General features: G+C 44.2%; 2 protein-coding genes across 2 annotated transcripts; one reads left to right on the top strand and one right to left on the bottom strand.

The window, feature by feature from the left end:
• Positions 1-12994: 12994 nt before the first annotated feature.
• On the bottom strand, positions 12995-44671 carry ccdc171 (coiled-coil domain containing 171; the record flags this gene model as incomplete). The annotated part of the gene is made up of 25 exons (XM_080544035.1): positions 12995-13048; positions 13691-13841; positions 13976-14060; positions 14318-14628; positions 20896-21098; positions 21490-21642; positions 21916-22050; positions 22275-22329; positions 22830-22975; positions 23134-23313; positions 23433-23588; positions 25281-25459; positions 28185-28677; positions 28802-28972; positions 29749-29916; positions 30276-30327; positions 30445-30584; positions 30955-31044; positions 32590-32715; positions 32984-33076; positions 33177-33323; positions 42108-42298; positions 42448-42622; positions 43414-43564; positions 44535-44671. 25 exons carry the CDS (start codon positions 44669-44671, stop codon positions 12995-12997), a joined length of 3942 nt encoding a protein of 1313 aa, XP_080400161.1.
• Positions 44672-52324: 7653 nt separating this feature from the next.
• On the top strand, positions 52325-59905 carry LOC308169789 (E3 ubiquitin-protein ligase rnf168-like). The gene is made up of 7 exons (XM_080544536.1): positions 52325-52779; positions 53211-53587; positions 54729-54799; positions 55130-55360; positions 56719-56816; positions 58795-58852; positions 58992-59905. Exons 1-7 carry the CDS (start codon positions 52730-52732, stop codon positions 59559-59561), a joined length of 1455 nt encoding a protein of 484 aa, XP_080400662.1. The 5' UTR covers positions 52325-52729; the 3' UTR covers positions 59562-59905.
• The last annotated feature ends 12184 nt before the right edge of the window (positions 59906-72089 follow it).

The raw sequence follows: 72089 nt of genomic DNA, 5'->3' as shown, positions 1-72089 counted from the left end.
AGTCATTTTGGGAAAGCTGGGGGAGCTGTAAGGGGTTCAAGAAAGAACTAACAGCTTGATCATTATAATCAATCTCAGAAGTATATAGAGCCGAGTAGAATGCCCAGAAGTTATTGTTAACCTCTGTTGGATCAGTGCACAAAGTACCTGTAGAACTTTTAATTGAAGAGATGTTTGCTAGTTGTTCATTGGTTTTAAGTTTTGAGGCTAGTAAATGGCTTGGCTGTGCGCTGTGCAAGTAATGGTTTTGTCTAGTTCTATGAATGAGGAAATCAGCTCTATGTCTGAGAAGATGGTTAAGATCTTTAAATAACACTTCTCTCTCAAGAACTAGCTCAGGGGTAACATGCGGAGTCATTGTGATCTCCAGTTCAGCAATTTTCTTTTCTAAGTCTTGAATATGTTTTAATCTGGATTTGTGTAGATTAGAGGCAAAACCAATAGTTTTATCCCTAATGAACCCCTTCACCGCATCCCAGAGAATACCAGGATCATCCACAGATGGCTTATTAATTACAATAAACTCATCAAGTTGTTCCTTAATTTCCTTTAGGAATGATTCATTCTGCAAAAGGGTGGAGTTAAAGCGCCAGCGAGGAGCCCTTTTAGGCTTCAAGGAGATCGCTACTCTGCCAAAGACCGCCCTGTGGTCAGAGAGAGACATAGGAAGTAAATTAAAATCTGATGTCTTATCATACAGATGTTTGGATATAAAAATATAATCTATGCGAGAGAATGATCTGTGTCGAGAGGAGAAACAAGTGAATTCTTTCACGGAGGGGTTAGAAGAACGCCAGACATCTACCACAGCACAGTCACTAGCCCATTTCCTTAGTGCAGAGGACGCCAGGTGTTGCTCTCTCCCCTCGTTAACCCCAGTTCTGTCCATCGTGTGTAGCCATACAGCATTAAAGTCACCCCCTATTATTAAACCAAAATCAGATAGATCAAACATCAATTTAGTTAAGTAGTCATAAAAGCCAATATCAAAGGAATTTGGTGCATATACTGAAACAAAGGCCAGTTTCTTATCATTTACCATCATTTTTATATAGCTTACTTTGCCCTCAGAGTCTTTCCCAGATCCTAGATCTTTAAACTGAAAACTGCGCTTGGCAACGATCACTACTCCCCTTTTTTGGGGGGTATTTGAGGAGGAGGCAATTACATGGTAATATTTATTCTGTAATCTACTAACATCTTTTTCCAATAGGTGAGATTCCTGAAAGAAGGCCACATCTATCTTTTTTCTCTGTAGGAAGTCTAAGGTACTTGTGCGTTTATGAGGGATATTTAGGCCCCGCCCATTCCAAGACAGAAGTGTAATGTTAGTCATAGCTATCTTGGTAAAAGAAAAAAGTGAAAGATACTAACCGAAGAGCTCCAACCATAGGATCCTGTCCCTCACCCCCAACCCCCCCATAAGCCCCATGATCATAGCCCACCCACCCCTTGCCCCCTAATCCCAATCGGCACCCCTCTTCCCCAACCCCCCCAAAAAATAAATGGACAAAAAGGTCCATCCAGAGCCCACCCAACCTCCCCCCCAAAAAAGTGACAGTCAGATACCCCTCCCTCTCCCTTGTAGCTATTCCTTGTTTGAGTAATTACCATATATAATAAAAAATAATGATAATACAGAATTAGAAACCAAAGAAAAAAAGAAATAATTTTCAAGTATCATTTGGGGTTATAAAGCCATCAGCAATGAAATTATATATTTATTCAGTTCTATTATAAAAAACAATAATTGTGTTCAAGCTACCTATAATGTCATACGTAAATTGGGACACCCCATATGTTCAAAATACTCAAATAAGCAAGGTTGTGTGGAACAGGCAAACTTAAAACATTAGGCTATTATACCGCTATTCAATCTGATTAGTCAGCAACCTATCATAGAGTTCAGATTGCGAAATGTGTCGCACACAGTCAGCCACCATACAGCTGGATCAGCATTTACAGTAAATAGAAAGCAAAAATAATAACTATAGTGGTTTTACAGCGATGTCAGCCGGATTTACACTCACTGAGTTGCTACACGATAGAAATAAACAAAGAGAGTCATTGGAGTGACGTCCTCCGTGAGTAACGCCCCACCAGGAAGTAAACAAGTCCAGCATGTTATCGTCAACAGTTATCGTTTGAAAAACAAAGCCTAGAGCGAGCTCTTGTTAAGAGCCTTACCCCGATCAGGAATTGTCCTCAAGTGAAGAAAGGAACTTCTCTGCCTCTGATAGTTCGTGGAATAGATGGTGTTCAGAGTTGTGGATGAGCTTGATGACCGCGGGGTACAGCAAGAATGCCTCACAGCGCAGCCCCCGAGCCCGGTGCATGACCGGATAGCAGGGACGTCTGAGTTTAGAAGTGTACTCGCTGTAATCCGCTGCAAAACGGATGGTGCGCCCGGCGATCTCCACGGGAGTTTTCCTTGATTCTTGGAGGATGCGGTCTCTGTCTGTGAAGCGAAGGAATTTAATGATCAAGGACCTGGGATGTGGTGAAGACGCTCGAGGAGACCCGTTGCGGTGAACTCGCATGATCTCCAGCGGCTTGTCAGCCAGGGAGGGGAACCATATTGGGAAGTTGGCAGTGAGGTAGGACATTGCATTCCCCGATTCTTCTCCCTCCTTTAGATTGATCATTCGTAGGTTGTCCCTTCTGTTCCTATCCTCGAAGGATGCCAGTTTGGATTCGAGCTGAGCTAGGGATGTGGTGTGTTGAGAGGTAGTGACCTCGGAGTCCTTTACCCGCTCATGTAGCTTGGAGGTGAATGTGCGTTGTGCATTAATCTCCTTCTCGTGTTTGGTCAGGGTTGCCTCCATGGATCCCAGTTGGGTCTCCAGCCGGTCGAATCGATCGTTGGAGTTTTTCTCTGCTATATTAAAATAGCGTTTAGGTGTAGCCTCGAGAGAGGCCACTGTGAGAGCGCTCTCTGAGGTTTCGTCGCCGTCCATCGGCATAGCCAATGTATCTTTGTTTTTGCGCGTACGACTAGCCATTGTGGACAGGACTAAACAGACTAATAAACGTTCAACTGATGTAGCTTAGTATCAGATTTCGTAGCATAAATATAAATGTTTGCTTAGATAAATTGAAGGGAGAGTAACCGCGAGGCTTCTACTCCGCCATCTTGTTCACGTCACGCCACGCCTTTACGTCACGCCACCCTATTTATCTTTTTTACTCTTTTTATTGCCCCACTACTCTGCCTCCGATTGGCTAGAAGTCGTTGGTTGGCTTGAGCAATGTGATACCATTGCCATTGGTAGGCGGAACTGTCTCTTTGCTGAAGATGACTCTTTAAATTACGATGTAAACAAATAGCATGTGAATTATTTATTTATTTTTGCTCAAAATTCCCCCGCGCCGGAAATCCGGCACCGTGCCGGAGAACTTTAAGCCCTGCACATGTTTTATGCCACTTTTTTTAAGGGTTATAAAGTGAACCCTTCCTTTGAACATGGTATGAAAAAGATGCCTACATTATCAGAAGCTGTCGAGCTACCTTTTTCGTGCCTCCCGTCATAATTGACAGAGAAGCCAAAGTGCTCCCATACATGGGATTTAAATGACGAGGGAGGCATTTCGAGTTCTTCTCCGCCGAACAACGTAACTAGCTCGCCATGATACACTTGGGCCGCGTTCGTAAATTCGCTTTCAGAGCGCCAGAGCGCACACTGGGTCCGACGTCATAAAGGGACCAAGTCATTTGATTGGATAAGAGGCGTTCCTTGAATGCTGATCAGATTCCAGAGCAAATTTACGAACGTAGCCTTGTTGTTGTGGCTTCCCAGCGTCACGTGTAGTGAGTAAACAACATTTTTATTTTTTATTTTTTACCTATCATTGTGCTTTAGAGTAAAACAAAGCACGCAACTGTCTATCTTTTCATGGCAACTCTACATTGTGATTTACAAGAGATATTAACTAATATTAAGTAATATTATAACTTGTTTAAATTTTGCAATTGATCCGTGGTACACATGCGTGCCGTACCGTGGAGGGTGATCCGTTACACTCCTACCTTGCGGGAACCCTGTTTTTTCATAAATCCCAAAGTTTGCTTAAAAGTGGCGTACACAACGTTTACAAATGAGGCCCCAAGACTGTCAGACTATGCTGGTACTGACTGACGCACAGTGCACTGGTAGCATGATTTTACAGCAGTGCAATGACACTCACCACTATACAACAAAGACTTACCATCCGTCTCTTCAATCTCCACTTCTATTCCGACCTCTTCTTTCACCATCACGCCATTCTCCTCTACATCTTCTTCCTCCAGCTTCACTGCCACCATCTCTGGACCCCACTGTGTGCTTTTCTGTGCTGGAGGATCACAGCCAGATCCGGGGGACTCTGTGGACTCTGGTTCATACATGGTTGCTGCTCTGGGGTGGATCTGCAAATAGAAACAAAGGAGGCACAAACAGTGCAGGGTCAATTATAAATTACACTCAAACAATTCACTGTAACCCCATCTAGACTGACGGGACATGTACACAGCTCCAGAATATCTGAAAGACCTTTTGCTAGTATATCAGCCCAATAGAGCTCTCAGGTTTTCTGAAGCTGGCTTTCTCTGTGTGTGTACCATAATTATGTACAAAAGAAGAGATTTGGCGAGGCTGCATTCTCATTTTATGCACCAAAATTGTGAAATGCACTGCAGTGTTTCCTCCAGGAATTTTTACCATGGTGGCGGGTAGTGCTGAGAATTATTTTCGCGTGCACGCGCATGAAACGCGCACGCGCGCTCAAAACAACGACGTAATTTCAGCCAAAACTCGTGGATGGCCCAAAAAAATAAAATGTTTTCCTGTACTTCTCTCTTATTGTCTGTGTCTGCATGTTTTTCCAGCATGTAATTCCGTTGTCAATAAAAAAATCGTCTCCCCTTCTTTTCATTATCATTATGGAGGCTTTATGGTTGTTGTAACTATTATTATTTTAACGTCGCCGTCAACGTTCCATTTTGAAGTTTGAATGGAAGTCTATGAGAACATACAACAGAAATTGCATCGCACGCTGTGTGCAGAGCCCTTTAGCCCGCAGCGCAGAGCGCACAATGTATACGAGTTGACTCGCTGGAACGAGACAGGCCGCAAGACCACCACACACGTGCCATATCATACCGTCTCATCATAATTATTACATCGTATTTATCATCATATTTTTCACTATGTGTGGTTACCTGACCGTCTTCCTCATCTTCTGGTACTTTTCGTTTGAAATACTTTAACAAACTCATCTGAAAATGGAACCAGGAATTTATGAACACATAGCTAGCTAACATTGCTAGCTAACATTTCTGGCAATTACTTTAAGTAGTTCTAAGGTAGCGGAAACATAATTGTTTCACAAAATAGCCTGATTTAGTTGACCATGAACATCAGACTACATTACGAATGTTCATTTAAAATACTTGTATACTGAGCACTGGTATAAGAACACGAACCATAGAATGCAATAACCCACCGTCGTGCTGATGCAGTGTTGCTAATCAATCTGTAATGGATTGTAACACCTGAAGTAGTTTGTAGACTAGACGCAGCCTACCTAGATGTATTCGACCAATCACAAAACAGTTTTGCAAGCGCGTCGCTTCGCGCTTGTGGGTGTGTCTAGCGCTGTGAAGGTCTGAAAAGCGGCCTAAATCTTTTTTTTTTTTAGGGGTTGAGAAATCTGCATGGTGGCGGAGGAAATTCCATCGTGGCGGACCGCCACGATGAAATGCATGTAGAGGAAACACTGCACTGCCAGTTTAAATTAGGGATGCAACCTCAGCAAATATTTTCAAGTAAAGACAAAAAACCCATCTTTTTAATATTGCCTTTAAATAACTAAATGATTAAATGATTATATTATGATTAAAGCACTTTGAGCTGCAACATTTGCAGGAAAAGTGCTATACAAATAAAGGTTATTATTATTATTATTATTATTATATTATTATTACTGCTGCATAGCCAGCTAGTTGATGACCTACACTGTTGTATAGCCAGCTAGTTGATGACCTACACTGTTGTATAGCCAGCTAGTTGATGACCTTCGCTGTTGTATAGCCAGCTAGTTGATGACCTACACTGTTGCATAGCCAGCTAGTTGATGACCTACACTGTTGTATAGCCAGCTAGTTGATGACCTACACTGTTGTATACCCAGCTAGTTGATGACCTACACTGTTGCATAGCCAGCTAGTTGATGACCTACACTGTTGCATAGCCAGCTAGTTGATCACCTACAGTTTTGCATAGCCAGCTAGTTGATGACCTACACTGTTGCATAGCCAGCTAGTTGATGACCTACACTGTTGCATAGCCAGCTAGTTGATGACCTACACTGTTGTATAGCCAGCTAGTTGATGACCTACACTGTTGTATACCCAGCTAGTTGATGACCTACACTGTTGCATAGCCAGCTAGTTGATGACCTACACTGTTGCATAGCCAGCTAGTTGATGACCTACACTGTTGCATAGCCAGCTAGTTGATCACCTACAGTTTTGCATAGCCAGCTAGTTGATGACCTACACTGTTGCATAGCCAGCTAGTTGATGACCTACACTGTTGCATAGCCAGCTAGTTGATGACCTACACTGTTGTATAGCCAGCTAGTTGATGACCTACACTGTTGCATAGCCAGCTAGTTGATGACCTACACTGTTGTATAGCCAGCTAGTTGATGACCTACACTGTTGCATAGCCAGCTAGTTGATGACCTACACTGTTGCATAGCCAGCTAGTTGATGACCTACACTGTTGCATAGCCAGCTAGTTGATCACCTACAGTTTTGCATAGCCAGCTAGTTGATGACCTACACTGTTGCATAGCCAGCTAGTTGATGACCTACACTGTTGCATAGCCAGCTAGTTGATGACCTACACTGTTGTATAGCCAGCTAGTTGATGACCTACACTGTTGTATAGCCAGCTAGTTGATGACCTACTACACTGTTGCATAGCCAGCTAGTTGATGACCTACACTGTTGCAGCATAGCCAGCTAGTTGATGACCTACACTGTTGCATAGCCAGCTAGTTGATGACCTACACTGTTGCATAGCCAGCTAGTTGATGACCTACACTGTTGCATAGCCAGCTAGTTGATGACCTACACTGTTGCATAGCCAGCTAGTTGATGACCTACACTGTTGCAGCATAGCCAGCTAGTTGATGACCTACACTGTTGTATAGCCAGCTAGTTGATGACCTACACTGTTGCATAGCCAGCTAGTTGATGACCTACACTGTTGTATAGCCAGCTAGTTGATGACCTACACTGTTGCATAGCCAGCTAGTTGATGACCTACACTGTTGCAGCATAGCCAGCTAGTTGATGACCTACACTGTTGCATAGCCAGCTAGTTGATGACCTACACTGTTGCATAGCCAGCTAGTTGATGACCTACACTGTTGCATAGCCAGCTAGTTGATTGATGACCTACACTGTTGTATAGCCAGCTAGTTGATGACCTACACTGTTGCAGCATAGCCAGCTAGTTGATGACCTACACTGTTGCATAGCCAGCTAGTTGATGACCTACACTGTTGTATAGCCAGCTAGTTGATGACCTACACTGTTGCATAGCCAGCTAGTTGATGACCTACACTGTTGTATAGCCAGCTAGTTGATGACCTACACTGTTGTATAGCCAGCTAGTTGATGACCTACACTGTTGCAGCATAGCCAGCTAGTTGATGACCTAACATGTTGAGGTTAAAAACGCCATTGCGACTTTGATTGACAACAGTACTAGTACTATGCTTCTGTCACGTCAACATTATGCTCATATTTCAACTAAATGTAAGGTTTGTTTACAGTATCTTTTCAAAATAAACATTGCTATCAGCGTTAGACACGTTTCTCTTTTGTTAACTGAACACTTTGAATGTGCTGATGTTACTTTCGATTACACTTGGAACACAAAGTAACGCAATGCACATGTATTACACGGACAGTAGCCGTTTGTATTGCTCGTTTGGACAACAGTCTTTTAAAAGACAAGAGCTTTGCTGTTTCTAACCCTAACCAGTCTGTCTTTTACACCTAGCTGAAGGCTAGCGAGCTCTCGACTCCATTCATCAACCACTCTCGCTCCGAAGACATCATCATTTAATGAGATTACTGCTTTGCGATTTAATTGAACACGAGTGCCCTTACCTGTTTCAGAACCGCTAATCCTATAAAGAAGTAGTTAGTTCGCAGACAAACACAAGAAACGGCAAAACTATCAAAACATGACCCAGATGTAAATATCACGAAACGCGTCCGGTGGAAACGTCATCACCACGCGCCTCAGTATGTAATACCTTTTGGCTGAAAACAAAGCGGTTTTCGTCTCTTTGTGAAGTAGTCTATTTTTGTCGACCTGTAATTGCTTGCCTGTAATGTCGTTAATAAAAATCTATGTCGGTAATTGTTGTCCAACAACTGCAATATCATTAAAAGACAGTTGTCCTGCAACCACAAAATAGGATTCATTGGCAGTTTTATTGACCAGTAGTGTTTGTGGTTGCAGAAGGTTTCTAGACGTAACATCAGAAGGTTAGGTTAACCAACAGGAAAACATTATGTATTCATTGACAGTCTGAAGCCCAGTTTATGCCTCTGCGTCAAATCGACGGCGTAGGCTACGGCGTCGGTTGACGCGCACCTCTCGCAGTGCCTACGCAACCGTAAAGCTCTGTGATTGGTCCGCTTGGTTGCGTCACATGACTCCGACTTCTATTTCCGTTTCGCATCGCAGCGAAACCGGCATATTTGAAAGATGGATCAAGTGGAAGAGAGGCTCGCTGAGGAGATCCGTAGGTATGTCCATCTGTACGACCCCTCTTCGCGGGACTACAAGGACAGTCAGATGACCGCCAATTCGTGGAGAGAAATCTCCGAGAACATGGGTCTGGACGCCACGATGTGCGCCAGAAAATGGAAAAATATGCGTGACAAATACGTCAGAATCAAGAAAAAACTGGCCAAGAAGAGTGGCGATCGAGGCGGTGGGCAGAAAGTGCCAGTGTTATTCCTTTTTCTTTCCTGGCTGGCTCCGCACATAACACACCGGGCGACAGGGTCGAACTTTGGCGACAACACGGTAAATATAACGTTCTTTGTATCCTGTATGTACCCTGTATGTACCCTGTATGTACCCTGTATGTACCCTGTATGTACCCTGTATGCAGTGGTGTAGTCTAGTTTTTTCTAGTGGGTATACTGTGATTTTGCCCTCCCAGTCAGAGCGACACCTGTCCCGTAGCGACACCCCATAAGCATCACCACACTCACTTATGCATACAGTATGCATCTACACCAGTGTTTGCTGCCTTGGGGGGGGGGGGGGGGGGGTGGCATGGACTGTACTTGTACATCAAGCTGCCTCACGCTACAGAAACAGGAGATAGGCTCCTTCCCTATGGGCCGTTAGGCTCCAGAACCATTGGTTCTCAAGGCTACTTACTTATGTGGTCTTGACTACCTGTCCACTTTCTCACCTGGTTCTTGCTCTCTCTCTCTGGTGTGCCGACACCATCCTGCTCTCTCCTTCTCTCCCTCCCTATCCTCCTCTTTCCCTCTTTTGCTGTCAACCAAAAGGCAAACATAACAACCAGAGTATTTATAATTTAATAAGAGGTATACATTGAATTCATATCAAATCATAACATAATTCTAATTGAATATTGGGTTGCTGTGGGCAATGCAGTCAGATACTGTCTTTACTTACTCTCTCACCTGTAAGAAAATCGTATGTCCAACTACAAAAAACAGACATTTCCAATGAGTGAGGGTTTGTTCCAATGCTTCAATCCAGTGTCCATGTACTGTAAATATACCATTATGGTATTACCATAAAGCCCAATTCTAGCAGAATAAGAAAGATTGTATATCTACTTTAAGTAAAATAATAAAGTGCCTCCAGTTAGCTCTTTAGCTGGCATGTGTGCAGCAGACTAGCTCATCTAATCACTTCTGAGCTAGCTAGCTTGCTAGTTCTTTGACACTATTATTCACACCATGAAACTATAATCAGACACTTTCTAATCACAATAATAACGACTAATTTGAACCAACTTTCTCTGTCAGAACACAGTAATTATATTTGCTAACGTTTCAACTTGCTTACTTTCTTCTGCAGAGCTTTCACCCTGCAAAAACTCTCTCGCGTCGCACGCGCACACAAAACAAACCAAAAGCATTCTCCAGCGGCACGAAGCTGTGTGTGGAGGTCTGGCCCGCCCGCGAATTTGCGAAACCTAGGATGGTAAGGGGAGGCAGGGCAATACCGCTACCTGATTGGTTGGCGAAGCACTCCCTCATTGGCTGCCTCCCCCTACCATCCTAGGTTTCGCAAATTCGCGGCCCGCCCACCCCAAGGCTCTGTAGGGGAAATACTGAGACTAGCATTCTGAACGACTGGTTATGCGATAACAAACATGTCAGAAAGTTCGAAGTAAGTGCTTCGTAACACAGACGGGGTGAATTTTATGAATGAAAGTGAAAGTTCTGTCACAAAACGCCGTTACGTATCCTCGCGCATTTTCTAGTGGGTATACGCAAATCCTTGTCCTTTCCTAGTGGGTATACGGCGTAGTCCTGCGTATCACGTAGACTACACCACTGCCTGTATGTACCCTGTATGTACCCTGTATGTATTTTTATCGAATAATCGGATACATTAAAAGCGTTTTTTTTTGTTTTTTTTATTAAAAAAGAAATATTTTGCTAATTTTATTTTATGTTTTCTAAATCAGTCAGGCCTATACATATACATGTGCAAAATGAATAAGTATTAATAAAAAATAATATAAATAAAAAAGGCTTTGCTACATCAAATAGGTTTAACAACAGGCCATGGACTATGGCGGTAGATTGTTTCAATAAAGTAGTTGAACTCTAGCTCAATACATGCATTGTTTTAGGTAATAACTTTGCTTAATGTAAAGGTCAGTAACCCAAAGTGCAATATAGGCTACAGACAAGACACTAATGTTTTTATATAACAGATATGCTCCAAAACAATGCAATGTGTCCTCTCACTCCATACAATAGGCTAGGCGACAGTAGGGCTGGGTATCGCCACTGATTTCCCAAAACGATTCGATTCCGATTCACAGCTCGATTCACAGCCCGATTCGATTCGATTCACGATTCGATTCGATTCGATTCGATTCGATTCCGATTCGATCTAGTTACAATATACATTTTTTGCTTGAATATGAAAGAGATTCTCTGAACTAATGCTATAAATGGTTCAAGGAACCCTATAACATGTAGCATTGTTAAACATATCAATGAATTGACTCCAAAGCAGTTACATGAATGTACTTTTTATTTACATATGACTTTGCTTTTGTCCAGCTCATCTCTATCGTCACATTTTTAAAATCCAAAATGCACCCAGACATCTGACTTTAAGCCTGGTGGTGACTTGAGTGTCCCTGCCATCGCCATGTTTTTAGATTTTAGTGTTGAGACCTCACGTTGCGTGAGATATGATAAATTCTTGTAGCGCGAGATCTGGCCACGAGATCTCGTTGCGGGTTGAAGCTGCAAGCAAAAAAAAAAAAAAAAAAAAAAAAAACGATCTCGGGATTTATGAATCGATAATCGCTCATTTTAATGAAGATCGATTCAGAATCGGGAAATCGATTTTTTGAACCCAGCCCTAGGCGACAGTCAGTGCCTCACTCTAACTCACGGGTAGCTTGGTAGGCTACCACTAGCTAGCCTTTAGCTTATCACCTCTGCTCTACCACTGACGTTAGCCAGCTAGCTAAATACACTTGTCATGCAATATTGAATTCATGAATGCGAGCAAACACTCACTGGCTATCGCATTACATTACAGTCATTTAGCTGACGCTTCGCCAGAACTCACACTAACGCATTTGCATGGAGAGCAGGAGACCATGGAAGGGCAGAGCCCAGCAGGACTTGTATAATAAAACAATAGGAAGTTAGCTGTAACCCTCCTCTATAGAAACATAGTTAGTGTAACCCTCCTCTATAGAAACATAGTTAGTGTAACCCTCCTCTATAGAAACATAGTTAGTGCTCTGGTTCTCAGCACAGCTACGCAGACTACAGCTGGACGAGCAGCGTAGTGACAGTCAGCTAGCGGCAGCAGCGAGCTAACCCTGCTAGCTAACTCACTAGCATGTCCTGACAGCAGACAGCAGACAGCTTCACTCTCAAGGCTTTTGAGTAGCATGATTTAAATGTAGCCGCCGCGCCGGTGTAGGTACCGGATTTTCCCACTTTTCCGGTTCCGGTCATAGGTTCTGCCCTTTCCGGCCATAGGTAGCGCTATGATTCGCTATGATTCGCGATGCCTACACCGGCCGCAAGACAGTGTGGCGTGCGTCAACAGGAAGTAGGTTTGTTATGGAAACAAAACCCGGAAAAAAAAAACGACGAATCGATAATGGCATTCGTCGCCAACGAATTTCGTTATCGATTATTATCAATTTAATCGATTCGTTGTTGCAGCCCTAATGGGAAACACAACAAAACACCATACATATAACGTTCTTTGTATCATAAACCTCAAGTTCTGTAGTGGTGTTTTGGCTGGCTTGCTAGCTAGCCATGGGAAACACACATGCGATGTGTATGTAGTATGTCGTAGAAAGGGACTGTTCAGGCAGTGGCCCTCGCACAATCGGATTATGTCGACGGTTGTGAATGAATGCATGCTTAGTTACAAAGACTAACCTAAGCTATTTTCAACTTCTTTCACTGTCACAGGCTGTGAAAGCAGAGGCGGACACAGTTTCCCGACCAAACAGTCCACCTTCACCTTCACCAAGCCCACCTTCACACCCGTCGACATCCCGGGTTGAGTGTCGGCAGGCTGCACAGCCATCTCCTCTGTCCCCCAGCCCAAGGGTGGCACAGAAGAGGAAGAAGAAGGACCGCGAAGAGGGCCTGATGAGAGAGCGGCTGTCTGAATTAAATGAACGCAGGGAGGCAGGACAACTCCAGCTGTCCAGTGCCTCAGAAGATGAGTTTTGCCGGGTTGGGCAAACCATTGCAGACGGTCTGCGGAACCTGCCGCCGCATTTGAGGTCAAGGGCGATCTTCAATCTACATAAGACGTTGTTCGCCATGCATGAAGAAGCAGCCAGCGAGTAGACTTTTGGACTTGTCAACGAAGAGACTTTTGGCAACAAATAGACTTTGTTTGTGTGCAGTGTTTAATACTTTGATTGTGTGCAGTGCTTACTAATGTTATATATACTTTGAGTGTGACATGTATAACGATTTCACTGTGAATTGCTGTTGCACTTTAATAAATTATCAGATTCAGTCCAAGATAAAGACTCCGACAACTTCATTGATCCAAGTGTGTGGTGTTTAGAGATGTTATATATACTTTGTGTGCAATATTTAAGAGTGTTTGTGTGAAACGTATAACAATTGCACTGTTAAATGCTGCCAGCCGGTACTGCACAGTATTGTAGTATAATAAAGTATCAGATTCAGTCCAAGATAAAGATTAAAAAAACTTTATTGATCCCAGACAAGCAAGACAGGGCAGGATGACAAAAATCTGATATGGTGTCGCGAATCGGTGAAACATTACTTTAACAGTACACTTCACTGATCAAGTTGACCATGACACACTGTGGTGTCCTGCCACGACACTCTGCCATGGGGTGTTTGAAAGAAGGATGTCAGGTCATCCTGTACAGCCGTTGCCGCTCTGGTGGAACGGGCGCTTGAAAGGCTCTGACGATTGATGGGCTCAAACACACCTGGGTCCCCTGCCACCACTCTTCGCCACTCGCCTGCCTGAGGTGCCCCTGTTGTGTCGGAGTCAGTGAAGCCTGCAGGGATGTATCTGGATGGAATAGAGTAGAACAACGTTTATTTTGCCATATATGGCAAATGTACTATCTATACTCTATCAATTGACCTCAATCTACTTATTACATCCACCATGGATGGCTGTAATATAGGCGGGACAATTCTCACCTTCTCACAGGTGTGTTGGCCTCATCAGCGTAGGCCAGGAAGTTGTGAAGAGCTATACAAGCTTTGACGATCTTCACTGCTTTGTCTGGCAGATATACCAGTGCTCGCCCAAGGATTCTCCACCGTGCCACCAAAATGCCAAATGCATTCTCAATCACCCGTCTGGCTCTTGAATGATGGCAGTTGTAGATCCTCTTTTCCATTGTCATGTTCTGACCTATTTAGCAAAACAAAATACATACAGAGTATGAATGAATAGGAAATCGGTAGCACATTACAGGCATTTCACAGACTACTTTATCCAATGAATAATACAAATAGAATTCGATGTCTGTGACCTACCTGGGAAGGGGCGCATGAGGTTGTTGTGTAGTGGGAACGCAGCATCACCAACGATCACATGTGGGATTTTAACACCTGTTCCAGGGAGAGTGGCAGGTGGGGGCAGGTTCAGTTTGTGTTCAAGCAGCATAGAACCGAATCTGCTCTCCCTGAAGATGCCTCCGCCACTTTCCCGTCCGTACCCCCCGACATCCACCATGGTAAACCGATATCTGGCGTCGCAGGTAGCCATCAGGACAATGGAGTGGGCACCCTCGTAGTCGCTGCCGGCGCGCGGCGCTGCCCTGATGTTCACGTGTTTTCCATCTACGCTGCCGACACAGTTCGGAAAGTTCCACAGTCGCCAAAAATCAGCTGCAATAGCTTCCCACTGGGAGACAGAAGGGCAGGGAAGGAACTCTGGCTGCAGTGCTTTCCATAAAGCTTCACAGACCTCCGAAACGATGGAGGACACTGTGCTCGACGCCAGTTTGTAGCTAGCTGCCACAGCCTGTTGGGTCTCACCTGAAGCCAAAAATCGCAGTGTGATTGCCAGTCTCTGATGAATGTCTATAGGCATCGTGTGTGTCGACTGGTGCGCGATCAATGGTTTCAGACGACGAACCAAATCGTCAAATCTACCTGCCGACATCCGAAAATATTCGAAGTGCATCTCCGCGTCGAGGTCTCTCAGTGGCCGGATAAGCACAGCAAATTCACCCTCCACCTGTCTCGTCTGGTTCAATGGTCGTACACCCCATCTCCGATGTCTTCTTCTTCTATTTCGGATCATTTGTTCTAGTATGATCGTCTGTTCTTGAATACATATAAGCTTCCACCACTGCATTAGGGCACACTGCTTTTTAGTCGGCATTGTCAGAATGATAGCGATAGCAGAGGCGTTATTTTTTTTGTACCCGCATTCAGCGTAATGCACGCCCACCTTCAGCGTAATGCACGCCCACCTGCCTCTGATTGGCCGAACGTACGCCCACCTTCAGCGAAGCTCCTGACTACTTTAGCCACCTGCCTCCCGGGAAAAAAGGGTTAGTAGTCCTTGGGCCAAACCATTTTTCATTACCAAATTCTGGGCAAATTCTAGATGTGATTTTTTTTTTATTCCTATACATCCCTAGATTATGTTTTGATATGATAGACCTTTTGGTTTGGCAGCTTATTAGTGGTTATCATCACCTCTTAAAGGTATGGAGTGCTTTTCTTCAAAACCGGAGTTTTGACAGAAAAAGTCCCCTGCCATATCTTGCTCCCCTTCGTATGATTCGCGCGTAGCTGTGCTGTGGTTGTGATAGAGACACGAGCCCTTTCATGTTCTTTATGCGCCTGAGTCTCCTAAACACGTAGAGACCAACCCCGAGTCGATCAATGATTCCTACGATGAGCTATGGTAACTTTCCCGCACCTACCCCCTACCGGTGTATGCCTAATTTCTGCGGTTTTCCGGAGGTATTGTGCGGTAGGTGCGGGAAAGTTACCATAGCTCAGTTCTGATCGACTCGGGGTTGGTCTCTACGTATTTAGGAAACCCAGGCGCATAAAGGACATCTGGCTCATGTCTCTATCACAAGCACAGCCCGAGCTACGTGCGACTCACGCGAAGGGGAGCAGAATATGGCAGTCGACTTTTTGATGGGTAAAACATTTTACCTAATAGATATCACCATGAAACTTCCCCAGTTGATTACTTACATTGAGACAATATTTTTTTGTATTACAAGTTTTCAGAAATGTTCTGTTTAAATATGCAAATGAAATGATGCATTATCTACTTAAAATATGAGTTAATTTGCATATCTTTAAAGAACATTTGGACCACAGATTGGATAAAGACAGTAATTAATTACTATACATCCCTAGATTATTATTTGATGTGATAGACTTTGTTGGACCTTGTTGTTGGTAGTTTAATACCTTATCCCCTCTTAAAGTATGCAGTGTCGCCGGCAGGATTCGATTTCATAGTACGCACAGAAACGTAAAAAACTTCGCAGAAATAGCGCAGACTAGCCTACAATATACATAGGTTGGATGATTGTATCACCTATTCATAGTTTTCAGTCACGTGACTGGCGCAGAGCCCTGGCGGCCAAAACATAGTGGAAACTCCGTAGAACTGCACCACTGACCTGTCATTAACCACCTGTTTCAAGCAACAATTATTTAGATCACCTCTCAAAAGAAGAAAAACAAAGATATGTGAACAAACTACACATTTTGGGCACTTGCGATCCATATAGAGCAGTGGGGTAGTGGTGGTCTAGTGGATAGTGAGTTGGACTTGGGATCGGAAGGTTGTGAGTTCAAATCCCGCCTGAAGCCACACCACTACTAGTGTGCCCTTGGGTAAGGCACTTAGCCCTCAGTTACTCCAGGGGGAATGTCCCTGTAATTCGTAATTGTAAGTCGCTTTGGATAAAAGCGTCTGCTAAATGGCAAAATTATTATTATTATTAATTATTAGAGCACCCGCCGCAGTATTTCAATCAGTAAAAACAGCGAAGTCGCTGCCAGAGCTGCAGTTCGGTGATGTCTACATATATCTTGTGGAGAATCTTTCCCCTCACACTGCCGCCAGGATGAAAGCGTCCAGAAGTACAGTTATCTGTTAGATCTGGATGGGTCAATAATGCTAATGTTAGCTAGCTAGCTAAAGGACCTACACAACCAACTCCAAGCTGGTAGCGTCCACAACAACAAACCATGTCAGAACGATTATGCAAAGATAATGACTAAAAATTGAATAACTAGGCTAGTCAAAGTCAACTTTATTGTCAATCCAATATATGTACAGAGTACAGACATGGATTATATGTACAGTCAATCCAATATATGTACAGACACAAGATTAGAAAATAACTATATATACAAAAAATACTAGATAAAAGATTTGAAATGTGCGGTACAATGTACAGGGGTGGAATACAATATGAACAATGACAATAGTGCAATAGTGATAATTGGCTCAGTATAATCGAGTAAAGTGGCTAAGTAAATAATTAAAATCATCAGTGTTTACTTGAGCTTAATCTTCTCCTCTGAGTTTTTCTTTTTCTGACAGAATTCTGTAGAAGCCCAACCCAGGGTCGTCTCCTCGTCGGTTAGTGCACCCGATTGCACAGCAACTATCCAGCATTTTGTCAAACAACTAATTACTTGGTAAAAACCTGATAAAATAGCTGGCAGGCAGCGGAAGAAAGATTTGTTTTGCCCGCCAGGTGGGCGTTCCCATTATGCCGTGACGACCTCGAAACACAGATGAAAACAGCCCAGGTGACAGCGCATGCGCACCTAACACATGGGGAAAACAAAGGGCCTATTTGGTGACACTGTGACAGCGCACCAATACATAGGCTAGCACCGAAACGAGAGTTTTGCACTCACTTTAGGCCTACAACACACACAGCAGCATACACGTTTCAACGACCAGATATGTGACAATATAGGCTAGCCCAGACAGAAGCCGCTGCACCACTTAACAATAAAAGCAAGACCAAACCAATCCGACTGGCAATAAAATCATAAAATGTTCCTACCTATTTGAAGTGAAGTCTGCGCCTCCCCGTTGCATCAAACTCCAGCAGAATGGCCTCCGCATCAATAGGAATATCATGATGTATATTCATAAGGGCAAGTCCACTCAGTCTCTTGTCTGTCATGCTGTTCCGGAGATATGTCTTCAAGCGACGTAAACAGATGAATGAACGCTCCGCACTGGCAGTGGACACGGGCATTGTTAGGAGAACCTTCATGACAGTATGCAGGTTGGGGTAGAAGTCTGCGGTTAGTCTCAGAACTTGGAGGATGTCACTGGTGACAGGTGTATCATGCGGCCTGTTGCGCTCCCTCCACAGATTAAGCTCCATATCTGCAGTGTCAACACTGGGCATCAGCGCACCATACTCCTCCTTGATCTCCCTCCATAAACTGTCCGTCAACAGTGGCAATTTGTCGGGTAGAAGGTACTGGGCTTTAAGACGTGGCAGTGCAAGGCATACTCTGTCTCTCACCTCTGTGGTCAGGTGGTCGATGAACCGAAAGAAAATGGTTATTTTCCATTACTCTTGTGGGTTTTCTGCAGGTGTGTTAGACCTGTGGGCTTGTCTTTTGGCGATGCGAGGCAGTGAAGGGACAACATCAACAATCGCAGCCAGAGAGCATGTTTTTCCCCATATATCGCTGTATGTGGAGTCATCTCTTTTGTGCTCAAGCACACTCACAAGATCCGTGGCCATTTGAGCGGCCATAGGTAGCTCGCATTTTGGATTCTGTAAGCCATTACTCAGCGGTGTCAGGCAGTGAAGAAGCTCCTGAGTAATGATTAGACAGACGATGAATTCAAAGGTCTCCATGGCCCGAGTGAGGGAGGATGCTGTGGAGCTGCATTTGGCGTCAGTGTCTGTTTTCAGCTCAGCCAGTGTGGTTAACACGTCCTCGTAGTTTTCGATTATAGTAGACAGACACATATCATGTTGAGACCAGCGGGTATCAGAGAACTTTTGGAGGCATTTTTTGCTGCTACTGTTGCTCAGTAAGCACTGTAAGCGCTTTGGGGAGGCTGTGATGAAGGTTACTATCTCTCGACTTGTTTGCAGAGTATTGCGGACCACAGGGATTTTCGTTGAGTGCACAATCGCTAGGTTTAGCGCATGATTTCTACAGTGCACATAGACGGCAGCAGGGTACTGTACTCTGATGCGCGCCTGAACGCCTCGCACCTTCCCACTGACATTCCCAGCGCCATCATACCCCTGTCCAACCATACGAGCAGGATCCAGATCCAGTTCTCTTAATCGGTTTAACAGAAGTTGGGTCAAGGTCTCGCCTGTTGTGTCAGCAGTAGAAAAAAAATCCCAAAAAATCCTCTCGCACAGAGTAGCTGCAATCAAAACAGTCCACGTATCTTACTACGAGAGCTACTTGTTCAACGTTGCTTATATCAGCAGTCTCATCAGCCAATAAGGTGAACCACTTGGCATCCCTGCATTTGTTGAGAATTTTGTCTTGAATCTGTTTCCCACATAGTTCAATCAACTCGTTCTGGATTTGATGACTAAAGTACTTTGCGTTACTTGGTGCATTTTCGAAATATTCTTTCAGATTCTCATCTCCTTCAGCACGGTATTTCAGAAGCGCCTGGAAATTACTTCGCTCATCAGTGTGGCCTCGAATGGGTATATTTTGCTGTCCGCAAACAGCAATTAGATCGATGACTGCTTTCAGTCCATGTTTATTGCGCTCTACTGCTTGTTGGTGTGAGCGATCTAATTTGGAATAGATAGACTGGCTCTTTCCCGAAGCAACATCAACAAATTCACCTGCTCGCAGTTGGGCACTAATGTGAGCTGGAGTTGACAAGTGTCTTGAAACTATTTTCTTTGCATTAGTCAGTAAGTGGCTTCGTTCTCAGAATCATGTCTCCTGATGAGAAAAGCATGCAAGCTACACAAAAAACGCCATCAACGCTTTTACTGTAACGCAGAGTGGGGTAAATGCTCTCATCAAAAAACTCCTCCGGTATTTTCCGTTGCTTCCCAAATATTACCCTACTTGGGGGTATCCAACAGCTACACTGTTATTCTCTTTGAAAAGTCTATCTGACCCAGTGACTAGCACTGACAGATTATTGATAGCTGACAGCTGTCAGTCTAGTGGGGGAGTGATTGGGGGCGGGGTTAACCAGCTATTGCTACCGCCCATTACTTGGCTGTGCCGAAGTGTGAAATTCGTGATTTCAGGTGGACCAACATTCACAGACGCATATCTTCTTCAAATATTTGCAGATTTCAATGCATGGCACATCATTTGAAAGCTTACAATCTGTATAGAAAACGGAATAATGATATTGGACTAGTTATTCCTTACCATCTGGTGTCACATAAAGGCGGGGGAATTGTTCAACACAGCGCCCAATGAGACCCAATTGGCGATGTAGCAAAGATATGGAAAACCTGAATGGCTTGTTGAATTGTATGTTTTCTGAAATACACAGCCCACAAAAACAGTTTGTGCAGTTGATGTTGGGAATTATTAGAACGTGACACATTGATTGACAGCCAGTGTGAAGGATAACAACAAACGTTAAAAAAGAGAAATATGAGGGGGAAAACGGATCGCTTTCTTGTGAGATGATTTATTGAAGCTTTTTGGTGCTATATTGCTCCATTTTTATGTGGAGTGACAAACTCAAAGTTGTGGTTTCTGATTTATAAAAACATTTGACATATTTATGGAAATATCCTTACTGATTGGCTGATTGGTAAAAGTATATTTGTACTGTAGCAGTGCTGAAAATCTTATTCAGTGATGTGCATTCGCTCTTCTCAGGTCATTGTAGTTGAATTTATTTTAAGAGATTATTTGGTGTGAGATTTAATAGCTTGTAACCTGTGCCCATACATCCATCCATCAGAGGACTGAAGAACCACACTCACACAGATGCTTTAGGAAACCCTCTGTTTTTTAATGATAAACAGGTCCTTCCAGCTAACACAGCTCCTTCTGTCCTTACACAGGTAACACGCACGCACGCACGCACGCACACACGCACACACGCATCCCATCCCCACACACACACAGTCTACCTCTTGGGACCAGTCTTGGAGGGAGGGGGGCGAGTCTTCTTGGGGGTCTTCTTGCTTCCCTTGGTCTTCCTGGGCGGGGCTGAGAGGGAGGGGGCGGGGCTGGGCTGGGGGAAGGAGGGGTTGATGGGGTCAGGGGGGAGAGCTCCTGGGTCAAGCGGGGGTTCCGAGGGGTCAGACAGGGGCGGGGTCACGGATTCTGTTACCTGACACAATAAGAGGTCAAAGGTTACACACACACACACCTCTTATAAAAATTAAAAAATTGAATGGGGAATTTTTGTGGTCCACATTTTTAAAATTGACTTAATAATCGATTATTCTGTCCCATCCCTAGTGTGTGTGTGTGTGTGTGTGTGTGTGTGTGTGTGTGTGTAGCATCTGGTCCAGTGGACTCATACTCCAGGAAGTTAAGTCAACTGCAGGAAGCAGTAATTAACCTGCACGCACGCACGCTATCCAGTCCATCCTGCACGCTATCACGCACACACACACACACACACACACGCACGCACGCACACAGAAAGTCTAGAGGTTAGGGCTAGTTAGGAGTTAAGGGTTAGGAGGTAGGGGTTAGTAGTGATGATGTCATCTTACGGGGACGTAGCTCTGGTTGTCTCGGAGACAGGCGTCGTGCAGCTCTGTCCGGAGGGCGGAGACATGAGTCTGGTGGGAGGAGACCTCCCGCTCCAACCAGCCAATTCGGGAGCATGCTGCCTGGTACACCTCAGAGAAGGTGGAGACCAAGCTCTGTGATTGGAGGAGAGGAGAGACGTGTCAGAGTGGGCCAGGGATCTGTCCCAATTCTCTGGAAATGTACCCTCCCATCCTTCCTTCCTTCCTTTCTTCCCTCCCTCCCTCCCTCTAACTAGATGTAATGCATCCATCTAATGTTTCTCTGTGATGGACACAGTAAAGAATGTACTCTTGCTCTCTCTGTCTCTCTCCCTCTCTTCATCAGCCAATCGACTGACCCCCGTGTAACTTCCTGCCTGCTCCTGATTGGTTGCCTGCTGGTCCCACCTGACAAGCCGCCACCTCCGGACCTCCCAGCAGCCTCTCTGGTCCCATCAGCTCCAGGAGCATTCTGGGTAACTGACGGGGGGGGGCGTCCTCCCCAGTGGAGGAAGATTGGTGTTGGACGATGCTGTCTTTGACCTGCGGTTAACACAGAGGTCAACAGATAAGATAGACAATTAAGATAGAAGTCACCAGAGGTTAAGATAGAGGTCAACAAAGAGCTTAAAATAGAGGTCAACAAAGAGGGTAACGCCCAACCAACATAGAGGAAAATTATCACAATCTATTTTTTCAGTCCTGACGCACGCACGCAGACAGACAGACACAGACACAGACACACACACAGTGTTATGAGTACTCACCTCTCTGTAGCTACTCTCTGCAGCCCTCATGTAGCTGGCTAGCGAGTCCTTACATCTACACAGTACACACACATGTATATGTATATATACACACACACACACACACACACACACACACACACACCACACACACCACACACAGTAAGCATTACTAAGGATAATACCACACTGATATCTGGTGTTGGATGTAGTGTGTAGTGGTTAAGCTATAATATGTAGGGTATAGCGTATAGTATGTAGTGTGTAGTATGTGTGTAGTGTATAGTGTATAGTATGTAGTGTAGTACTGTATGTAGGGTGTACTGTACAGTACTGTTATTATTATTATTATTATTTTAGTGTGTGGTGTGTAACATGCAGTGTGCAGTGTGTAGTGTGTAGGGTGTAGTGTATAGGGTGTAGGGGTAATAGGTAGGGTGTAGTGTACAGGGTGTAGGAGGTAATGGGTAGGGGGTAATGGGTAGGGTGTAGTGTATAGGGGGTAATGGGTAGGGTGTAGTGTGTAGGAGTTAGTGTGTAGTGTGTAGTGTGTAGGGGATAATGAGTAGTGCGTACTTGGCCGCCATGCGTAGGGCGTTTTCAGCGTGGCGAACACTCTCCTCTAGCCCCGCCTTCTCCTGCTGCAGACCAGAAACACGCTTACCCAGAACCCTCAGCGACTGCTCCCTACGACGCACTTCCTGCTTCGCCTCAGACAGACTCTATGGAGAGAGAGAAAAAGAGAGATAGAGGGAGAAAGGGAGAGAGAGAGATAGAGGAAGGGAGCGGGATAGAGAGGGAGAGATGACAGCAGGTCCATGCGTTTGTGTTTGTGTGAGTGTGTGTGTGTATGTGTGTGTGTGTGTGTGTGTGGGTGTACCTGTACAGCCTGGCTGAGTGTGTGTTGTCTGTCTGTAAGTTCTGCAGCCTGCAGGTCCATGCGTCGCTGCAGCAGCTGCAGCTGTTCAGCCTGCTCGCTCAGGAGATGCTGCGCCTGCTGCTCCCGCTGCAACGCCTGTCTCAGCTCCACACACACACTCTCAAACCTCTCCGCTGGCACCTGCACACACACACACACACACACACACCACAGCACAGAGTTACACACACGCATGCACACACACACACGCACACACAAACTCCCGAACACACCCACAGATACACACACAGGGCACTTACCAGGTGGCAGGGGTCCTTGGTGTGGGGGGCGTGGTCTCCCCTGGCGATGCGTCTGAGGCGTGTGACCTCCACTCTGAGGCTCCGCCTCTCCACCTCGGCCGCGTGAAGACGCTGTGTGAACAGCAGGAAGTGCTGCTGCAGACACGCCACGAGACACTGAGACACACCCACAAACACACTATATAAATATACAAATACACTATATACATATATAAACACACTATATACATATATAAACACACTATATAAATATACAAACACTGTATATAAATATATAAACATATATAAACACACTATATACATATATAAACACACTATATAAATATATAAACACACTATATAAGCATATGAACACTATATACTAATACATATATAAACCCACTATATAAATATAAATATATAAACCCACTAAATAAACATACATATATACACACTGCATAAATATATAAAACACTATACATATAAATATATAAACACACTATATACATATATATGTATATATACAGTGCCTTGCAAAAGTATTCACCCCCCTTGGCTTTTTACCTATTTTATTACATTACAACCTGTAATTTAAACATTTTTTTAATCAGAATTTTATTTGATGAATCTGCACAAAATAGTGTTAGTTTTTAAATGAAATGAGAAATATAGATATAAAAAAAGAATTTAAAAAAATAAAGAACTGAAAATTGGCATGTGCGTATGTATTCACCCCCTTTGTTATGAAGCCCCTAAAAACTTCTGGTGCAACCAATTACCTTCAGAAGTCACATAATTAGTGAAATGAAGTCCACTTGTATGCAATCTAAGTGTCACATGATCTGTCAGTATATACACACCTTTTCTGAAAGGCCCCAGAGGCTGCAACACCTAAGCAAGAGGCACCACCAACCAAACACTGCCATGAAGACCAAGGAACTCTCCAAACAAGTCCGAGACAAAGTTGTTGAGAAGTACAAGTCAGGGTTGGGTTATAAAACAAATTGCTTTAACAGTATGCTTGGGGTCGTTGTCCTGCTGGAAGGTGAACCTCCATCCTAGTCTCAAATCACTTATAGACTGGTACAGGTTTTGCTCAAGAATATCCCTGTATTAAGCACCATCCATCTGCACAAACACTATTTTGTGCAGATTCATCAAATAAAATTCTGATTAAAAAAATGATTAAATTACAGGTTGTAATGTAATAAAATAGGTAAAAAGCCAAGGGGGGTGAATACTTTTGCAAGGCACTGTACATGGTCAGTCTCCCAAACTTTGGAATGCTCTACCCTTGGAACTTAGATCAACGGTCTCGGTCAAAGCATTTAAAAAACAGCTCAAGACTGTCCTGTACTAACCCCAAAAGCCTGTCTTTTTTTTGTCTTGTTATTATTTGTTGTACACTTGTTATTTGCTTCTTGTTTTTATTGTCACTTGTTTACCTATTTCTTTTAACCTGCTATTACTTTTGCTCTTTAATTATATATAGCTATAGCCTATAGCCTATGTAAAGCACTTTGTGACCGCTGGTCTGTGATAGGTGCTATATAAATAAACTTTACTTACTATATATTAACACACTATAAAAACATAAATATACTATATAAATATATATAAACACACTATATCACTTTGTCATTATGGGGTATTGTGTGTGGATTGATGCCAATTTTTAAATTGAGTCTATAACACAACAAAATGTGGAAAAAGTGAAGGGGTGTGTTGACTTTTGATAGCCACTGTAAACATAAATATATAAACACACTATATAAACATAAATATAAACACATCTAAATATATACTACACTACACCTAACCATCTATATTATAGAACATGATGATAGTCTGAGTGTGTGTGTGTCTGACCTTGCTGGTCTGCTGGCCTGTCAGTGTGTGTAGGCCCCGCCCCAGCCTGTGAGCCAGGGAGGATTGGTCCCCTCCGTAGGGGGCCGGGCATAAGCCTCTGTCTGATTGGCTGAGCAGGCGGTCCAGGAGGCAGGACAAGCTGCTGCGAGCTGCAGACTCCACCCCCGCAGAGGAGGAGCCTGAGAGAGAGAGAGAGAGAGAGAGTGAGTGTGAACTGTTGTGACAGTAAAAGGACATCCAATGGAACACAACCACCGTAAAGACGGTAAATAAGTATCTGCACTATTTACACCATCCTGATCTCTGTACATAATACAAATCCCTCAACGCCTGCGCCCCCCAGTATCTAACTGACCTCCTCCCCCAGCATACCCCTTCCCGGAACCTGCGGTCCGCAGACATGGGCCTGCTATCCACCCCCCGCACCAACCTACGGACCTTTGGGGACAGAGCCTTCAGCGTGGCTGCACCTACCCTCTGGAACTCTCTCCCCATAGTGATCCGCAACGCCCCCACCCTGGACTCCTTCAAATTAGCCCTCAAAACACATCTGTTCTCCAAGGCCTTTGGCCCCTAGTCATTGTTTCAGTTTTGCTTTGTTTGTTTTCTGTTTTGTCTGTCCGATCATTCCCTTGTAAAGCGTCCTTGGGTTTTTTGAAAGGCGCTATATACAGTGGGGCAAAAAAGTATTTAGTCAGCCACCAATTGTGCATGTTCTCCCACTTAAAAAGATGAGAGAGGCCTTTGATCACATTGTCTGATTTTTAAAGAATTTATTTGCAAATTATGGTGGAAAATAAGTATTTGGTCAATAACAAAAGTTCATCTCAATACTTTGTTATATACCCTTTGTTGGCAATGACAGAGGTCAAACGTTTTCTGTAAGTCTTCACAAGGTTTTCACACACTGTTGCTGGTATTTTGGCCCATTCCTCCATGCAGATCTCCTCTAGAGCAGTGATGTTTTGGGGCTGTCGCTGGGCAACACAGACTTTCAACTCCCTCCAAAGATTTTCTATGGGGTTGAGATCTGGAGACTGGCTAGGCCACTCCAGGTCCTTGAAATGCTTCTTACGAAGCCACTCCTTCGTTGCCCGGGCGGTGTGTTTGGGATCATTGTCATGCTGAAAGACCCAGCCACGTTTCATCTTCAATGCCCTTGCTGATGGAAGGAGGTTTTCACTTAAAATATCACGATACATGGCCCCATTCATTCTTTCCTTTACACAGATCAGTCGTCGTGGTCCCTTTGCAGAAAAACAGCCCCAAAGCATGATGTTTCCACCCCCATGCTTCACAGTAGGTATGGTGTTCTTTGGATGCAACTCAGCATTCTTTCTCCTCCAAACACGATGAGTTGAGTTTCTACCAAAAAGTTCTATTTTGGTTTCATCTGACCATATGACATTCTCCCAATCCTCTTCTGGATCATCCAAATGCTCTCTAGCAAACTTCAGACGGGCCTGGACATGTACTGGCTTAAGCAGGGGGACACGTCTGGCACTGCAGGATTTGAGTCCCTGGCGGCGTAGTGTGTTACTGATGGTAGCCTTTGTTACTTTGGTCCCAGCTCTCTGCAGGTCATTCACTAGGTCCCCCCGTGTGGTTCTGGGATTTTTGCTCACCGTTCTTGTGATCATTTTGACCCCACGGGGTGATATCTTGCATGGAGCCCCAGATCGAGGGAGATTATCAGTGGTCTTGTATGTCTTCCATTTTCTAATAATTGCTCCCACAGTTGATTTCTTCACACCAAGCTGCTTACCTATTGCAGATTCAGTCTTCCCAGCCTGGTGCAGGTCTACAATTGTGTTTCTGGTGTCCTTTGACAGCTCTTTGGTCTTGGCCATAGTGGAGTTTGGAGTGTGACTGTTTGAGGTTGTGGACAGGTGTCTTTTATACTGATAACGAGTTCAAACAGGTGCCATTAATACAGGTAACGAGTGGAGGACAGAGGAGCCTCTTAAAGAAGAAGTTACAAGTCTGTGAGAGCCAGAAATCTTGCTTGTTTGTAGGTGACCAAATACTTATTTTACAGAGGAATTTACCAATTAATTCATAAAAAATCCTACAATGTGATTTCCTGGATTCTTTCCCCCCATTCTGTCTCTCATAGTTGAAGTGTACCTATGATGACAATTACAGGCCTCTCTCATCTTTTTAAGTGGGAGAACCTGCACAATTGGTGGCTGACTAAATACTTTTTTGCCCCACTGTAAATTAAAGTTAATATTATTATTATAATGTTTTCACAGTTCTCATTTCTTTGTATTTATATTTTTTAAACTGCAGTGTCTACTGTGGTGGAGAGTAGATGATGACCATCCACTCTCCACCACAGTCCTGCAGCTCCCTCTACAGGCCAGAGCGCTGCATGCTCCCCACATCCACGCTTTTCTATTTTAAATTATCTATTTAACTGTAGGCCTATACTATACATATACACAGCCCCGTTTAATCATGTCTTTATTCTAGTCATACATTACATATAAATGTTTCCCATGCCTATAAAGCCTTTTTAAATTGAAATTGAATTGAGAATAGAGAGAGTGACAGAGATATGACATGAGACATATGTGTGTGTGTGTGTGTGTGTGTGTGTGTGTGTGTGTGTGTGTGTTACCTTTGTCAGCTAGTGCGTCCTGTACTTCAGCCATGGAACTGAGGATGACGGAAGCGAGATCTTTACTGCATAACCAGCGCACACACACACCACCACGCCCTTCCTCCTCCTCCTCTTGACCTGGGACACACACACACACACACACCTTGGAGACCTGAAACACTACTCCATGGTTATATCCATGTGTTCTGGTTGTGTAACATAGACATGTGTGTGTGTGTGTGTTGTGGTTGTGTAACATAGACGTGTGTGTGTGAGTGTATGTGTGTTCTGCAGCTCACCTGTAGGCGGCGCCGTCTCCTCTATGCCGGGGGCGACACACACACACAGGTCTCCTCCTCGCCCCCCCCCTCCTGGACCCCACCCCTCCAGCCTCAGCACCACCCTGGACCCCCTCCCCAACACACACAGACGCCCCACCGCCAGCACCGCCAACACACACCTCCTCCACGCCCTCAGCGCCGCACCCCCAGCCCCCACGTTCCTCCTCCTCCCCTCCACCTCCCCCCCCTCCCCCAGGGCCTCCACCAGCGCCCTGACGCCCCCCTCCAGAGCGTCCCTGTGGCTGAGGCGCTGCAGCAGGTAGGCCTTCTGCTGGGCGAGGGCGTGGGCGCGCCGGTGGAGGTGGGAGAGGGCGCCCCCCAGGAGGGCGCAGGCCGCCAGCAGGGCCCCACCCTCCCTCTGGAGGCTCTGCAGGCGGGGGGCCAGCTGGGAGCGCTCGGCCTCCAGGGAACACACCCGCTCCTGGAGCTGCTCTGCCTGGGCCTGCCACGCCTGGTGGAGGGGGGGGGGGGGTGAGAGTTGCCTGTGAGTGTGTGCGTGTTATTGTGTTGAGAATCCAGGTCTCGTCTGTGTGTGTGTGTGTGTCTGTGTGTGTGTGTGTGTGTGTTACCTGGGCCTTGCTGTGTGTGGTGTTGTGTTGAGTCTCCAGGTGTCGTCTCTGAGCGCTCCAGGCCTCCTCCCTCCGTCTCACCTTCTGCTCCACACGTGCCAACACACTCTCCTGGCTCTGCTGCAGCTCACGCACACACACACTCCTGCTCTCACACACACCCTCCAGCTGGGAGATCTAGAGAGAGAGAGAGGGAGAGAGAGAGGGAGAGTGAGAGAGTGAGAGACAGAGCGGAGATAGAGAAAGAGAGGGAGAGAGAGAAAGGAACACAAACTTCCCCACACCCCACTAATGTTCAACCCACACATGCCAATATACCTCCTGACAGATCTATAGTAGGCTACAATGTGCAGTGTAATATCTTTGTGATGGCTCCTAGCAAAATCAGTCAATAAAAAAGGAAAAAAATAAAACCACACATACAAGAATCAAATACGATATATACTACAAAATGTATAACGTTATCACTTTACAGTTATTACAGGTTACAGTTATAGAAATTGCTCCCAAGGATGAACCAGACTTGTGGAGGTCCTTTTTTTGAGGTCTTGGCTGATTTCCTTTGATTTTCCCATGATGTCAAGCAAAGAAGCACTGAGTTTGAAGGTAGGTCTTAAAATACATCCATAGATACACCTCCAAATGACTCAAATGATGTCAATCAGAAGCTTCTAAAGACATGACATAATTTTCTTGAATTTTCCAAGCTGTTTAAAGGCACAGTCAACTTAGGGTATGTAAACTTCTGACACGCTAGAATTGTGATCTAGTAAAATCTGTCTGTAAACAATTGTTAGAAAAAAATACAAAGTAGATGTCCTAACCGACATGTCAAAACGATAGTATGTTAACATGAAATATGTGGAGTGGTTAATGACTTGAGTGAGTCTCACAAACACACACGCACGCACACACGCACACACTCTCTCTCTCTCTCTCTCTCTCTCTCTCACCCTCTCGTTGGCGCAGGACAGCTCAGAGGTCAGGGCGTCGACATGTTGCTGTATGACATCACAGAGCTCCGCCCAGGAAAAGGTACCCAGGATGCCGTGGGGCGGGGAGACCAGGACGCACCCAGCCACCAGACGCTGGTACAGAGCATGGAGGGACGCTGTCTTCTCCTACACACGCACACGCACACACACAGGTACACACGCAGACATGCACACACAGAGACAGACACACACGCACACACCCCCACACACACAGTTGAATGGTTCTATTGTTGTCCACTGAGTCTGACAGAGATGATGTCATAGTGAAACACAGGGTCAGTCTCACAGCAGGGGGGACACTACACACAGCTCTGTGTGTGTGCGTGTGTGTGTGTGTGTGTGTGTGTGTCCGTCTGTCTGACTGTGTGTGTATATCCGTCTGTCTGTCTATCTGATTGTGTGTGTGTGTGTGTGTGTGTGTGTGTGTGTGTGTGTGTGTGTGTGTGTGGGTGGGTGCATATGTGTGTGTGTGTGTGTGTGTGTACCTGGATGTCTTTCTGGTAGAGATGAGCCAACTTCTGCACCTCTGCTGCTCTCTCTCTCTCCTCCTGCCTCTCCTCTTCTCTCTCCCTCTCTCTCTCCTTCTTCCTCTCCTCTTCTCTCTCTCTCTCCTCCTGCCTCTCCTCTTCTCTCTCCCGCTCTCTCTCTCTCTGCTCGTCCCTCTCCCTCTCCAGACACTGCTGGGCAGAGTCTAGCTCTGATTGGAGCCTCTGGGTCTGGGCCGACCAATTGGCATGTTCCGAACGCAGACGCATCACTTCCTCCTGAGAGCTGGACACGGCCGAGCCCGCCTCCTGACAGAGAGAGGGAGGGAGTGAGAGAGGGAGGGAGTGAGAGAGGGAGGAGAGAGAGAGAGAGAGAGAGAGAGATGGGGAAGGAGAGAGGGGTGGGAGATATTAAGAGAGACAGAGAGAAAGCGGTGGAGATAGAGAGAGGGAGAGAGAGGCGGGGAGGAAGAGAGATGGGGGGGTGAAAGGGGGTAAGATATTTAGACAGACATAGATGGAAAGATATTTAGAGAGGGAAGGAGAGAGAGAGTGAAAGAGAGAGAGGGGGAGACTTCACATTGTTGTTATCTATATCGTCTCCCAGGTCAGCTCGGTCACTTCTTAGAAGAGATTAGGAGGAGGGAGTGGAGGTGGAGGAGAGGACTTAGTGGTTTACCTGGATCTGCCTCCTCTGCTCTGAGATCAGCTCCTGGTCACATGTCCTGTCCTGGGCCTGCCTCTCTGATGCACTCCTCAGCTCCTGGACCTGATCACCACCGCCACCGCCACCGCCGCCACCGCCACCATCAATATTAACAACATCATCATCACCATCATCAACAAAATTATCAACAAGAACAACATCAACAATTACATCATTAACAACATCAACATCATCATCATCCTCATCCTCAACAACATCAACAACAACAACAAGATAAGAACCTTCCCAAACCAGAAACTTTGGATGAAAAGAGAGGTCCGCTCACTGCTGAAGGTCACTGAACATGTGTGTGTGTGTGTGTGTGTGTGTGTGTGTGTGTGTGTGTACCTGGTCTGGTCCAGTGTGTGTGTGTGTGTACCTGTGCTGTGGTCTGGGCCAGTGTGTGTTGGTAGGAGGTCAAAGTTCTCCTCAGTTCGTCCATCAGAGCAGACAGAGCAGAGGGGCTGTGCTTCCCTGCCTCCCCTACAGGAGAGACCACATGGTCACATGGTGTCTCACACACACACACACACACACACACACACACACACACTCACACTCACACTCACACTCACACTCACACTCACACTCACACTCACACTCACACTCACACTCACACTCACACACACACACACACACACACACACACACACACACACACACGACTACTACACAGGTGCACGCAAGATTAGGATAGAGGTCCTGTACCGAATACGTTTACCATCACAGCCTTAACACATACACACAAACGCATAGACAGACAGACAGACACACACACACAAACACCTTTGGTTTGTGGTCCTACAGCCTGGTGTTGTTGCAGTAGCTGCTGCAGCTCCCTCATACAGCTCTCATAGGCTTGTTCTAGACCGTCCTGCCTCTTACCAGCCTGTATACACACACACACACACACACACACACACACACACACACACACACACACACAGCCAATAACAAAAAGAAACACAACACAAACTTGCTGCTTACTCATTCCTCAACAGCATAAAAAGAAACACAAACAGTGTGTGTGTGTGTTACCGGGCGGTATTCCGTCAACGTCGCTAAAGGAAAATCCAGGCTTATTTTGATACGTTTCATTTTCCAAAATGAGTCTGGATTTTCCATTAGCAACGTTGAGGGAATTACCCACCAGGTCTAGTTGTGTGTGTGTGTGTGTGTGTCTGTGTTTGTGCGGGTGTGTGTGTTACCAGGTCTAGTTGTGTGTGTGAGTGTATGTGTGTGTGTGTGTGTGTGTGTTACCAGGTCTAGTTGTGTGTGTGTGTCTGTGTGTAGTCTTTTCTCCTCCAGTAGTTGGTGTGTAAGTTCTGCCACTGCTCTCCTCTCCGTCTCCACGGCAACAGTCAACTCTGCCTTAGAGGACAGATAGTCCTTCTCAAACCTAGAAACACACACACACAGACACACACACACAGACACACAGACACAGACACACAGACACACACACAATTTGTGATTATTGTAAAAACATACTTGGTGGTCTGAAGAAGAAGAAGAAGAAGAAGAAGTAGTAGTAGTTCAGTGCCTCGCTCAAGGACAAGGTGTGTGGTCTTACTGCGTGAGCTTTGTGTGTGTGTCCAGGGCCTTGTCCCTCTCCTGTGCGTAGGCTCTCTCCACCTCCCTGAACTGCTGTCTCATCATCTCCAGGCTGGACACTGCCTCCGCCTGGCTGCCCTTCTCCACCTGCAGCACCCCCTCCAGGTCCCTGATACGCAGCTAGGACACACACACACACACGCACAAACACACATGCACACACACGCACACGCACACACACACACACGGACAAACACACACATGCGTGCGCACGCACAAACACACGCAAACACAATTTGAATGCACTTATGCAGGAGACAGAGGACTGTGTGTGTCTCTGTGTGTGTGTGTGTGTGTGTGTGTTAAGTTAGCTTTGAGAGGTCCTGTGTGTGAGAGTAAGAGTGAGAGTGACAGTGACTGTGTGTGTGTAGGTGTGAGTGTGTGTTACCTGTATGATCTCAGAGTTGAATTTAGACTCCAGGTGAGCAGCTCTCTCTGACTCTATGTTGGCCTCCAGTGTCTTCACTCTCTGTTGGGCCGCCTACAACACACACACACACACACACACACACACACACAATATGAAATTGCCATTTCAATTCTGATTTGTCTGTCCCCCCTCCCCTCCTTCCCTCCCCCACCTCCAGCTCTCTCTTGGTCCTCTCCTCTCTGTCGCTGATGTAAGTCAGATCACTGGTGTGTCTGCGGAGGGCCTCAGTGTCTCTGTCTCTCTCTCTCTGCACCTCCCCCATCCTCCTCTTCAACTCCCCCACCGTCCCCTCCTGCTCCTGAGAGAGAGAGAGAAAGAGAGAGAAATAAACAGATATAGAGATTAGATGTGACCAGATGCAGACTAGAGGGTGGACCAGAACCCTCAGGAGTGAGAAATGTTTTTGTTGATTGCTATTGTATTGTAGCCCTGGAATTTCTGTTTTCTTTTTTGGTTTTAATTTTCCACTTTTTATTTTACACAAGTAAATGTAGTAAATTAAGTAAAAACCGTAACTTACTTTCTGCAAAAAATAAAATACCCTTAAGGATAGAAGCAAATTGCGGCGTTTCTGATTCATTCTTGTTGCCTAATACTTTACAGTTGTACAATCATAGACTGTTGTACAGTCTATGATTACAAAAGATCATTCTTATAATGAAATATTCATTCTTGTGAAAATCATTCAAACTACGGTATGTAATGCTTCCTGTTGTTAGTGTTTTGTAGGTCAGAGTGTTATGAATGACTGTGTATGCTTTCTGAGTGAACATTGTTGCCAGTGTATGGTTGAACAAGCTTCTTTTGAGACATGTATGAAGTGTTTGGCCAAGATGCATGTTAGTAATGCAGACTGTATGAAGAGTTTTGACAATGTGACTTAGCAATCGTTAAAAAAAATGTAATAGATTGGTCCTTCAGCAGGAGACTGCATCAAGGTGGGAGTCATGGAGTTGGCTGGTCCCTGTAACAATGGTGTTGTCACCGGGTTGTGTGGTACCAGTTCTGTCCTCTAGAGCAGTGGTTCCCAACCTTTTTTGTCTTGTGTACCCCTTGAGCTGTTTTGCCATGCCAGAAGTACCCCCTCACTCATGCGTGTTGATTATTTCCCAAAAAAATCAATTAAACTCTAACTTGCAAATATAACATTTATTACTGACACACAGAGAGCAAAACCTCTTCTCATGTCTCCAAAACTCTAAACACATTTTCTGCTTTACACACATTTTGCTATTCAAAATGGCACTTTTTAAATGCACTGAACACGGTTTTCTGCACACAACAATCTGACATAAAGTCACATGTTTGCCATTTCAAAACATTGCCATTCAAAATTAGACTACATGAGCTAATTGGCCAATACATGTGCCACCTGGCCACCTCAATGGTTAATTGTTACCACATGCCCACACACTCACTGAAAATAGAAAAATAAATAATAAATAATAATGAATTTGATTTGATATCTGTTTCTTTTCCCTTTCTCCTGCTCCTCTTTGGCTTCTGTCTGAGGTGTAGTGATGTCATAATTTTCTCATCCCAGAGTCTTGACTGATGGGGAGAGGAAACAGACAAGATGAGACAGGATAAAACTTATCACACACACACACACACACACACACACACACTTAAACTTCTTATCTAACTCTACTGATTATTAATGAAATCATTTGAACCACTCCCCTTTAATACATAGATATTTACACCATTGTGAAAAATAGACTCACCCAGTAGCAGTTGCAATTCTTTTTTTCATCAGTTGAGCTTTAATGAGACACTTGAGGTTGCTTCTCTTTTATAAGCTTTGACAGTTCTGGAGGCAGTGTGGCAACAGCAGTCACCAGGCTGCTCTCCACACTCAGTCTGTTCCTTGGCTTGGTTTTGATGTGGGTCAAAGCTGAGAAGGTCACTTCACACATATTATATGTAGATCCAAAAGGCAAAAGTTCATTCAATGCACACTTTCCCAGCACTGGATATTCATTTTCAACATCACACCAAAACTCTGTCAATGACTTGTCAGCATGTGCCATCTTCAACCCACGATCAGAGGACATGTCCATCAGATTTTCCTGCAGGCTTGCAGGAAGGCTGCTGCTGCTCCTGTCATTCACTCTGAATGGGTTCCTCACCCAGTCCAGTTTTTCTGACTTTGTTTCAATGTCATGAAAGTACTGGTTGAAGTCAGTGTCAAGTTTGGACAGATGTGCTTTAACTATTTTCACCACAGGACCTCTGTCAGCATCAGTGGTGGCGAGATGGCCATCAAGCAGTGGGAAACAGCTCACATCTCCATCCTTACATTTCCTCTCCCATAATTTAACCTTCTTTATGAATCCATTCACTTTGTCATACATGTTAAGGATGTGTGAGTACTTGCCCTGAAGTGAAAGGTTGAGCTCATTCAGCTTAGTGAAGACATCAGCAAGATATGCCAGCTGCGCAACCCACACTGCATCCTCAAACAGGGCTGCAAGAGGAAGGTCGTTTTCTGTCAGGAAAGCAAACACCTCGATGCGCAATTCATAGAGCCGCAGCAGCGTTTTGCCACGAGACAGCCAGCGAACGTCTGTGTGAAGCAGTAGCTGCTCATGCTCTGACCCGCTGTCATGACAAAGAGTTTGAAACAGTCTGTGGTTCATTGGCCGGGACTGAATGAAGTTAATCACCTTAACTGCGTCATCCATAACTGCACTTAACTCGGGGCTCATCCTTTTGCTGGCGAGTGCCTCCCGGTGAATAATACAGTGCATCCACTTAATTTCGGGGTTCACCTTCATCACACGCCCAAGCAGCCCACGCACCTTACCCGTCATTGCTGCCGCTCCATCGGTACAGATGTGACTGCAGGATTTCCACTCCAGATCGTTGTCTTTGAAGAAATACTCCAGATCGTTGTCTTAATCAGAAATATTTCCTCGCCAGTTGTCTTTCCTGGCAGCGTCTTGCAAAACAAGATATGCTCATTTATGTCCGACTCTTCTTTATAACGCACAAAAGCCAGCAGCTGAGCCTCCCCACTAACGTCGGTCATTTCATCTAATTGCAAAGCGAACTGACCTGCTTGCTTCATTTTATCCACCACTTGTCCGACAATATTTATGGACATATCATCAATCCGACGGGAGACGGTATTGTTAGATAATGGTACCAACTTGAGCGTGTCAGCTGCTTTCTTGTCCAGCATAGTTTGAGCCAAAATCATAGCGGCAGGCAAAATCAGATCTTCTGCGATTGAATGTGGGGTTTTTGACTTAGCCACTAGTAATGAAACAGCATAGGACGCCTCCAGTGCTTTGCTTGACACACTTGCCGCTTTTTTCAGTGTAGCCTGACTTGACTTGAACTCTGACAGTTTTCGCTTGAAAAAGTCGTCAGTTTTACCAACAGTTGCTAGGTGTTTGGTGCTCTGGTGTCGCTGTAAATGGGCTGGCTTCATTGAATTATTAGCCAGGACTTCGCCGCAGAAAAAGCACTGTGGCTGTGGTGGATCAGCCGATGTACATGTAAATCCCCACAAAACATATGTTTCCAAATAATAGCGGGGTCCTTTTTTTCTTTTTTTCTCTTATCTGACCGTCTGATCTTCCTCTGATCTGACCGTCTGATCTGCCTCTGATCTGACCGTTACTGTAGCTGGTCGTTTTAGCCATCTGTCCATCTTTGCGGTATACTGACAGGCCTAGCTGACGTGCGCGCGTAAATGAACGTAAATGAACGTGATTTAAATGTGACGTGCCTACCGCTTGTGTTACAGTCATTACCTGTCGGGGAGGAACTTAAGTTGCAGCGTACCATTTTAACAACAGGTTTATGAAACGACTATATTTAATTATTTTTTGGGAAAGGGAAATAAATTATAATTCCAAATCTTTCCACGTACCCCCTGCAATCCCCTCACGTACCCCTAGGGGTCCGCGTACCCCCGGTTGGGAACCACTGCTCTAGAGGTCAGTAGTGCTCCATGGACAACATCATTACCAGGGGTGCACATAACGTTTTGGGGCCAATGCTCAGAGGAGCACCTAGGGATGCTGCTTGGTGCTCCCCGAGCTCGCGAGTCACAACCCGTCCCACAGGATGGATAAAAAAGGGATACATGGATAACTTATATTAGCAAAACGACATTTATTCATAAATAAAGATGAACGAACAAATGATTGTGTGCAAAACAAATGCAAAATCAAATGACTGCTCTTTAAGCATGAAAGTCTGTCAGACTCCTTTAAACACAATGAACACAATTAAACTTTTCAACAAAAAGTTACAGCCTAAGCATTTATTTATGCTACAAGCTTAATCATCACTGCTCTCTTGACTGCTGTTATCACTGTCCTCAATTTTAACCATGGTAGAGGATGTTGTAGGCTTACTCCTCCCCCCCTGGTTGAGCCTGCGATCAGCTGTTTGCATCCAAAGGTCAACAGCTGGCTTTGGGTCAAACATCTCTGTTGTCATCTCAGACAGGCGGATGTGCATCAGGGATGAGAGGCGAGAGTCTGACAGGCGGGATCTGTACCGTATTTTCCGCACTATAAGGCGCACTTAAAAGTCCAAAAAAAAAAAAAAAAGGACAGTGCGCCTTATAATCCGGTGCGCCTTATATATGGATCAAAATGTAAAAATTACATGACCAATATTTTTTTTTTAATAATAATAAAATGTTTCAGTACGACTGGTAAACTACAAAGCCGCACCGCTTGCAGCATTACGGTAATCAGTAAACGACGGCCGCCATCTTGGAATCTCCGCGAATGCTATTGTTATTCTATCATGTGCTCTGAATGGATGCCGTACTCACCCAACTGTTCAATTCGGACACTCACACCGCTTGCAGCATTACGGTAATCAGTAAACACCGGTGTTGTGCTTACTCACAGTCCCACACCACAAGACCCCAAGTAAAGAAGACTAAACAGAGTTTCCGAGGGAACAAAGTGAGATTCTTGGTGCTTTCAACTTGAAGTTTTAAAGTACCCACTCGATATAATAAACAACAGTTTAACGATCACTAAACACTTATCATTTGTGTATTGGATTCATTATTCTCGTTTGCCGGAGGCTACCGGTAAGGGAGGGTTGATTTGTAAACATACTTTCGTTTTAGCTCGTGTTCAAAAGCAAGAACTGTGTGTTCATCTAGTTATGTGTAGTTATGTGTTTTTAGCATGTCGATGTTCTCCCAGTATGTCATGTTATTAAAATACAGTTTAGACCTTCGTAGCGATGTGTTTTGTTAGCTGTTAGCCGCTAGCAGCGTTTGTTGTGGTTTGGTCAGATTCACTTTTCTCCCATTCAGTGTTTGAGATGAACCAACATTCAAATATGCCTGTCGTGTTCAATCTTTCTCTGATTTGAATGTATGACACATCATTTGAAAGCTTACAATCTGTAGTTTAAGCATGTGTAAAAACTGAAAAAGTACGTTGCACATTTCACCAGGAGCTGTCACATATTGGTTGTTGGTTATAATTGTATAGCCTATTGGTTGTTTTCTGGTGTTGTTTTGCTCTGTTTGTAGTCTACTTGATGTATTTTTATCAGCTGTTAAATCACCACAGCGGTTAATCCACTAATAGAGATAATAGCAGATTGAAAATGCTTGTAGCTAACTACTCTATATCTCGTGGTTGCAGCTATTGCGAATTGCTATTCACGCGAGTCAGCTGTGAATCACCGCAGGTCCTTGACGCTTGTTGCAAAAATGGATGACGAACGGCTGATACTTGAGGTGGAAAAATATATATTTTTGACAGTGGAGCAGGTAGAACGTTGACGGTGACAACGCTCAGGTGGAGCTTGGACAACGGGAAGTTGACACAACACCGATGGAGAGGTGACGCAACGCAGTAGGTGGAGCTTGGGCGTAACGCAACCCCAGTCAAACGTTTGACTGCAGTATCTATTCTATGCGCCTTATAATCCGGTGCGCCTTATAATCCGGTGCGCCTTGTGTATGGAAAAAATTCTAAAATAGGCCATTCATTGAAGGTGCGCCTTATAATCCGGTGCGCCTTATAGTGCGGAAAATACTTGTTTTTTATGATATTGAGGTGTGAAAATCCCCTCTCACATGCAGCACTGCTCAAGGGCAGTGTAAGGGACAACAGAATGACTTTCCAAATGTTGGAGTAAGTCTCTGGGTTGCTTGTCTTCACTATGTTGACCAAGTCATACACTGAGGAGGCTGCTAACCGTTTTTCTGACTGCTTTAACCTCATCCATTCTCTTAGAGTGGAGTCTTTGTCAACAGACATGCTGGCCTCATAATTCTGGAGGATGCCATCAAGTGTGGTGTTGCCAAAACTGTGGAGGCCTTTCATTTCCTGAGGCCAAGAAGGATCAAAAATTAGAAATTGATTACATGACTTGAGGGATTCATATCGGGTTTCAAACTCTTCAATTAGACCTCTCAGTACATGAATCTTGTCCCTGTCAGCATCTGCATTTGCAACAGCCTCTTTCCTGTACTTGCCATCACTGTCAAGCAGAAGTGTCAGCTGTCCAATAGCTAGCATGAGCTCATCTTTGCATTCACCAATACTCAACTTATTTTGCTGGAACTTGAGGGAGAGGAACTGTAAGATTCCTCCAGTGTCGAGCATGTTGGCTAGGAAACAGTGAAAGTGCTGAGTGCAGACATGTTTCAGGTCACTGTCATCACTTGTAGCCAGTTGAATTTTGATGGCAGGTAATAGTCTCCATATTTTCAAGAGAGTCTGTTGTCTCCATGCAGACCATCTAATATTGTGGAACTTTCCTAGTTTTAGGAAGGCAATGCCATTCTCATCACACAGTTTTTGTAGTTGTGCTGTTCTTTTTACACCCCCCTTCTGCAAATAAAAGCTAAGCAACTTGACAACAGAACGATTGAATGACTCACAGTATGGTACCATGCGATCAGTTGACTTCGCGGTGTTCTCCAGGGTGTGGGCCGTGCACATTATGTGCACCAGGGAATCCCCGATGACCACGTTCTGACGTAATTTGGGAATGACGCCGTTGTATACTGAGTATACTCCCACGTTGACAGCCGCTCCGTCGGTGCACACAGAGACTAACTTCGTCTGCCACTCCTCCGCGAGACCACATTCCTGGAATAGTTGCACAAGTCCATCCACTATGTCCTGTGCTGATCCAAGGAAATCTGAGCTAACCTCTCCGTTGCTCGACACCGACACAATGTACACGATTTCCCGCTCGGTTTTGTTGATGTCTTCTGATCCGTCAAAGAGCAGACCCCAGAATTCTGCTGCTTTTAATTTCTTAAACAGTTCCGAGCTGATTGTCTGTGCGATAGTCTGCACGATGCGGGACCCTGCTTCTCGTGTATGATATGCACTCCCGACATTAACTCCAAGCCTCTCGAATAGAGGAATGTCCTCTTCAAATGAACGCATTGGGCGTGCATGTTTCGCTTTGTGAAAGGCCAGGAGAAATATATTACACAGTCCTTGACGCTGTTCTTCACTAATGTTGTCCTGCCACCTGTCAAGCGGGCGACTGCGATCCTGGCTGCTCCTGTTATCAATAGTTTCAACTATCTTAACGTGCTCTTTGCTTTTCTCATGCTTATCAAACGGTGGATGACTGAAATTATTTGTCCCCAAATAAAAAGCGTTGCTTTTATCGGCCAGATTGGGATGCTCACGGCATATTTTGCACCACATCACGGTGCGCTCATCATTAGCCATTAGCCAGCAGACATCCTGCAGCCACTTTTCAACAAATGCACGTTTTCTGTGCGGCTCAGGTAATGGCTCAGTCTGGTGTTTTTTTTTAGGAGGTGGCGGAACACCAAAATAATTACTTAGTGGGGCTTGCTTCTTGGACATTTTGACGGCTCGTCGGGTGCCTCAGTGGTGCAGCAGTCAGCAGTTGGATTTTGAGGAAATAAATTCCTCTACCAGCGGTTACAGCTGTTGGTGCGCAAGAGCGCCTTCATGCGGCTGATCTGCCGCGCAGCATGCATTTTGGCGACGCATGCGCACTGGCGCACCAGTTATGTGCACCCCTGATCATTACCTTCGGTATTCATAGCTTTCAGTCACGTGGTTTCTTCCCTAGCAACCACCAACCTGACGGGCAAAAAGTATCATAGCAACATCGCTCAACATGGCTGCCTACTATTTAGACCACCTCACTCATGAAGAACTATCAAGATACACGACGGTGATAGGAGTGGAGGATTGACACCATTCAAATAGTGTTGGATTCCCTGTCTTCTACTCTATCCGGACACGTTGGAATTATTTTCCTAACCCCCGGAGAATCAAAGTTATTGACCTGCAAAGGGTGCCTCCTTGACCGGCTTTTCCCGTGAATAACACCGGTTATGGAGGTGGTACAAACATAAGACTATTATTGCTAAATTCACCATCAGTATACGGTCATTTTGAGCCCTTAACCACCGCGCTGACACCCCGAGAAGATATACTTTTAATATGAAACTCGATCAACCGGGCGTTCACCGGCTGCTGGACGAAACTCCCAACTCCCGCTGTCAGCGAGGCGAGGGAATATTTATATCCGGTAATTCGCTCCTTGCTGTGTCCACGGTGATAGGAGTGGAGGATCGACTCCATTCAAATAGTGTTGGATTCCCTGTCTTCTACTCTATCCGGACACGTTGGAATTATTTTCCTAACCCACGGGAAATCAAAGTTATTAACCCGCAAAAAGTGGGTTTTGCCCGTGGGTTTTGCCCGCAAAAAGTGCCTTTTGCCCGTCAGGTGGGCGTTTCCACTATGCTGTGACGTCACATGAAAGCTATGAATACAAAACCTTTGCGCCACTTGGCTAAACTACGTTGAGAGAGAAAAAGAGTGTGTGTGTGTATGTGTGTACCTCGGGTTTGTTTCTGCCTCTTGTCTCTCTCCAAGTATGACAATTGACTGGGAGCAACCATGTCCTCAGAAACAATCACTATCCACATGTGTGTGTGTGTGTGTGTGTGTGTGTGTGTGTGTTACCTGCAGCAGGCTGTGCATGTGTGTGTTTGTGTGTGTGTGTGTTACCTGTAGCAGGTTGTGTGTGTGTGTGTGTGTGTGTGTGTGTGTGTGTGTGTGTGTGTGTGTGTTACCTGCAGCAGGCTGTGTAGGTGTGTGTTCTCGGCGGTCAGGTGGTCGTTCTCAGCGTTGGCACTCAGCACCAGCCGGTCCCGCTCCTCTACTTCCTGCTGCAAAGCATGCTGGTCCTCCTCCCTGGCCTGGCGAGTGATGTCCAGGACCTTCTGTAGGTCACACACACTCTGCTGCAGCTCCTCAGCATGGACTACACACACACACACACACACACACACAATATGCATGTGAACACTTAGATAAACCTCACAAACCATTACAAACATAACAAACGTGCACACACACATAAACCCACCACCCACCCACACACACACACACAAACACAGAACAGATAGTCACCCTGCAGCTGTTGGTTGTGGCTGGCCAGGTTGGCCATCTTGTCCTGGGTGTGGAGCCGCTCAGCTCCGGCCTCCCTCCTGACCACAGCCAGCTCATACTCCAGGGTCTGCCTCTGGGCCTCCCCCCTCTCCACCTCCCCCCTCAGCCTGGCCCCCTGGGCCTGCAGCCTGGACACCTGGGGGGGGGGGGCGGGGGGGCACATGGAAGTAATGGGTGGGGCACTGGGGGGCACCTATATTGTTTGCTTTGGAACAACACAGAATAGCAGAGAATAAAGGCCTGAAGTGTTTTGAAGTGGCCAGCAATGAGTCTAGATCTAAATCCCATAGAACACATGTGTGGAGTGATCTCTCAAAACAGCAGTTGGGAGAAGGCACCCTTCAAATGTGAGCGACCTGGAGCAGTTGGCAAAAGAAAAGGGGTCCAAAAGTCCAGTAGAGATGTGAAAGAAATTCATGGTTACAGGATGTGATTGATTTTGGTTATTTTTTCCAATGGGTGTGCTACCAAATATTAAGTTGAAATAATACTTTTGTCCAGTCCATTTTTGGAGTTCTGTGTGGAATGATAACAGATTTGGCTTTTTTTCTCTGCTTTTTTGTATTGTTCCAATGCAAACAAAATAAATAAACATGTGAATACCAAAGCATTTGTAATTGCAACATTTTGGGAGGGAGAAGTGGTGCATTATCGGACAGAAGTGCAAGGGTGCCGATATTTTTGTCCATGACTGTAGGTCTCTAACCCAGGGATATTGACCTCCAGAGAGGGGAGGGGGGGGGCACCTCCCAGGTCTGTAACCCAGGGATAATTACCCCCAGGGGGGAGAGGGTGGGCACCTCCCAGGGTCTCTAACCCAGGGATAGTGACCTCCGGGGGGAAGAGGGGGGGGGGGGCACCTCCCAGGCCTGTAACCCAGGGATAGAGACCCCTGGTGGGGGGACGACAGAAGGGACGTCAGCCTACCTCCTGGTTGTGTTGTGCCGTCAGCTCCAGCCTCTCCTTCTCCAGCTGGTTGACCCGCCATCTTGACTCCTCCCCCTCAGTCACCCCGTCCCCCTTGTCGCCATGGCAACCCTGGTGCTTGGCCTCCAGGGTGCTAATGACCTGCTTCAACCTGACAACGCACACACACACACAGCAGCGCACACAGACAGAGACACAAACACACACACTTCAAATCCAAGTCCCCTGACCAAATCAAAGCAAACCTCTATGATTTGATGAATAGGACAAAATTATTTTGTATGTTAAAGTTCTTTATTATTTATCCCCGAGAGGAAATTACTTTCTCACAGCAGCAAGATTAAAAGAGTATGGGGGATAAAAAGACACATAACAGATAATGAATACAAATAGGGAATAAATATAATAAAAATACGGAATAAATAGAGTGGACACAATAGTAAAGTACAGACTAATGGCGCTTTTCCACTACAGGGCCAGCCCAGGCTGGCCCGGTTTATTATCCTTTTTCCACTGCCAAAAGTACCCGTGCCATTTCTGGTACCCGTGCCGAACAATAGTTCTTGTTCGCGATGGGTAGCGAAAGGTACTTTTTTGCCAGGCTGCGTGTGACGTGTGACTCTGCACACCGTTGATTGGTCAATGGAAATCGTCATCCCATGTTCATAGATTTCTTCGCTAACCGCCATCTTTAAATACCACAACAGATTTCGCTCTAGGAAAATGTCACTTACTGTTTCTGTAATAACTTATTAATAAAGATTAGAAAAGTTATGCTAACCATCGTACTATCTTAGTTTAATGTAATGTCAATGCATCATAGAACTTTTATTTACAACAAGCATAACAAAAAACGTAACGTAACTACTCCTTTCAGTCCCGACTCCCGGGTCGGTCCTGTATAGTGGAAAACGTCTCGTACCCAGAACTGTTCAAAAGCATGCCGAGGCGAGCTGGGTTGGTTAAAGCACATACAGACCCAAAGACAGGGCACGTTTGAATCTATACTAGCACCGCAACCAACGAGTGTGTGTGTCTAACGATGCATCTATACATCTTATTGGGTCAGAGAACGGTAAGCTGTCCGGTCCACCGGGGGATAAAACGGTGACTTCCCGTACCTGTTGACCTCCTCCTCCTCCGAGCTCTTGGCGGGATGTGACGCCCGCATGGAGGGCTTGGGCTGCCCGCTGTCCTTGCGCTTCGCTCGGTCATGGTGGCGCTGTCGATGGGCACCGCCTGGCGGCTCGGTCGGCATCGCTGACAGAGAAGAGGGTCCCGCTGCTGCCTGGTTCAACCACAGTCAAAGCCCGACGGTAACCTTGGAAACCAATGAAGCTTGCGAGATGATGATGATGATGATGAAGGCTCGATCTCAACACGGGGACCAGAACGGTTTAGGTTCATAGATGTTATACATATACCGTATATATATTATCTATGGTTAGGTTAGCCATCAACGGGAACTGCGCAGATATAGATGATATAGGCTTACACTGTCCGTGCAGTCAAACTACTACTAGCCTACCTCGAGATAACTGACCAGGAGTACTACAGTACATATGTCTTTATATAACTAAAGACCCAGGTGGAGAGGTAGTTACCTGGGGAGGGGGTTGCTTAGCTACCGTTGCCTTGCCAGCAGCAACGCTCACAAGACAGATATATGACGACGTCAACGCTGTAAAATACATGTATGTTTCTTTTTAACGAAAGAGAGAAACAGCACCTTACCTCGTGTAATAGTGCGCAGTATGCATACATACGATATAACTCTTTACACAACTCGATATCGATAAAGTGAATGGCATAACAACAAAACAAACAAACTAACTTACTTCAATTTAAATCTTATCCTCAAAGTCCGTTTGAATCTGACGCCATCTTCCGATTCCCGACTATTGTTTTTGTCCGTCACTTCCGGTTTCAAGTTCCACCTCGCGGATTGGCTGAACAACTGTGCGTCAAAAAGGGAGGTTGGAGCTCCTTCACACCCAAGTGTTGCCAGATTGGGCGGATTATTTTTATCACACTGGACGATTTAATATATCCTGAGGACTATAATGAACCTCACCTGTATACATGCACTACTCAGACAACGGCTATACGCTGCAACGTTTGCAGGAAAAGCGCTATACAAATAAAAAGTTATTATTATTTATTGTTGTCAACTGTGGAGCCCCACGTTAGACCAACATAACATAAGAACATGGCATCTTCAATACCCAGTATGCATAGCGTTAACAAAACCATGGCAACGGTGAATACATCACATCTCCTCCCCCCTTACAATAAATGTCCCATTTAACATTAGCTAGAAAACCTTCAAATAACACCATAAATCTGTCGATGTCTGTAAACAAAAACGCCCGGTAGAGTTTGGTATCGCCCGGTAGACTCGGATCTTGAACCTGATGTGAGCTGCTACAGATACGGGGGAGAATCTATATTTTGCCTGTTTATTCATGACCTTGATGTTATCGATAATAAAGTGGTTACAATTACTGAACAATGTTCACTCTAACATTAATGTACACTAAACACTTATTTTAGCCTTATAACAACGATCGGTTATCCGTCCGGGTCTTTTTACGAATGACATTATCAATAGCCTAGTGGATTTTCTGTAAATAATTGTAACCGGCATTTATATGCCAATGACACTGTTATGCTATTATTGAAAATGTGTTTGTTTTCCTGACTGTTTTATAATGTTTTGTATGATATACAGTACAGTATGGTTGTAAATAGTATCTTTGCAGGACTCCACTGTAAAAGAGACCTTGGGACTCCCTACCAAAAATAAAAGTTCACTAAAACGGTTAATCTCATACATTTGAAAAATGAAGAAATGTACTGTAGACTGTGACTTTTATAATTATTCTATTAGATGTATCAGATTTAAAACGGTTTCTGACTTTATGGTACAAAGACAATTGACAAATGATAAGCAACACTTAATAAACAAAATAATTCCGGTTTAATCCACGCTGGGGGTTGAACATTCACAGATACATACACCCCTGGCAGCAAAGCAGTTCATCAAGAAGACGGAGAGAGTATTTAAAGCTATACATCTAACGTTACCCTCATGTATACATCTCAAAAGAGGATCAAAGAATCCAGTACCAGTAGGCTAATATAGGCTACTACATATTTTACAGCTCGTCGTTCAACTAAAATGTCTTACGCTTAATGTGGCCTTAAAGTGGCAGTGCAGGGAGAGAAAGAGGTGGAGAAATAAAGAGAAATAGAGAGAGACTAGGCAAAGAGAAGGGGGATAGTATAGAAGAGAAAATAGGGTAAGTGACATGAGATTTTCGGATGTCAGGTTTCTGCCTTGTCATGACATGCGGATTGGAGTCAGTAAGATCAAAAGCGCTACACAACTAAAGTTATTATTATTATTATTATTATCATTATTATTATCAGTCAGTACATTTCTGCCAAAACCACATTGTAACCTGTTTCTGAGAGCATGAGTAGGCCTACTGGGTGGTGACAAGCCACATTAAATACCATGAAAGGACTTCCTCTGGCCTGCTTTTTTAGCCCTGTAGCGAAGCACAACCTCTATTTTCCGGTCCAATTTCCAAAGTGGTCATCAGAATAACTATCATGTTTCGTGTGTGTGTGTGTGTGTGTGTGTGTGTGTGTGTGTGTGTGTGTGTGTGTGTGTGTGTGTGTGCGTGTGCGTGTGTGAAAGAGAGAGAGAGAGAGAGAGACAGAGAGAGAGGATGAGCTTGTGCGGGTTAGGACAAAAGTTTATTAATGAGTGGAAGTGTGTTATGTTTGAATGTATATACTGAATGAGTGTGTGTGTGTGTGTGTGTGTGTGTGGGGGGGGTGCGATTGTGTGTTGGCAGTCTGTGTCTATGTGTTTGTCCTGTCATGCCGGTACAGTCACATGATCATCACTGTGAGTTTAGGACAAAGTCGTATCTAACAGAAGTGTTGACCATATCAGGAGTGTCCTGCGTTGGTCTTTGGGGTGTTTCTCACAGCTTCATATCTAAACAATAATACATCATTAATTGTTTTATTGCCATGCAATCAACTTGTTAGTCAATTGTTGGAATTTGGTATTTTATGCTCTAGGCGAGGGGTCGGCCGCAGATTCAGCAGTGAGGATGTCACATGACACAGTCCACTACAATGCTGCAGGCAAACATAAACAGAAGCGCCAATGGACCAGAGAGGACGGCCCCTCCACATGTGAGTGACTGCACCTTGTTACCTACAGTAGAGGGTTAGTTACAGGTTACCTACTGTATAGAGGGTTAGTTACAGGTTACCTAGAGGGTTAGTTACAGGTTACCTACTGTATGGAGGGTTAGTTACAGGTTACCTACTGTATAGAGGGTTAGTTACAGGTTACCTACTGTATAGAGGGTTAGTTACAGGTCCTTGTTACCTACTGTATAGAGGTTAGTTACATTTTCAATTTAAATAAATGTACTGTAGACTATAACAATTATAATTATTGTATTAGATATATCAGAACTAAAACGTTTTCTGACTTTATGGTACAAAGACAATTGATAAATGTTAATGATAAGCAACACTTTATTGCAAAAAAAATATTCCGGTTTAAGCCACGTTGAGGGTTGAACATTCACAGACACCGGCAGCAGCAAAGCAGTTTATCAAGCAGACAAAAAGCTATACATCTAACGTTACCCCATCCAGTACCAGAAATAGATGTCCATCTGTGGTGTACTCTGCTGGAAATTGGCAGTCTGTGGAGGGGATTCTGAGCCAGGACATGCAGACACTAGTGGCATACTTCCGGAAATGGAGATTGAAGCTTAGCGAGGCAAAGACGGTGTCGGCTGCCTTCCACCTTAACAACAGGGAGGCTAAACGTGAGCTTAGAGTACACCTAGATGGAACTCCCCTGCCATGTTCCGCTGAGCCAATCTATCTCGGCGTGACATTGGACAGGACGCTCACGTTTCGCCGACACCTCGAGTCACTGCGCAAGAAGTTAACAGCTCGTGTGGCGTTGATGAGGCGACTGGTTGGCTCGGGCTGGGGCGCCGGCGCAAGGACCTTGCGCACGGCAGCCCTAGCCCTCGTTTATTCAACTAGTGAATACTGCGCCCCAGTATGGTGTCGCAGTGCCCACACCCGCCTCATCGACTCGCCTATAAACGAAGCCTTGCGCATTGTGACAGGATGCCTGCGTCCTACCCCCGTGGACAACCTTCCCATCCTAGCAGGCATCCAGCCCGCAGGCCTCCGCCGCATGGGAGCCACAGCACGTCTCGCCTGCCGGGCCATGGAGCTTAATAACCATCTGCTCCATGATAGGCTCACTATAACAGCGGAGCCCTCCCGGCGTCTCAAGTCGAGACACCCATTTGTGCCTGCCGCACAGGATCTCAGGCAGCAATGCAGAGATCTCAACATCAGTGCGGCAGGATGGGCGGATTATATGTGGCGCGCGGAGTGGGAGGCTAACACCTCCAAACTCCGCGACCACATCCCAGTTGCCGGCCCTGAGCCCCTCGGGATGGACTTGACAAGGCTATCCTGGGTGAGGCTCAATCGTCTCCGGACCGGCGTCGGGCGTTTCTGCTCATCAATGCACAGATGGGGCTTGGCCCCAAATGCGTCGTGCGAGTGTGGCGCAGAGGACCAAACCGCAGACCATGTTATCCTGGATTGCCCGGTGTACCACCCACCCAACGGGATGCATGGTCTGTCGGTATTAGATGACGAGACGATGACGTGGCTTCTGGAGGGGTGTCCAGAAATATAGCCCGGGTGAGCCCCTCAACCAAGTCTCGGGGTGGTAAAAGGGTAGCCCCTCGGCCCCGAGCCTGGTGGAGTGGAGAGGAAAAACAACTACCCATAAGCCGAAGAAGAAGACCTACCTTGTCTCTCGTAGGTCTATACCTACCATGTCTATGTCTATCGTAGGTCTATTACCTACCTTGTCTATCGTAGGTCTATTACCTACCTTGTCTATCGTAGGTCTATTACCTACCTTGCTATCGTAGGTCTATTACCTACCGTGTCTATCGTAGGTCTATACTGGTGCTTTTCCATCAGCAGCCCGCGTTAGTGCAGGGTTAGATCAGTTCGAGGTCAGGTCGGGTCACTTTGATCTGTTCTGGTTTTCCATTATACACAAACCGACCCGGACTAGTAGGAGGAGTAGACGATAGTAGGCGGAGTTACGCGTCACACGCAGCCTGGCAAAAAGCTTCCGGGTGTACACAGCAACAGCCGTGATTTTTTGGGAGAGAAAGAGAAAGAGAGAGAGGAAGCTATGTACACATAATAAAGTCATGTTTTTTGAACCCTTAAAACCACTGCCTTCACTTGTCTGCTTTATGAACTGTAGTATCATCATCGGGAAACGCCGACAAGACGCGAATCTACCGGCATTTGACTCATGACACAGCCGGTGTTATTCACAGACAAACACGGTGCCGTTTGCGGGTTAATAACTTCGGTTTACCGGGGGTTAGGATAACAATTCAAACGTGTCCGGAAAGAGGAGAAGCCAGGGAATTCAAAAGTTTTTGAATGGAGTCGATCCTCCACTCCTATCACCGTGGACACAGCGCGGAGCGAATTCCCTGTTAAAACCGGCATTTGACTCATGAGTGAACGGCGAACTCCCGGTTCATCGAGTTTACGGTTAAAAGCATAACTTCTCGGGGTGTCAGCGCGGTGGTTAAGGGCTCAAAATGACCGTAGACAGATGGTGAAGTTAGCAAAGGAGTATTGTGTTTGTAACACCTCCACAGCCGGTGTTATTCACGGACAAAGCCGGTGCATAATAGCGATTTTTGTGTTGTGCTTGTTGTAAATAAAAGTTATATGATTCATTGAAATGACATTAAACTAAGATAATACGATGGTCAGCATAATTTTCCGAATCTTTATTAATAAGCTATTACAGAAAATGTAGTGACATTTTCCTAGAGTGAATGTGGTATTTCAAGATGGCGGTTAGTGAAGAAATAATATGGGATGGGACATGGGATGACGATTTTCCATTGACCAATCAACAGTGTGCAGCGTCACACGTCACACGCAGCCTGGCAAAGAGACCCGGATATGAAATTTTAGACCCTGCTCTGATGTGGAGCTAAAGAAGCGAGCTGACCTGGGACCGAAGCGACCTGGAACGACGAATGGAAAAGGGGAACGAAGCGGGCTGACCCGGGTCAGCACCAGGTCAGCACCGTAGTGGAAAAGCGGCTTACCTACCTTGTCTATCGTAGGTCTATACCTACCTTGTCTAGCGTAGGTCTATTACCTACCTTGTCTTTGCTGGTGTATTTAAATTATGCCTTGTGGAGCCTATTGTCATTGGTCGTAAACGTGTTGTAAAGCAGAGACAGAAATTATTTAACACTGGGGACAAACAAAGGCCAAGTTTGACGTTTTACAGCAGTGCAATGACACTCACCGCTATACAACAAAGACTTACAATCTCCACTTCTACTCCAACCTCTTCTTTCACCATCACTCCCTCGTCCTTAATTTCTTCTCCTCTGTCTTTTTCTTTCACTATCACACCCATCTGCATGACATGTTCTCTTTCTTCTTCTTTCCCCATCACACCATTCTCATCTACAACTTCTTCCTCCAGCTTCACTGCCACCATCTCTGGACCCCACTGTGAGCTTTTCTTTGTTAAAGAACCACAGCCAGATCCGGGGGACTCTGTGGACTCTGGTTCATACATGGTTGCTGCTCTGAGGAAGACCTGCAGCTCGAAACAAAGGAGGCACAAACAGTGCAGGGTCACTTATAAATTACACTCAAACAATTCACTTTAATCCCATCTAGACTGACGGGACATGTACTGCAAATACAATCATCACTTACTGGCTGCATTTGTTTGTAATTAATAATTACGTATTGTCCCTAATGAAACCCACCTATGAACGCTCTGTACTGACTGACCATTGTAACGAGATATTGCTCTACTTCATTCATCAATCACTCCAACTCCTACCGTAAAGTCGGCGCCTCCGTTGATATTGAAGCTACTGTCGCTGTCCAAGTATCTGTGTAATACGTGAAAATATAGAATATAGCTGGTCCAATAACATCTGAAACGGCTTCATTCATTCATACTATAATGAAGTAGTAGTGAGATCGCAGACAACAAGAAAAGAAACAGCAAAATTGTCAAAACATGACCGAGCGTGAATACTCATGTATGCGCTCGTTGTTCTCTGAGCTCCAAATTTGATAGTGAGTTTAATTTAGTGCCGTTAGAATTTCCGGTTTTGCCTTTCGCTGTTTTCGTGGTTTCAAAATAAAAGGGCGAGTTGAAATGACATAAATGGGATCACAATATTTGAATTTTATTTTTTGCTGACATAAAATATGAAAGGTGATAGTTTTAATAGCCATCATTGCATCCTTTGCCAAAAGGTTGGCTGAACCTCGTTAATATACAATGATTGATTTTTGGCCTATGATATGGGTGGAGTAAAATGCCAGAAAAAGATGCAATTATGCAGTACACCAATAATATGACACCATATATTGATTCTACAGACTCTTCTGAGTATTTGCTACGTTTACCTCAGAGCCTAGAATAGTTCTTGCGCTACAAGGCAATATATACTGTATATTTCATATAGGCTGCAGTGATTTCCATTGGCTGCATTTATCAACCTTGTGTTAAAACCGAAATTTTATACAAATGTCACTTAAATATAAACAAATGTGAATTATTGTTAATGTTTAGAGAGGTGTTTTTCATAAAGCATGAATAATTCCGTGACCCGGACGTACTTTGTCATGTGGCTGGAAAGACGTACGTGACGTAAACTGTTTATCACGGAGGTCCATATTTGTCTATTTTCCCGGGATTTCTTCTTCATATCGTAGTTATCTAACTCTTTTTTTTTATCTGCTCACGAGTCTGTCAGAATCATAGCGTGGGAGTCAGTGTAAGTTATGAAGTCGTTTCTGAATAATCTTTTAACTTAAAATTCAGCTCGCTTTTTCCATTTGCTGACTGGAGCACCCAGCTAGCTCGCTACGCTAACACTTCTGTTTGGCACAGCAAATACGTTCTATCATCTGTCGTTTTAGTAAGAGTAACATATTTGTAGCAGTGTCTTTTCTATTTGTTTACTGTTCCATTTGATAATCTCTTAGTTATTATTGTATATTACAGTCAGAGAGATAGTTAGCTAACCTCCAGTTACCAGGACTACCATCTAGCCAGGCAGAACCACCGTCCTGGTCTAGTCTGGAGCAACAAAATGGCGTGACTGTTGATAGTCACTGCTGTCACACTGTCACACAGTCACACACACTAACAAGTTGTCACATGTCGAAACCTTTGTTGGCAAACAGATTTCGTGGAGTTGGTATTTTACGGTAAGTAACGGTGCTCTGTTTATCTGCGCTCAATCTATGTAGATATCCTTGACATATTATGAATGAATGAATGAATGAATTTATTGTCATTGTAACAGGTACAACGAAATTAAATGCAAGCCCTAGGTGCTAACAATCAGCACAGTCCTAACTAAGATAATACAAAAAAGAATGAGACATACATAGGGGGGTAAGTGATCGGTAGGAATCTGAGAATGTATCTAGTAGTATGTAAACGTATATGCTTATGTACACTATATGGCCTATTCACAGGGGGGAGTTAGCATGTAACTGTGTACTTTTGTAAACATATAAACGTGAACTAGTAACTTATATACAGTATATGAAAATCTAACACAAGAATGCCAACCAAATCACCTTACTCAGAATGTTATTTCGACTGTAACCTCTGGGCATTTGGTTTTACACAGAAGTATAGGACGGAGCAAAAAACTACAGGAACGTGGAGGGATGCCCCCAGTGTCTGAGGACGAGGTGGCTGTGACAGAGGAAGGGGAGGGGGGCTTGTTGTCTCGGGATGACTGCCTCTGCCCAGTCTGCCTGGAGGTGTTCATGGAGCCGGTGACACTGCCGTGCGCCCACAGCTTCTGCAAGCCCTGCTTCCAGGAGACGGTGGAAAAGGCCAACCTGTGCTGCCCGCTGTGTCGCAAGAGGGTGTCCACGTGGGCGAGGCATAACAGCAGGAACAAGACGCTGGTCAACGACGCGCTGTGGCGGCGGGTGCAGGCGGCGTTTCCTCTGCAGTGCCAGCGGAGGATCAGCGGTGAAGAGGATGAGGAGGAAAGCAGTGAGTGCCAGTTTCATCCAACTCTTATGTTTTATTCCGTTTTGTTTTAGCCTTAGTGAATTGGACTGGAGTAATTGATCCGGCAGGCCTAGGGCTGGTTTGACAGACAAGGCTTAAGCCTAATCCCAAACTAAAAAGCATCTTCAATGGCGATTTGACATTTGTTATTCTTTTTCTGAGTGGGGCAGTCCCACTCATATTTTTCATTTTATTGGATAGGGATATTGAACTCACTGAAGGTAGACAGGAAAGCAAGGAGGAGAGGGCATGTCAGCAGGGCATGAGCTGAACCCATGCCAACATGGGCATATGTGTGCACTATAGACTACGGTGCTAGACCACTGGACCACCCCAGGCCACAATCAAGATTTCACATTGAGGGCCAGTTTCACAGACAAGGCTTAAGCCTAATCCTGGACTAAAAAGCATCTTCAATGGAGATTTTACATTGAAAGTGTGATTTAGTCCAGGACTAGGCTTAAGCCTTGTCTGTGAAACCGGCCCTGAAAGTTTGATTTAGTCCAGGACTAGCCTTGTCTGTGAAACCGGCCCTATATTTTGCCCCTCCATTTTCTTTTAGCCTGTGAATTGGACCGGAGTAATTGCCCCTCTGCAAAGTCCTCTTTAGTTTTTCAGCTAATTTGTTGCAATTTTACTCTAGGATGAGAACTTTCCATAAATCCTAAAAGTCAACAGAAATGATCATTTAAAACCTTCAGTTTATAATTTAAAATAAACATATTTTATATGTTTTTAAAGTCTTTCCCCCGGACCCCACTAGTGTTTCCCCAGCTCACACATGCTTCTCACCTTTTCCTCCCCTAACCAGTTTGCCTTCTATACAGCATCCTGGGTGTGCTATAGATAAATAGGTACTTAATGTTCTTTATACTTTCAGGTGTTACATCAGCTCACTTCACCAACAACAACAACAACAACAACAACAACAACAACATAAAGTGACAATTGAATAATAGGCTAAATAAAATAGCTAAGAATACAAAATAAAGATAGACCAATAGACATTTGGGACCTTATATACAGTAGCTATATTCTACATAAAAGTGTGAAGGAAGGATTTCTTTTATTTGCAATGACTTGGTGAGGTTGGCTGACCTGTCGTTCCTCTCTCTGCTCTCAGCGTTGGGTTCCAGACCCAGAGTCAGCCAGCCAGGAGAGGTGCGGAGGGAGTACGAAGACCAAATCAGCAAGGTCAGCACTCTCAGGGTGTATAACTGCTGATTACCGTGTGTGTGTGTGTTTCTGTCTATGTGTAATAATAATAATAATAATAATAATAATAATAATAATAATAATAATAATACAAATACATTACATTTGTATAACATGTAAAAACAATATGAAAATAAACAAATATAAGAGGACATTATTTAACTGCTTATTTACTAAATAACTGCTGATTATTACACAACTGCTGATTGCTGTATAACTGCTGATTATTATATAACTGCTTATTTACCTAAATAACTGCTGATTGCTGTATAACTGCTGCCAATCACTCACGTTTTAAACGGTTGGCAGCTGGCCGAGGAGAAGCGTGCTGTGGAGGAGGAGGAGAGGAAGGCCAGTGAGGAGTACATCCAGGAGGAGGCACGTCTGGCCGAGGAGAAGCGTGCTGTGGAGGAGGAGGAGTGGAAGGCCAGTGAGGAGTACATCCAGGAGGAGGCACGTCTGGCCGAGGAGAGGAGGAGAGAAGAGGAGAGGCACCTGAAGACTGATGAAACCCTGGCCAGACTGCTCAGCCAGGAGTTGGTAGGTTGTAATAGTACATTAGCAATGAGCATTTATTTCCTTTTTTACCTTTTCTTCTAACAATGTATGCTATATTTTTTACGTTTTTTCTTTTCTGAGTGGGTCAGTCCCATTCCCATTGAACCCATGCCGACATGGGCATATATGTGTGCACGGTAGACAGCAGTGCTAGACCACTGGACCACCCCAGGTCACGTATATGATACATTTGATGTAATATGCAGTGTCCTCCATAAGTATTGCGACAGTGAAGCATTTTTCTTTTCATTTTTCTCTTCCAAACGTTTGTATTTGAAATCAAACAATTACTATGAGGTTAGAGTAAAGATTCTCAGCTTTTATCTGATGGTATTTGTGTACATATTGGTTTCACCATTTAGAAATGACAACAATTAGAAACATAGCCAAAACTAGGCTTAACAAAATCAACTATTTGGAACATGGATTATTCCTACTAAAGCCAGCGAGGGATTTGGCTAGACTGGGTAGAATCTTGTTGGACGTGTGAACTCAGTACAGACGACCTATGTATAGCTGCAAAAATTATTTACTCTAATAATAACACTAACTACAACAAACAAAAGCCGTGAGTATGGCTACACGGTCAAAAACTGTGTGCCCATCCCAGTCTGCAAATACCTACACCTGTCCTGGTGAGTTCACCTTAAATGCTTTCCTGCACCCATGCTCCACCCAGTGTTCACAAATAAGTATTACAACAAATTAAACAAATAGTCATCCATACACACATAATGGCTGCAACATGGATCATTAAAAAGAAAGCAAGGCAAGGCAAAGTGAAAGTGCTTTCTTTATTTTTAATGATGTTACAAACTGTAGATTTTGGAAAGCCTAGAATCAATACTACACGTCTTATGACTGCATAAATGATGTGACGGAACACACCTGACTAACCAGAAACACCTGTCAAGACAATTTCCTGATACTTTAGATGCTGAAATAGGGAGACTATGTATAAAAAGGGTTGTAATTTCGAAATGTTTGATTTGATTTGATTTAAGGATCCCCATTAGAAGCACACAGATGTACCTCTAGTCTTCCTGTGGTCCTGAACATACACAATACAGACATAATAAATGTACAGTCTACAAAAGATAAAAAGACACTCAGTCAAGCTAAGTGTCTATAGTAAAAACATAGAGTACGGGACTATATTGACAATCGACATACCAATTGTGAGCAATACCGACATGTGGAATAATCAGGTACAATCAGCTGTACAGCAGTACAGGTATAGTAAATTGTACAACAGTACAACTAAGCTCACAAAACAAGAGAAAAATGTATAACTTGCACGCACACAGATGGGATCCCTTCTCATGTTGTCTTCTCTTCAGAACCGAAGCCCGATCTCAGAGTCTCAGAAGAACATGCGACCCAATGTCATCACTCCCACCAGGAAGAGGAACCGCGCCGCTGTATGTTACATAGAGAAGTGAGTCTCAAGTCCTGGTCAGAGTTATTATTATTAAATTACAAGCACCATGCACACACACACACACACACACATATATATAAATATGTCTGCTTGTATGTACAGTGCATTCGGAAAGTATTCATACCCCTTCACTCTTTCCGCATTTTGTTGTGTTATAGACTCAATTTAAAATGAATTAAATTAAAAGAATTTGCCATCAATCCACACACAATACCCCAGAATGATAAAGTGAAAACATATTTTTTTTAAATGTTAGTAAAAAAAATACACCATGTACGTAAGTATTCAGACCCTTTTCAATGACACTCTTAAAATTAGCTAAAATGCAAACATGTCATCAACAAATGACTCAATAGGTTGAATTGAGTCCATCTGAGTGGTTAATGTCATTTTGGAATGAATATCTTTGTTTTTATAGGGTCTCTAATTTGCATAGGAATCAATAACACTGTCAAGTAACAACTGCTGGAGCGAGGAACCAATTAAAAGAATGTCTTGACCTGACCGTAGACCCCCTGGGCATGGTGTGTGGTAGTTTTGGTCTCAGTGTCTGTTCAGAAGGCAGTCGGTCATAGCTACTACTATGCCACCTTATGTTGTTCCTATTGTCTTTTTCTATTATTATTGTTGAGGAGTTGCATTGTTGAGGAGTTGCTTCCCCTAAAGAATTTAATTGCATTGTATCTAGTATATTGTGTACGTAACTAGGGGTGGGACGATTAGAAAATGTCATGTCACGATTATCGTGGGCAAAATAATCGCGATCCACGATATTATCGCGAGAATTAAAAAATAAACTAAAATAAAAATGTTTTTATTTTGTATTTTTTTAATGCCAATAAAACACACTGTAATCACTTTAACTTAGATTTTGTTGTATTTTTAGGACATTTTAAGTCAGTAATTCAAATTCAGATTCTAGTGGCCATAATCCGGGTCCTTAAGAAAGAGCAATTCCTTTTCGGCCAATCAGCACCTTTCATTAACGTACCCAAGGAAGTTTAAAGAACGCACTCCCAGTGTTGCCAACTTCCAGAGCCCCTTGGCGACTTAATTAGTCAAAAGCGACCAGCGACAAATCTAACTTCCTTTTCTGGTCATTTGGGGAATTACTGTAAAGCATCTAACATATCCTGTATTCCACGGTTCACGTTACAACCGAGCTCAGGAGAGACGAGTAGGGATACAGTCTATGGCGAGCGAGGGTTGCCGTCTCCTCTCTCCCTCAACACTCACTCCCGCGGCCAGTCTGATAGCAGCCGCGGGGAGCATACCGTTGTTCCCCGGGTCCTCGCGGGGGGTTCGGGCAAAGTTCGGGAAATAACGGACGGTTGTCATGTGTTTATACAGCATGGATGTTACGTGCCTAATGCCTTTGATGCGCATACTTGCTACTTGCCGCTTTAATCATTGTATTTAGCCTATAGCACAAGTCATGCATTGAATGTAACCTCAAGTGCTGAACAGTATTAAGTAAACCACAATATATTTGCTAAAGCTTAGGGGCGACCGTGCCTTTTGCAGCCATAGACTGTCACTGCCTGGTAATAACAAGGAAGGCCAATGACAGTATCCCGTCTAAAGTTTTTCACCAGCCATGGTGAGTAGGCTAGCATACGTTACCTAGTGACTGACTGACAAGGCTGACTTGACAGTAACGTTACCCATGCAGGCTGAACAATAGCGCGAGACAAGTTCTGTGAGGATATTCGCGCGCGGCTCATGTGAGGAATTGCAATTATATTACAGTAACAGTCGCTAACTTGACTGCAAAAGTAATGTAGCCTAGGCTGAAAAATAGCGCCAGACATTTGTTAAACACAGTTTATTCATAACATACGATTATGACGATTATTCAAATAATTTAAATTCTCCACGATTAAGTTATCGCGGGTGTTTTTATCGCGATTAACGATAAAAACGATAATCGTCCCATCCCTATACTAATACAATTTGATTTGAATTCTGTCCTCAGATACTTGATACGCCCTTTTCCACAAAAACACAGTGGCTCCGAAACCAGTTCCAACAAGGTGGGTCTCCAAGTCTCTTGGATGCTTATTCACTCAGCATTCATCTATTACACACATTTCGCTTTATTTAGTCCAAAATAACTGACGTGATTCTCAAAGTTTCTTAACTTCTGTTTATTACACCTCCGTTCCATTGAAGGAAAACATCCACCACTCCGACGTGAAGCCTCGGCCCTCAAAGGACCTTCCAGAGTGCCCGACGCCCTCGCTGGACATCCCTGGCAGACAGGAGAGCGCCAGGGTGCAGTGTGAGCCCACAGCTTCAGCGGAAGTCACAGACCATCCAACCGATGACCCCTTGTTAAAACAGACACTACCCCCCGTCCACACCACGCCGCAAGAAAGGGGGGCTTCGACTAAAAGAAAGAGCTGTGACATTGAGCTGAGTGGGGAGGGAGATATGTCCAGTGAGAGGCCATGCTGTTCCTCATCCCTTCCCCAGCGTGTGGAGCCTAAACCAGCCCCGGGAGAGGCCCTACTGTTCCAGGAGCTGGCCCAGAGGGAGGAGGAGCAGCTGTTCAGACGCAGGCAGCAGGAGGAAGAGGACAAGCATCTGGCTCTCCAGTTGCAGAAGCAGCTGAACCGAGAGGACACCCTCCGTGCCGCTGTGGACCGCAGCAAAGGCTCCAAAGACCAGTACCAGCTTCGCCAGAACCCCGCCAGGCACTTTACCCCCGGCTCCGCCGCTCACTCTGCGGAGAAGCAGTAAGCAGGCCACCCTCACTGAGATGTTCCCAAGTTTAGGCAGCTGATTCCTGGGTTTCTTGACCGTCAGGACTGACCCCCCCTTCACCCCATTCCTCTCACAACTCATAATTTAGTTTTAATATACACAGTAATAGACAGGCTCGGATGTTTAGTTGTTGAAATAAGGGGTCTTAGTTCTATCAGAAGCACGGTTGTACAGAGTAAGTGTCCTTGGATTTCACTCTGGTGTATAAAGCTGAAAATAGCGGCTGGATCAGCAGAGGTTGTTATGAAAGGATGTTGCTGTCATGACGAGTTCATGTTACTTTTTTGAAGAAAATTTTGAATAAAAGACCAACTTTGAGAGTCTGTCTTGTGTTGTCATTGTTTCCATGTCATTTGGGAAATCAGGAATCAGGAAATTGTTCTAGGCTACTTTTCACAACAGGGCTTCTTATGATGATTCTGTGTTCTTTTCCCACAAAGCTTAAACTCATTTAGTGCTGAGGATGAATAAAGTCACTCAAATTGTCAACATTCTGGAGTGCCAAGGGTGACTTTATTCACCAAAAAGGCATAAATGATGGTGCTTCATTTTGTAGCCAACCAAAGTGTTGTTGCTAGGTAAATACCACATAGAACACTGGGGCTTTTTAGTTTGTTTATGTTTTTGGCATTTAGCAGACTCCTTATTCCAAAGCGACTTACAATCAATACATTTGACTAGGCAAGTGAATCATCAATTCACCAGTCGTAGCAGGAAGAGTAATCTAGCTCAGGCTAGCGGCCATTGGCAGTTGTCATGATAAAAGATTATTATTATTATTATTTATTTTTTAAATAAAGACACTGGAGAAACAGTACAAGGGGGTAGTAGAAATCATAGAGGAAAGCAGTAGATGTCTCAGGAGGTTTGTACTGCATGTGCCATGTTTCTCTGGCTCAGTTGGTAGAGCATGGCGCTAACAACGCTTAGGTTGTAGGTTCGATTCCTGCTGAGAGCATATATACTGAAAAACATTCACATCCACCAGCCCCCTGGCCCACATCCACTAGCCCCCTGGCCCACATCCACCAGCCCCACAGATCAAACGGCCCACTGGGAACTCTCCCGGTGCTCCAGATGGCCAGTCTGCTACTGTAGCTATCTACTAGTCCAACTGAACCAACCAATCTAATTTGATCCACTATCATAATAAGACTCTCACTTTCTTGAGCGAATTACCATTCCCATAGAAAAGACAAAGGGGTAGGGACCCAATAGATATCCACGGAGATGACACTTCTAGAAACCTCCTGCAACCACAAATACTACTAGTAAACAAAACTGCCAATGAATCCTACCTCATGGTTAGCCAGTTAGCATTTTGTGTTTGCAGGACAACTGTCTTTTAATCATACTACAGTTATGAGTTATATCAGATATGAGGCAGTTGAAGAATGCTTGGTTTTCACTCAAAACATGAGAAGGGTTCATATTATTGTAGTTCAACTTCCTTCAAACTACTTTCCGCCATAGCCGCATTGTGTATTTTGCTTCATATCTCCTGAACCAAACATGATAACACCGAACAAATTATGTCTACCCCCCATGTTTTGAAGGTCAAGGATTACAATGATACCATACACAACATCATAAAATGTTCTGGTGAATAGTTAGTGGTGACCTCAGACCTCATAATGTGCCAGGGATCACCGAAGCAGATACACGGTATGATTGTAATCCTTGACCTTCAAAACATAGGGGTAGACATCTTCTGTTCGGTGTTATCATGTTTGGTTCAGGAGATATGAAGCAAAACACACAATGCGGCTATGGCGGAAAGGAAAATGGCTGCCACGGCCACTAGGAGGAGTTTTTTCGAGGGCTCCACGTCTGAAAATGTTCAGGACAACAAACTGTACAAGTGTACCAAGTTCCGTGGTTTTATGAAAAAGTGAACGATTACCCTAAAATCTTGCACATTACCCCCACTAGAGCCACATATTATTACCCCCACTAGAGCCATATTTGGTTCGTGACGTTACGAGGCGCATGGTGATGACGTTACCACTTTTCATTCCGTGGGTAGCCATTTCTTTGCCGTCTCATGTCAGCAATCACACGATTGAAATCACGGATTTATTTGGACCAGGATTATCCTGTATGTTCACTTACATAAATACTGGGAAAGCGACACTATCTTGAACAACAACGGAGGCGCCGACCTGACGGTAGGAGTTGGAGTGATTGATGAATGAAGCAGAGAGCTGCTAGATACAATGGTCAGTACAGAGCTGCAGTCGTTCATGGGTGGAGCTCCGTTAGTGACTACAAGATAATACTCCGTTATTCATTACAAACAAATGCAGTCAGTTATTCTATATAATATTAATATAATATATCAACATTTGCAGGTGACATGTCCTGTCAGTCTAGATGGAATTTCGTTGAATCGGAGAGTTTCACTGAGTGATGGAGAAGTGATTGGTTGATTGATTGAAAACTTTATTAGAAGATTTGCAGAAGTAGGTACATGAAAGTACATATTACATACAATGTCAACTAACAGGATAAAAACCCAAGAAAGCCACTGGCTTATTTCAATTGGGGTCCTTGATTCTCAATTCATCGTTACATGTAAGACAGACAAAAAAGCTAGTACTATCTACAAGATAATACAGACAAATAACTATTACTATCTACAAGATAAACACACATCCATCATGGGAAGAACAATACAACGACTGGTGAAAGAAACAAAGGATGATGCTATTAGGCCTGTATCAACTCCAAACGTTGCTGTTCAATTGTCTCAGAAATAATTGCGATTAACAAAATAAAAGTCGGAATGTATGAAGTGCACGGTGAGACTGAGATACGGCTCAGGTCGGTTGTTGCTGCATAGTTACTCGACATGTTTCAGCTCCGTCTCAAGTTTCTTCCTACATTCCGCGTCCGTTTCTGTGATGGCCACGTGACTAAAGTACGTGCGGGAGGGAATCGCATATCTTTTATCCAGCGTTTGGATGAGTTTTTTTTTTAACCCTTCGTTGCTCACAGTGTTAATAGACACCATGTCTTTAGCGAGGTAGTTTGTTATGGAATTGGTTATTTCACGGTGCCTTTTGGCGCTTTTCCATTGACCAGGGGCCTCATTTATAAAGCTTTGCGTACCTACGCACCTTTGCAAAGCAAGAACATTTACGTCGCCAACATTCGGATTTATAAAACGGTGCGCACGCCAGTGGAATTTGCAAGTTCCACGCCTGCTTCCAATCAACTCTGTTGAACACGTGAACGAGCGTCTTGTCCCACCCTTTTTGACGCCCATAGTTGCCTATAATAATAATAATAATAATAACTTTTTATTTCTATGGCACTTTTCCTGCAAACGTTGCATATAAATGGTCAGTCAAACGGCCGACAGAACGCCGAAAAAATATACTTTTCACCCAATCAGTCAATTTCCGCGCAGCGAACGTTCTCGCCAGACCATAATATAACATGTTCCAGACTGCATCGACAACAGAATCAGTTTAAACGTGATTCGTCCTACTGTTTACCTTATTATTTATGATAATGTCATAACATCCAAGTATTGGTATAATATGTATAATAATTACAGATCCAATATGATTCCCGATTAAACTACAACATTTGAGAGGTTGTTTAGCAAAAACAGATACCTCGCTTTGTAGTTATTATACTAAATCATTTCTCTTTTAGATTAGATTAGATTCAACCTTATTGTCATTGAGAAGTACTAAGACAAGGAAACGCAGATGCATTTCATGTTCGTCGCCCCAGACCGAGGGCGATTGATGGTTATTTTGTCTTTCTGTCATTTTCAAATAATCGCACAACAGTAACAAGCTGCTTGCTGATGGTCTTGTAGCCCATTCCAGCCTTGTGCAGGTCTACAATCTTGTCCCTGACGTCCTTATACAACGTTTTGGTCTTGCCCATGATGGAGAGGTTAGAATCTGATTGATTGATTCTGTGACTTGCGTACGTACATGCGTACGTAAATCCTCCTGCAAATTTGGGATTTATAAAAAAGGAACTTGGCGTGAAACTGCGCACCTCTAAGCACACTGGGACCCATGCGTACGCATAGAAACTGGAGAAATGAGCAACTGCGACTCCGCTGGCAGAAGGATGAAAGAGGAGAAACGCTTTGAAATGGATACCATTTCCACCGACATAAGAAATATTGCCTCTCACGTATTATGAAGGAGTGCACACAAAGGATATGTGCACACTGCACATATATTATTCGTCCTTGTCCTCTACGCATCACACTATATACATATATCTTTACTGTACATATCATATTGATATTCATGCAAATATATTTACTTTTTACATGAATATTAATTGCACGTAGCGCGAGGTTGACCACCGTCCGCATTGACTTCACAGTAATGTACGTCTTCATAAGGGTAACGTTCCCGATAAGTCCAATGATTGCAATATCCATACAGTGAAGAACATGAAGTAGGCCCCAAGTAGGCCTACACCCCATCCCGATGTATATGGACTACGAAAACTTTAAGCGCACAGATTACTGAACTATCTATTATTACTAGTTGCATCACTAGTGTATCCTGTCTTAGCTGTAATATTGTCACCTTTATCTTGTATTATGCCTATTGCCTTATGTCTTGTGCTGCCATGTCAGGAACCGAAGCCTACGAATTTTACTCTCTTAATGTAACGTAACAATAAACTTGAAACATGCTTGGCTTTTCTACAATGCAGGTTAGATGACGAACTGCACATCCTTGTGACAACCTTGGTACTTGTCAATGACAATAAGATTGAATCTAATCTAAAAGAAAAAACATGATTTAACATAATAAATACAAAGGGAGATATGTTGTACAGTTTAATCGGGAATCATATTTAATTGAATCTGTAATTATTAAACAATACTTGAATGTTATGAAATGTATTATCATAAATAATAAGGTGAACACGTTGTCGATACAGTCTGGAACATAGATATTATAGAGAGTTTCATATTGTTATGTGTTCATTAAGCGGAACTACTGCGCAGAAATTGAGTGGGTGAAATTGTTTTCGCCTTCTGTCGGGCATTTAACTGACCAATAATAGGCAAAGCATGGGTGTTAAAAAGGGTGGGGCGAGACGCTCGTTCCCGTGCACAACATTTAGGGTTGATTGGGATAAAGGGAAGCAGGTGTGGGAAGAGTGGCCCGCAAATTCCACTTGCCGCGTGCGGTGCTCCTTTTATACATCTGAATCCAAATGTTCTTGCTTTGCGTAAGCACCGAAACTCTCTTCTCTCGTCTATATAATATCTATGTTCCAGACTGCTTCAACAACGGAGTCAGTTTAAACGTGATTTGTCCTACTGTTCACCTTACTATTCATGATAATACATGTCATAACATCCAAGTATTGTTTAATAATTACAGATTAAGTAAGACAAGATACACTGGTGGTGCAATTAGTAATAATAGATAGCTCAGTAATAAAGTGTCTGTGCGCTTAAAATGTTCGTAGTCCGTATACATGGGGTGTGCTTGGGGATGATAGTCAATTGTCTACAGTGGGCTTGTTCATGTTCTTCAATATATGGATATTGCGATCATTGGACTTATCGGGACGTTACCCACTGAGCACTCGGGAACAGTGAATCAGGAACGGTGCTCAACTTGTCCAGCCTCGCGCTATGTGCAATGAATATGAATATAAAAAGTTAATATATTTGCATGAATATCTATATGATACGAACAAAGATATGTAGGCTACATTGTGATGGGTACAGGACAAGGGAGAATAAGATATGTGCAGTGTGCACGTATATTCTTTGTGTGCACTCGCATAATATGTGAGGTAATATTTCGATTTATGTTGGTGGAAATTGTATCCATTTCAAAGCGTTTCTCCTGTTTCATCCTTCTGCCAGCGGAGTCGCAGTTGACATTTCTCCAGTTTCTATGCGTACGCAGTGTGCGTAGCCTAGAGGTGCGCACAGTTTTTATAAATCCCAAAATTGCGGGAAAATTTGCTTACGCACCTTAGTGTGCGTACGCAAGCTTTATAAATGAGGCCCCAGACCGGTACGGCACGCATTTGAAAGTACGGGTAGGATATGCTTCTCCATTATACACAACAGACCTGGAGCGAGCTGGGACAGTAGGAGGAGTTAAGAGTAGGCCTACTTCACTTTAGTGCCGCTATACAGCTCAACAGCGGGAAATGCGATAAGAATTATGTCAAAATGCAGCACTATCATGCACAGATCAGCCTTAAAACATGAAGGGCCGGTTTCACAGACAAGGCTTAAGCCTAGTCCTGTACTAAATCACACTTTCAATGTAAAATCTCCATTGAAGATGCTTTTTAGTCCAGGATTAGGCTTAAGCCTTGTCTGTGAAACTGGCCCGAAGTGTACTGTACTGTGTGTGTGTGAAGCAGTTGTGTCTGGTGAAAGAAAGAAAGGATGATGCTTCGTAATTGAAAGGTTATATAGATATAAGGTTGGAAAGATAGAACGTTAGATACTATGTTAGAAAACCATAGATAGATATATGTTGCTGAAGCAAGCCTACTTAATAAGAATAAGTATGAGCAATAACAACAGTTTGACTTGATCGCACTAATTTCCCTACACTGTTTGTGCCTCTTTTGCTGCAGTTTCTCTTCAGAGCATTAACCATGTATGAACCAGAGTCCATGGAGTCCCCCAGATCTGGCTGTGGTTCTCCAGCCCCGAAAATCACACAGTGGGGTCCAGAGATGGTGGCAGTGAAGCTGGAGGAAGAAGATGTAGAGGAGAATGGTGTGGTGGTGAAAGAAGAGGTGAAGGAGAATGCAGTGATGGTGAAAGAAGAAGTGAAGGAGAACGAAGTGATGGTGAAAGAAGAAGAAAGTGAAGAAGAAATTAAGGAGGAGGGAGTGATGGTGAAAGAAGAGGATGTACAAGAAGATGTAATGCAGAGGGGTGTGATGGTGAAAGAAGAGGACGGAGTAGAAGAAACGAGGGAGATGGGAGTGATGGTGAAAGAAGTGGTCGGAGTAGAAGTGGAGATTGAAGAGACGGATGGTAAGTCTTTGTTGTATAGTGGTGAGTGTCATTGCACTGCTGTAAAATCAATGATACCAGTGCATTGTACGTCAGTCAGTACCTGCATAGTCTGACAGTCCTGGTCTCTCCCCTTGTGTGGGATTGATCTATCATGGCTAGTTCCCCAGTCTAACCTATTCCTGGACAGCCACATTTAAACTAGGGCTCACGATTAATAGGGATGCTCCGATCTGGATTTTTGGGGCCGATACCGATCACCGATTTTTTTCCTCAAGATCAACCGATACCGATTTTTTTTTTAATACATAACTGTAGGCCTACTGACTGGATAGCCTACATATTTTTTGCTTTTTAGACAAAAGTTTTGATCCATTAGGCACCAAGCAAACGCAGACCCATTTTTATGGCATAGTAAAAGTCTGGCCTACCACCCAGTTAGGGCCTGAAGCCCAAGTCAGTGATATGGCTGTATAAAAGACATCATAAACGTGGCCTTCATGGTTTACATACTGTTACGTCCTCCTATGTTTTCTGTTCAGTTATCTGTCTTCCCCAGGAAAAAAAAGAAGAAAAAAAAGATCGTTTTTTGCGATCGGCCATTTTTGCCGAGTCATTTGGAGTGAAATCGGCCGATTTAAATCGGTGGCCGATAAATCGGAGCATCCCTAACGATTAATCTGGAAACCTTTAAAAAAAATATGCAAATGAATCATATTACCAACATATTAGAACTACAGACATTTAGGTGGTGGGCCGAACACGTATTTTTTTCATGAAGTTCATCGATCCCCATCGATAGAGTACACCATTTTTTACATATCATTAGCCTCATAGCATAATTGCATAGTCATATTCTAGCCAAATTGAGATATCTGCCTATCTCTACTCTCCTAACACTGCTGATTCACTGGGCATTATTGCCTATGCCTTCAGCCTATCAGAATGCTTCTTACATTTCAAAATCACTATCTGCCCAAGTCATCTCTTTGACATACACATTTTTGACACTACAAAGATGGCTCGGCTGACCACAAGTGAAGTATGACTTATGCTATGAGGCTAACGATATGATATATTCACAAACTTATCTTTTAATCGTCTGTCAGCTCAGGGACTTCGCGGGTCACTCTAGTTGATTTTGCACATAGTACATATACTGTACATTATTGATAATAACCACTGCATTGTACATATCTACTATACAGTGTTTCCTCCAGGAATTTTTACATTGGTGGCGGATGGCCCTGACCGTGCGCGCCGCGCACGCGCGCTCAAAACAACGATCTAATCACAGCCAAAACTAGAGGATGGCCCAAAAAATATATATGAATATACAGAATATAAACTTGTGACTGACAGTCACATACACACACACAAAGATCATCAGCTATAATATAATACGAAGTAGGCCTACATGAGCACAAAAGCGGCTAACGTTACTGATTAACTGTTTACTGTCGTGCAGAGAGATGGTAGTCGTAGGCGGCGTATCAAATGACAAAGCTAAACGTTTAATGAAGGACATGAACGATTGTCAACAACACACTCAAGCAGTAAATAGAACAGTCTAAACAACTTGGGTACTACGCAATCAACTGCGGACGGAACAATACTCTCAACTAGGGATGCACCGAACATTCGGCCACCGAATGTATTCGGCCGAATATCGCAAAATAAAGCACATTCGGTATTCGGCCGAATGTGTGAAAACACCGAATGTATTACCACCGAATAGTGGCCGTGTTTTGATGACGCAATACAATTAAATATAACTCTCAACAGGCGCGCGGCGCGAGGCGACGCGCTTTCAAAACTGGCTGCGTTCGTAAATTCACTCAGGAAATCCGATCAGCACTCGTGGAATGCCTCTCGTCCAATCAAATGACTCGGTTTCTCTATGACGTCGGGCCCAGTGTGCGCTCCAGCGCTCTCAGAGCGACTTTACGAACGCAACCTTACACTCATCTAGCTAGTTAGCTTAGCAGTCGTAGCGGAAGAAGCAGAGTTGTTGCCTTGTTGAAAACATATTCAGACTCCCAGCTGTTCTACACGAGTTTATGACATGCAGCTGTATCATGCGGTGGTTTCTATGCAAACCAGAGACTATAAAAACAAAAGATATTCATTCTGAAATAACATGAACTATTATCCTTACACTCAGGTGGACTCAATTCAACTTGTTGAATGACTTGTTGAAGACATTTAGCATTTGACCTAATTTTAAGAGTGACAAAGGGTCTGAATACTTATGTACATGAGGTATTTCTGTATTTACATTTTAATACATTTGCAAACATTAAAAAACGTTTTTACTTAGATTATGGGGTACTGTGTGTGGATTGATGGCAAATCTATTCAAAAATGTGAAAAAAGTGAAGGGGTCTACAGTGATTCCTCCAGGAATTTTTACCATGGTGGCGGGTAGTGCTGACCGCGCGTGCGCGCGATTTTTTCGCACGCACGCGCGCTCAAAACAACGACGTAATTTCAGCCAAAACTCGAGGATGGCCCAAAAAAATAAAATGTTTTCCTGTACTTCTCTCTTATTGTCTGTGTCTGCATGTTTTTCCAGCATGTAATTCCGTTGTCAATAAAAAAATCGTCTCCCCTTCTTTTCATTATCATTATGGAGGCTTTATGGTTGTTGTAACTATTATTATTTTAATGATACAAAAAAATCTTGAATCAGAATCTGAATTTATTTTACAGTACACAATACAAATCTTTGGCTGTGGTTCTTCAACATTAGCTTTGCAGCAAGGTACATAATCACAACAATACCATCATCACAATAATCACAAGTAAATAAGTAAATTAAGTAATGATAAGGAATAAAGTGATAAGTGATGGTAGTCGCACTACAGCAGAATTAAAGTGCAATCAATAGTGTAACATGCTGTGCAAAGTTCAACAAGATGAAAATGAAAGTGTTCAGGTATTTCTCAAGTAGTCAGGTAGTGTGCAATTCCTGTGTCCTAATGTTTTCAACATTAGCATTGCAGCAAGGTACATAATCACAATAATTGTACATGAGTAAAGTAAGTAATGCAGTTTTCTGGTAGAGGTGGATTTTTCTTAGGTGGAAAAACAGGGGAGGGTCATGCTTTTTTTGGAGGGGGGGGGCCTTAGTGGCAAAGTGTGCAGCCTGGCTGAGAGCACTTTATTTTTCTTTTCTTTTCGAAGAAGAGCTCTAAGGCTCTGTCATAAGGGAACTCGGTTATTGGCGGCCCGTTGATGCTCAGTATCATGCAGGCGGCCAGATGGTCCCCCTGCAGTCTGTTTCTCAGGTCAGTCTTCACCTGCAAATAGAAACAATGACAAAAATAAGATAAGTGGTATGTGGGAAGGTGAGAGAAATCAAACAATATCAGATTTAGATTACTTAGTAAATTACCCTATTCATTGTGGAAAAGTCCCTCTCACAGTTCACACTGGAGATGGGAACTGTGAGGGCAATGGCAGCCAGCTGACTCAGACATGGGTAGAGCTGTCCCCATTCATCGTGCTGGGATGACAGTTTACCCATCATAGTGAGCTGGTCCATGTTCTGAAACACATAACACAGTGAGACAACATTATTCTGGGGTCCTCAATTATCTTTCTGCAGAACTATTAATTGTGACTTTCAGATTTTACCTGGAATGCTCCAATCAGCACATGCTGCTTATAAGAAGGCCATTCTTGCAGTACCGGTACATTTCCTCCAGACTGCTGCAGGAATTTTGCAGACAGGGAGGTAAGATGTGCAATGTTGACGGCATCATCCTCCTTGGCTGCTTGGGGTCCCAGAACATGAAATGCCCCCATGATGTCCAGGTTCTGGAACCTTCTGTCCAGGCTATCCTGGAGGCCATCCAGATAGGGCTCCATTACCTAAACATGGCACAAATTACAGACTAGTTTGAGTGCTGGGAGTCTTTTACAGAAATGCCCTGTATAGAGGATAAACATACAATACTAGTGGAAGACTGCAAGTTTGGATAGCTTTGGAGTTTGGATAGCTTTAGTGGTTTTGCAATGAAAACTGAATGTCATGTTGTTTCCTCCAAAACACAACTGGGATGGCTACCTTAGTGCCTATCTGGTATTTTGTTTAATTTCCTCAGACTTATTATAGTACTTACTAGATTAACACTTATAGTACTAGACTAGATCAACATGTAACATCCAAAACAAATGTACCTGTGTCCTGAACCGGGACCAGAGCGCCTCCCTAGTCTGCTCCAGCTGGCCTCTGCGTCTCCTCTCCCTCTCCTCCTCATGGGTGATATTAAACGCCCCTAATCCTGCAGGGTTATCAAGCTCATTATTGAGCTGGGCCAAGAATGAGCCAGGGGGCTGTGCATCTCCTGCATCTCTGATGGTCCTCAGGCACGCCATCGTCACTGGGACCTCATAAAGGTAGTCACACAAGGGCCAGGCTTAATTTTTTTCCAGTAAGGCTATGATTAGTTCTATTGAGTTCTAGAGCAACATGTTAAAAGTGATTTGCCTTTAGGAAATACCTGCTCTTTGATGGCCAAGAAGTTGACATTTTCTTTCTGGAACATCTTGGACAGCCGAGCCAGATGTGGCAGAACATCCGCCTGCAGATAGACCGCTGCAACGAAGCGGTAGGTGCAGCAGAACCCATACAGGCCCTTGGCTATTGGGCACTTATGGTACTCTGTCTCATCAGCCAAGGCACCCAGGACTGCACTGAGGTTCCGCTGCAAAGTCATTACTGCCAGGTGCTGGGACAGCCAGCGTGTGTCCTTCATTTGCTGAAACATATTTCCGTCATGAGAGAAGACATTCAGAACACAGGAAGTGCATCTGAAGTACACAATCATGGCCAACATTACTGTTAAAAGTTAAAAGTATTTTATTATGTTTTTCTGTGATCTCACCTTCATTTTTAAGTCAGTGAGGCCCAAGGTCTGTGCTGCAGCTTTCATAACGGCCGTTCTGTTGGCGCTGTTATGAAAGTATAGATGGAGCTGCTGCAAGTGGTCCCTGAAGGTAGCCATGTAGGGGACCGCAGATGAGGCATCCCTACATGCCAGGGCGAGGCGATGGGCAGCACACGCCACTGGCAGCATCCAGGGGAAGTCGTCCTGCAGCTGCTTGGCCACACCATTCACCCGCCCTGTTACAGGAAAATAAATATAATCGAATCAAGACATGCAGATACCATTTCATGGTCAGTGTCTGAGCAACTAAAACATGCAGTAAAAATAAAAACCCATTTACAGTAATTCCACTTGCTCATGTTGTGTCTCATACCGGTCATTACAGCAGCTCCATCTGTTCCCAATCCAAATAACCTTTCGGTTGGAACCTTGTTTTTGTGCAGCACATCCTTTATGGCAGCCACTATAGTAGCTGCCTTTCCGTCAGGCACTGACACCAGATCGAGGAACTGGCTGTGGAGCTGGCCTTCATTGTCCATATATCTGAAAAGCACAAAAAGACATCCTCAACAATACAATATATGTATTACTCAGACACAATCAGTGTACTTTGATTTG

Source organism: Nansenia antarctica (assembly GCF_963989245.1).
Source record: "Nansenia antarctica genome assembly, chromosome: 13".
NCBI classification, from domain to species: Eukaryota; Metazoa; Chordata; class Actinopteri; order Argentiniformes; family Microstomatidae; genus Nansenia; species Nansenia antarctica.
This window is presented reverse-complemented; position numbering and strand designations above follow the sequence as displayed.

Coding starts and splice junctions, on each gene's coding strand:
- LOC308169789 (XM_080544536.1), top strand. CDS start 52,730: ATGTCGAAACCTTTGTTGGCAAACAGATTTCGTGGAGTTGGTATTTTA. Junction 53,588..54,728: donor AGAGGATGAGGAGGAAAGCA/GTGAGTGCCAGT, acceptor CTCTGCTCTCAG/CGTTGGGTTCCAGACCCAGA. Junction 58,853..58,991: donor CCGAAACCAGTTCCAACAAG/GTGGGTCTCCAA, acceptor GTTCCATTGAAG/GAAAACATCCACCACTCCGA.